We start from the raw sequence: 68,166 nt of genomic DNA on the forward strand, positions 1-68,166 counted from the left end.
CATGAAAATCACAGAGAGATCCGTAAAGTAGAGGAAAGGAACCGGGGAGGGAGAAGGGAATAGAAAGGGGAGTTCTGGGGAGTGATATTGGCCAAATTATATCATTATATTGTGTGCATGTAAGAATATGTAACAACAGCTGGTAGTGGTGGCACATGCCTGTCATCCCAGCCACTCCGGAGGCTGAGGCAGGAGGACTGAAAGTTCGAAGCTAGCCTCTGCAACTTAGTGAGGCCCTAAGCAACTTAGCAAAACCCTGTCTCCAGATAAAAAATAGAAAGGGCTGGGATGTGGCTCCCAGGTTAAGCACCCCTGGGTTCAGTCTTCAGTACCAAAAAAAAAAAGCGGGGGGGGGGGGGGAGAGGGACAACAACAGCAACAAAAATGGTCTGGCCAGGACTTGCTGCCCCTCCACAGGCTTAAAGCATCGGGTATTTGTTATGGGACAAGAAGTTGACCCACACCCTATCCAAACAGTAAACATGCAGGAAAAATGCCAAGGAGGAAATAAAACTGGGCCAGGTGAAGGAGAATGGAGGTGGATTTAGGTCGGGTGTGGTCAAGGCCTCCCGGGAAGACAACAGCTGTGCTGCTACCCAGGAAAGACCAGGAGCAGAGTATTCTAGACAGTTCCATAGGGCGGGAACAAAGCAGAGGCACTTCTCATGAGAGTGGGAGTTCTTCTTCTTTTTTTTTTTTATCACTTATTTAAATTTTAGGTTTTCATTCATTTCACAGAAGAAAAGAGGCGTAGTGGAAGAAGCAGAGGTTTGATCCAATGGGAAGACTCTGGCCTCACTCCTTCTATTCCACCTTTTCCTTGAAGACGGTTTAGAGCCCTCCACTGTGGTGACAGGCCGGTTTGCCAGTTGTAAAGTTCGCAGTGCTCCATCCCCACTGCATATCAGGTCGTGGTGTCAGCGCTGTTTGGATAAGGAAGGACAGCCCAGTGTCCTTTCATTCCAGAAACTCTGGAGGCTGGGCAGGAGGATCGCAAGCTCAAGGCCAGCCTCAGCAACTTAGCAGTTTAGCAAGACCCTAAGAGCACACACCCGTTTTGAGGTTCCCTCCTAGCTACTAAGAACCAGAAAAAGAAAAGCCCAGTCACAGGAAAGTAATGATGTAATTATTCTTTTTAAAAATAAATATGAGATAAATAAAAATATATGCCTAAGCATAAAAATAAATAATCAAATAAATAAAAGAGAGAGGAGAATGAGTGTGAGTTCTTGAAAGATCAAAATGAACAAGAAATATAATACAGACACCCCCGACCTAGGACGGTGATACCGCTGTTTAATGGTGACAGTTCTGCTCCTTCTAATGTTGAAGTTTGAACCCTAGAGAAGCAGCCAAGGCAAGCAGATTAAGCAGGTTTTATTTAAAGGTAATAATACAGACTTCTCCCGGCAGGGAGAAGGGGGCCATGGCTGATGTTCTAAAAGTCCCAAAAGTGAGCGCACCCTACATCTTTTATAGGCTAAGGTCTCTTTTGTTCTCCAGTTCTCTCCCCACTTATCTCTCCTTCCTGCCTACGTGACTAGGCCTGGTTTTGCAGGGGGAGGGCCAGGGTGATTCAGGCAGGCAAGGGCCCAGGGGGCATTAATTAGCAGCTCCTTGCTTGCAGTCCTTGATAAAGGCAGGTAAATTTGGTAATCTATGGGCTCTGGAGCTCCTTGACATTCCGTTCTCCCAGGGGCAGTCTCCAACTCCCAGAGGCAGGTGGCTTCATGGCTTCATTTCCTCGATTTGACCCGAACCCCTATTTCTACACTAACTGCCTGTCCCCAATTCTGGCTTCAATGGTTCAAAGTAACCATCTTCCCACTTTGCCCTGAAGTAAAGTGATAAGAATTCAGTAGAAACTACTGATTTTCAGCTAGTGACAGCAGCAGATCCTCCGTGCTGGACGCTGTACGGGGACCTCGGTGCCAGCTGTGTGTGCTGCAGGTTAGGTGTGCAGAACATCCTCAACCCACAACCTGCCCACTCTGGGTTCACAGGGGCATGGCCCCGCTGTTTACCATGGCTCTGTGTCCTGGTGAGGACCAGGAAAAGACAAGAGCACGCAGCTGAGGTCACCGTGGAAAGCCCCATGTTTGTGGCTCCTTTTGTTTTTTTGTTAAAATATCTTGAATTTTGGCAGATGCTGTGTCCCTGGGCGGAGATAATCCTACGGGCTTCTCTCTCCTTTGGTCTACTGAAGGGGGGCTTTTCTTTAACCAGCTTTCTGATGTTGAACTATTACCAAAGTCTCAGTCTTTGTCCCTGATGCCAATCCAATAATGAGGGGGGAAAAAAAGAAGTTTTGAGAAAAAGGAAAGTTTTATTGCTTTGCTAGCAAAGGAGAAACACAGGGGACTCCTGACCCCCAGGTTGTGATTCTGCCCATCAGAGGAACAGGGGGCTTAGGGGCTCTCTGTTGGAGGTGTAATGCTCTTGTTACTTGGGGAGCCCCTTCTGGTGCCATCACAAGTCAGCCTAAACTATTCTGTTCCTGTGGTGGGTGTGTGCTTAGGATGGGGAAGAAATGTAATCCTGTTTTTGAGATTAGGGAGGGGGAGACTAAGGAGTGGGAGGGAGAGGAAGAGAAAGAAACACGTCCCATCTAAAAATAAGTCACAGTGGAGTGGCAGAGCAGCAGGGGCCATTTTCAAAGCATAAAGTGGACCCTTTCACAGAACCACCCTTATGTTTGTGGGATAAAACTTTCTTGATCATGATATAATTTTAAACATAGTTCTGGATTTAATCTGTTGATATTTTACTTTGATTTTTTACATTTACAGTTCTAAATGAGATTGGCCTAAAATTTTTCTTCTTTGGTTTAGCTTTCAAGGTCATAATAGCTTCACTAAATGAGTTTAGGCGTGCTCTCCCGCCCCCAGAACTATTAGTATGTGAAGGTTCCTTTATTCAATAAGACTGACACCCCCAGTGAAAGGACCTGGGCCTCCTATCTTGATGAACTGTGGGAATGAAGGTTGTAGTTCTTACCACTGACAAGTCTCTACATGCCTTTAGGTATAGTCAGATTGGTTTTGGTTTTGCTTTTTGATTGGGGATTGAACCCAGGGTCACTGTACCGCTGAGCTACATCCCCAGCCCATTTTATTTTTTCTTTTGAGATAGAGTCTCTCTAATTTCCTGACCTAGAACTTGCAATCCTCCCAAGTCTCTGGGATAACAGGCATGGGCCGCCACACCCAGCTCTTCTACTTTTGAAAAATATACAGTTCACCCACGCATGGTACTGCACGCTTGTAATCCCAGCGGTCTCGGAGGCTGAGGCAGGGGGATCACAAATTGCCTCAGCAACTCAGTGAGACCCTGTCTCAAAAAATTTTTTTAAAAATTTAAAACATTAACAGGATTGGAGATGCAGCTCAGTGGTAGAATGTCCTTGTTTTCAATTCCTGCTACCAAAAAGAAAAATAAAAAAGAAAGACACAGTTACATACTTGTCAACTGCAGTACAAAAGATAGCAAATGAAAGCTTCAGTGCATTCAGGGATTTAAAAACTGAATAATTCAAGTAAAAAAAGAGACTGTAACGGGAATTGTAAAATATTTATGAATGGTTGTCTATGAAAACACTACATTTCAAAGCCTGTACAATGCAACTAAGAGCAATTAGAGGAAAACTTTTGCTGTAAATGTATTCATTAAAAAAAAAAAATTTTTTTCCAGGTACTCGGGCACTCCACCACTAAGTCACAGTTCCAAACCTTTTTTTTTTTTTTTTTTTGCGATGCTGGGGATTGAACCCAGAGCCTTGTGCTTGTGAGGCAAGCAACTGAGCTATCTCCCCAGCCCACCCTCCTGTTTTTTTATATTCAAGACAGGATCTTAGCTAAGTGGCCCAGGCTGGCCTCAAATTTGTGATCCTCCTGTCTTAGCCTCTTGAGTAGCTGAGATTACAGATGTGCCCAGCAACAGTCCCATTACCTAATACTGTCCAAGCATTAGGGAGCAGTGACTATAGATACATGCCAACCAGGAGGAGCCAATAAAAACTGAAGGAAGGAAGCTCCAAAGGTGAAGTTTTGTTATCTAAAGTCCATCACTATGCTTGGGCCATGAATCCAGCCGAATCCAGCCAAAACCAGACCCAGGCTGTGGTTTGGGAGCTTCCACTGCAGACGCTGCAGGCCCAGGCCTGCGAGATCTCAGCCACACCCTCCGGGAGCTTGCACCCTCAAAAAGTGAACCAGAAAATGATGCACAAGGACAATTTGTCATTGATAGGAGTTGGAGTCAAAAACAAGAGAAATGGCATCGTGAGAAAAGAGAAGTGAAAAAGGAGGGGCGTGGCCTGGGGCGGGCTGGGGAGGGCGGGGGCCGGCTCAGTGGAAGAGCACTTGCAAATAGGCGTGAGCCCTGGGTTCCATTCCTGGACCTGCAAAACAAAACAAAACAAGAGTAGAAAAGAGTGAAATTTTGTGGGGTGATTACGAAAGGAGAGACTTGCCAGTGAATTTGAGGCTCTGAGGACGCAGGGAACAGGGTGGTGCTGGACAAAGGAGGAAGAACTGCCTATCAGAGGCGAGCTGAGGGGACCGCTCCTCCTTCCCTGCTGGACAAGGGCCCAGGTTTACGCTCTGGGCTTCTGTCACCCTGTCAGCAGGTGTGGGGCCAGGGCATGGGCCTGAGCCCCAGAAAGACACCGAGGGGTTCACGGCAACAGAGGAGGCTGGGAGAAAGGACACCACCCAAGAGACGCCCTCAACAGGACCAGGCACCTCAACCTGCCCCAGGTCCGCAAGCGGGACAGCGAGGGCGCCAAGGGAGCAGAGCCAGGCAGGTGGTGTCGGGGAGAAAAAGTGTCTTTTCCTCGCCCATCGTGGGCCCGAGGCTGGGGCCTGCCACAAAAGACAGCTCAACAAGAGAAAAGCGTGTGGATTTATTTCATCCGACTTTTATGTGACACAGGAGCCTGCAGAAATGCAGACAAAAACCCACGTGGCGGACAGTAGTGCGACCTACTCTCGAGGAAGGCCAGAGAAAACTCTTAGGGCCGCTTCAGGGGAGAAAGGCAGGGGAGCTAAGAGCAACCTTCCGGATTCTGCTTTTTTTCTCAAATGCCAAGGTGCCATGATCTGGAGTATCATCGTGTCCTGAACACCATCACAGCCAAGAGCTGAAGGATTGAGGAAAATAATATTCCTACAAGACAGTTCCCCAAGGAAAACAGAGGGACAGTGTGGATGTCAAGGAGGGAGGGATAATTAGGCAAACATTAAACCTCTCACAGTACATCCTTTCCCAGTAACAGTGGGCCCTGGGCTTTGACCTTCCCCCATCTGAAATCAGTCCTATGTGGAGGCACAGCAAATACTGAAACTCTGGGACACATTGGATCCCAGAGAAAGAAAAGCAATGGGCAAGATTTGAGTGCTCATCCCTTGGGATCTAGGTGCCTATCTCCCCAGGTAACAATGAGTTTCAACCTTTTTACAACTACCCTCTTAAGTTAAAGTTTTAACCTGCACAACTAGCCCCTGTTTGTCAAAACTACATATCCACAGTCTCCAATGAAACTCTAAAACCCAGACTCCTGTAACTGGGGGCCAGTTCCATACCCAGAAAATGGGCCCTCCCATGCCTGATCCATGAACTTCGCTGCAGAATAAAGGAAAGCTTGCTGATCCGAGGTTTTCTTCCAGTTTACTGACTCCGTCATTTGTGGGCCATAGCTTACAAGAGCAATGGCAGAAAAGAGAAGAACAGGCATGGGTGACAAGCAGCAGACACCGGGAGGAGCAGAAAGCCAGGGTCGCTGCATCCTGCCTTGCAGGCCTGAAATAAGTTTCTTTTTATGATCAAATGAAGACTGAGCCAGGCACAGTGGCACACATCTGGCATCCTAGTGGCTCCAGAGGCTGAGGCAGGAGAAACTCAAGTTCAAAGCCAGCCTCAGCAACTTAGTGAGGCCCTAAGCAACTTAGAGAGACCCTGTCTCCAAATAAAAAATAGAAAGGGCTGGGGACATGGCTCAGAGGTAAAGTGCCCTTAGGTTTAATCCCTGGTACCATAAATAAAAATAAAAGCTAATAAAGAAAGACTGAGACTCTCCCCAATCTCTGTTACATATTCTTCCTCCAGGAGCTCCGGACTCCCCTTGAAGTGATTTCTGAGCTTGCTGATACTCCATGGAAGCTATTGTCACCTCTGTCCATCAGCTGGTGCCTGTGGCACCACCATGTCACCCTCTCTTGTCCCATATGTGGACACAGTTCCCACTGATGCTGTAAACAAAGGTGCTCCACATTTTACACCCAATCTCAGGGGACCCTGTCTTTCCCCTAGCAAGTTTCCACGCTCCAGGGAAGGATTGGCTCAGCTCCTCACCAGGTTCTTCCCATGCCTAGCGGCCCCTGTTCCAAGTGCTGTGCCTGCAGCCACCTCTGCACCACTGGTTATCAGCTGCGGAACAGCCTTCGCATTGGTCTGAAGCAGTTGTGTGGAACACTCCCCGGCTGCAGGGCCCCTTCGAGAACAACGGTGGTATTCAGTGGGCACTGTTTCTGCACTGGTTTAACCGCCAGGGACTGATGACCTTCGAGAAACAAAAGAGGTCTGCTTCAAGGTGACTTTCTGTATCTTCTGCTAGAAACTGCTAGCAACTACAGATCTCCGGCTTAGAAAAAGAAAGAGAAAGGCTTGTTTCCTTTCACCAGGCATCTGCCACACGTGCAGCAGAGAGGGTGGTGAGGCCAGAGGAGGAGGAGCGCTGTCTGAGGCCTCTGCTGCCCCTCCAGGAGGCCTGGCTGTGCAGCCAGATGTGAGGGCTTCCCTACGTCCCTGGGGGCCTTGAACGGCCCATCCTTAGCCCAAGTGAGTCTCTGTTTCCCCCTCTCGAACATGCTTGGGTAAGCAGCCAGGGGGACCCAGGAGGCCCCTCAGCAGTGAGAGTGGCCCCTTAGGGTCAGGGATGGGAAACCAGAGCAAAGTGGCCAGGATCTCAGCCTTTGATCTGTGAACTACATCCTCCTCCCTTGTTTTCAGTTGAGGGGGTCCTCAGGGCAGCTGGTGAAGGGCTACCACGCCAGCATTTAGGTCCACTGACCTGGCTGGTCACAAAAGAAATGGTCACCAGCAATCCATGAACCCAATGGCAGATTTTCACTGAAGGCCCACAGGTGACCAGCATCACTCAGAGCCACCAAAGAGAGGCTGGTCACAACCTTCCATGGGCAGGGTGCTTGGGCTTGTACTCCCCAAACATGCTGCCTTAGGTAGGGGACCCCAGAAGCAGAGCCTGAGACCAGGACCCTCACTTGGGATAAGAATTGCTGGGGGAGGGCCTGGAGAAAAACTGGCAGCAGCAGCTCAGGGCAGAGTGAAGCCACAGTGTGTCCCAGCAGGACAGTGCGGTCTGATCCCCTGTGGCTCTGGGGGCTCTGGGCGTGGCCCTACATGCCACAGAGCTGGCCCCCACTGTGTCAGCAGCTTGCAGGGCGGAGCTGGGGAAGCAGCTGTGGGCAACACTCAGCAGCAGGAGAGGAATGGGGACCCAGCAGCAGCTATGGCAGCCCCCCTCACACGTAGGCGTTATTGGGGTGAGGGCAGCGAGGCTTGGGGCGGCCAGAAGAGGCCTCAGGAGGGTGGAGATAGGAAACGAGGGAGGTGCACAGGACAGGGTGGGGTCTCCCGGCCACCTGCTTTTTTGCCCAGGACCAGCCTTTTCCTTAGCCTCCCTCCTGTACTCCAGCAAATTCCCTGAAAGCCAGGCTAGGCGCCCAGTGAGGATAAACCCTGGTGTGTGATCTGCGCTCCAGTCCCCGGAACCAGGTGAGCAATGACCATGGCTGGTATCTGGACCCCCAAGAAGGCAGCGGCCTCTTGTCTCTATACCTCTTTTTTTTTTTTTTTTTTTTTTTTTGTGGTACTGGGGATCGAACTCAGGGCCTTGTGCTTGCAAGGCAAGCACTCTACCAACTGAGCTATATCCCCAGCCCTTGTCTCTATACCTCGAAAGCTTGCCCTAGAGAAAAACCCCATCTCCTTTCCTCCCTCCAGGCAGGAGGGCTAGTGCAACACCTGGACCAAAAGGCCCTCCTCAGAGAAGTGGGAAGGTGGGGTGCAGACCTGGGATCCTGTAAAATGCAGCTTCTGATTGGCTCTGGAGGGAACCAATGCCTGGCTCCCAGGTAACACCTAAGCTGCTGGCACAGGAGGCACACACCTGCCCCCTCCCCTCCAGGTTGTGAGGATGTTGGTCCTCCTGGCCATGCACCCCCACATTCTCAGCTCTGGTTTTCCTGCCTCACTTTCAGACTGTGGGCTCCAGGTGGAACTGAGTCCCTTGGTGGAGGACATGTGACCCAGCCATGCACTTCCTTGGCTACTGTGCTGGACAGGTAACAGGCTGAAGCCCAGTTCAGGCCCAGCATGAGACAGGCCTGTGACCTGCACGCTGAGGCAAACACGAGCACCACCCCCAGCAAAGCAGGGTTCAGAGCTGCTGTCCTTGAGTGACTTCCTGCTCACGCAGGGAACCTTAATCAAAGAGTCAATGGATGCAGCTGCAGATCCCAGAGAGCAAGGAACAGAATCCAAGTGCTGGAGTGAGCCAGCCTCCCTGTTAACAGGAGGGAATGAATGCACTTAGCCAAGCCCAGGGTCACCTGGTAGCAGGGGGGCTGGCATAAGGTCACCACCTAGCACTTTCCCCTAGATAAGGGGGACTGTGAAGTGGCATGGTCTGCTGCAGGTTCTTCCTTAGAAAGGAGGACATGATGACCTGCTGACACTAGCAGCATTTACATGCATACTTGTGAGCGGAGGGACAGTCAGGAGAGATGTAACTGGCCCAGGTCTCCCATTGGAGATGGGCCAGCCCAGGAGCCTGGTCTCCAGACCTGAGCACTCTTGGCGGCCCACCTCCTGGGGGCCAATGGGAATGGCCCCAAAGCGAGTCCAGCAAGCCATTGGTGTCAGAGAATTGCTAATACCTGTTACCCAAACCCAAACAGCAGTCTCTTTCCACATTGTACTAATTCATTGCTATGGTTTTTGTTTTCTTTTTTTCTTTTTTAATACCAGGGATTGAACCCAGGGCTGTTTTAGCTACTGAGACACCTCCCCAGTCCCTTTTTTAATTTTAAGACAGGGTCTCTCTAAGTTGCTTAGGGCCTCACTAAATAGCTGAGGCTGGCCTTGAACTTGCCATCCCTGCCTCAGCCTCTTGTACCAGGGGATTACAGGCGTGCGCCACCATGCCTGGCTATTTTTTATGTTTTCTCTAGTCTTTGAGCACCATAACACCTTGAACCTAGCTCCTCCAGAAATGATGGTGGCTAAGAGTGAGGCCTCCACCTGCTCCCAGCTAAGCCCCAAGGACTACTCCTCACACCAGCTGATGTCGTGAGAACATTTATTCCACTCGGTCAGCTCCAGTAGGTGTCAGTGACCCCCAAAAATAGCCAGCCTGGATGACCCTTTACTATACTCCTGTGTAGCCATGGGTGGTCAGCGGGTGGGGGATCCTCCGGCTTCCACTGCTTCCACGTAGTGAAGGACCTGAGGCCCCCCGTGTCCATTCTTGACCCAGGGAGCCGGCCCCAGCCCACTAGTTAACTGGCACGCCCTCTCCCCGCACTCCTCCAGCCCCACCCCCACTCCAGCACTTGCTTCATCAGCCAGTCGACAAGTGTTCCTGAGAGTTAGGAGTCCAGCCCAGTGCTGGACCCAGCCGGGGTCCGAGAGGAAATGGCACAGTCCCTTGCCCTCAGGGAGCTCACAGTCTAGTTGGAGACTCGAGACTCATGCACACCTGTGCACGCGCACACACACAGAGGAAACTACAGCACAAGACCAGACGGCACAGCGTACTCAGGGGTGACAGCGTGTTCACACAGGGCCTGTACAGAGAAGGAAGGCAAGGAGTCGACCCTGGTGGAGGAGGGCTCAGTGGGGAGGAGGAGGAAGGGGACATTTCCCAGCGATACTGAGGACGGCACAGCACAGGTACGGCAAGGAGACAAGCTGAACGGTGAGCAGAGCGAGGGCGTGCTGTTGTGGTTCTCCCTAGGTTGGGCCAAGGACCGGAGCCACATGGAAGCTTCCAGGGCAGGGAGTGCCTCCCCTTTCCTATTGCCCCAAGCATTCCGCAATCCTATATAGCAGGTGTCCAGGAAGAGTCTACGGGTCCAACTGCAGGGGAGACAGGAGCAGGAAGAACCCAGGGCAGGGATCCATCGGCCTCCATCGCAGCTCCAGTCGGTCCCACCTTTTCTGATGGGCAGTTCATTCTGGGGAGGCAGATGAGCCCTGTGGGCTCCAGGATGACCTGCTGAGGTGTGAAGACCAAGCACTGCAGCTGGCCTGGAGCCTGGCCCTGCCACTTGTACCCATCTGCTTGGGGATACCCAGCTTCTGCACCGCCTCTCCCACTGGCCTCAGGACCTGCAGCAGGGCTCTATCCTCTTCCTCCCCAGCTCTCCCACAAGACCTGCCTGGATCTGCACCTGGTTGGGCAGGAGGCACCTCGTCTGAGTGTGACTGCTGGAAGCAGGTTTCCTTTTCCCTGGGTAGACGTGGACCAGTTCCTCAGAGTCCAGCTCCCCAATACCTCACAGTGAAATCGGAGCCTAGGCTGAGCAGGGGCTCCATTTCACAAGCCAGCATCCTGCTGGCAAAACAAGAAACAAACGCAGAGGAGCAAACCAGTCCAGGGAACCTGGGTGACGTCAGAGGAAGGGAAACTAGATTCCAGAAACTGGTGCAATGTTATGTCTGAGAGAAGGGACTGACTATATGAATCTCCACCTTAGAATTCTTTATTCCCAAACAAGGGAACGAGGTCAGGGGGAGACTACTCGCATGGCAGCCTTAACTCGGGGCTCTCTGAGTGTCAGGTAAGGGAAGGGTGGCAGGGGAAGCCTCCAGGGCTGAGGTTCTTTGTCTGGAGTCCAGCTGCTTGGAATTTTTTAGTCTAAGTGAGTATGTATGCATGTTTTCCTGGGGAGAAGGTCCATAATTTTCACCAGTTTTTAAAGGGCCTGTGACCCCAAAGTGTTAACAACCTTTCTGGCTCAGAAAGGAAATGAAGTCTGCAGGAATTGTTCACACACAGGGCAAGGTTCTGCCTCAAGCCTGACCCACCGACCTGCTGTGTTGACTTAAACCAGCCACTTCCTGTCTCTGAACTTTAGCTGACTGGCGGACCAGGCAGGAGCAGAAAGGCCACAGATGCCATCCCTGCAGCCACATGAGAGCAGAGATCCATGGCCAGGAAGCCAGCAGGAGGCCTGCCCCTGCTGTGACTCCCATGAGGCCTGGGGAGTCTTCCCACCAGGGCTTGGAATTGGCCTCTAATTCCAGGCTCCATCAGGTCACCTCTATAGGTCACTGCAGGGCACCTCCCAAGGTAGATCTTCTTAGAGGACGTGTCTCATGCCAGGATGCAGTGCCATGCAGGTCCCCATGGGACTCCATTCCTAGTCTCTGTGCCCAGATGTGCCCGACACCTTCTGGGCTATAAGGTCCTGCCCATTTTGTATCTGTTCACAAAAAAAAAAAGAGATCAGGGTCAGGTCAGGTGCTACAATGTGGTCCTGCCCCACCACCCCTCTGAGGCTAGAAGGGACATCTCCCTGGCCCCCTGTATCTGTCTGGGGCTTTGAGTAAGTCTCCTCAACTCCTATAATGCAAGACCAGGATTATTAATCCCATTTACAGATGGGGACCCTGGGGTCAGGATATTTGGGTGGTTGGCTCTAGATGTCCCAGAACCCTGTAAATCTTATTCTTAATCTTATTCTCTGCCACCAAATACTAGTCCACATTGAAACAACTACCAAGAGTGACAGAGGGCAAATGATCCCTGAGGAGCCACACAGCACTGAGGAAGACCAGAGAGGGCAGAGGGAGGAAGCGACAGGTCTCCAGCACTGAGCACAGGCTTGAATAGGAAGCAAGGACTGGGAGCAGAAGTCCTCCAGAGTCCCAGCGTCCTTCTTCCGGGTGCCCTCATGCACCTGTGCCACCCAGAGATGCCCCTGCCTGGGCTCCTTTCATATGCTGGAATCCTCTCAGCTCCATTTTGTGTCTTACAGCAGTAGAGCTGAAGGGTTTTGGGATCCAGAATCCAAAAACACAGCCCTGACCTTACCCACTGTACTGAGCACTGGGCCTTGGGACAAGCTTGGATAAGGCCACTTCTACTGTGCCAAACAACTGAAGAGGCCTGTGCCTCAAGCAATAACTTGGAATCAGCGGTCCTGGAGGCAAGTCCCTGCTGTCCCCATTCTCACAGCAGGACCTCAGCCAAGCATCTGAGCTGGGACCTCATCTTCTGCCTGGGTGGCCCCAAGGCTCCTGGTCTTCCATCTGTCCTCACAGTGCCTTTAAAGCAGGTCTGAGCTCACTGGGTTCTCATTAAAAATCTCAGCCGTCCCTCCTCCCTCATCACAAAGTCCTTTGTAGGGCAAGCCAGACCCTCCACTGAGGACACCTCACCTCCAAAGTCCCTCCACACTACTTGCTCTCCCTGGAACAGTTCTACTTGGCTCCAGGGCTGGTTCAAAGCCATGGCATTTCCCCAAGTGTCCCTAGTCACCTCTGGTCCCACTACATAGGTTGTCCCCACTCTAGCCCACATCCCTCTGTGTATGTATCAGCCCCCCCCCCCCACCCCCCAGTGACTGGGCCTGGGGTCCTCACCTGTGCCTCCTCCTGAGAGGGAAGCACAGCATAGCACAGGGCACACAAGTGACGTCACCCTCTCCTAACCGCACATCCTCACAACACCCAGGGAGGAGTCTCCCATCTTTATCCTCAACTTACAGATTAACAAACTGGGACATGAAGGGTAAGGACTTCAGATAGGGGGTGCAGGAGGCCTTGGGGACTGAGGTTTGGCTTGGGGATTGTGGAAAGTGGCCCTCTCCAAGTGTCTTTCAACTCTGGCATTCGGGGAGTGAAGATCCAGTAAGCAGCTCATCATACAGAGACCTGCAAGCCCAGCCTACGTTCGGCGGACGCACGCGTGCATGCAGAATGGCCAGCACCTGCGCACCCGGACACCCCTGGGCCTCTGGGGCTTCAGCCAGCCCTGTGGGTCTCACCTGCTCTAGGCTGCAGGAGCCTGAGGAAGACCAACGCAGGAGCCCAAAGCAGCTGCAGAGGGTCCTGGGCCAGTCTTGCCCCTCTCCCGGGATCCTGTCCAGAGAGAGGGCCGCGGCCCAGAGCCATCTCCAGGGCCCCGGGACGCGGCTCTGGGCTTGGAGGCAGCCGAGGGTGGCAGGCCACGTGCGCGTCATAGCACGCGGCCTAGGTGGGCCGCCTGGCCCTCGGGCCCGTGGCCGTGGTTGCGCTGGTGGGTCTTGAGCGAGCCCTCGCGTGCGAAGCTCTTGCCGCAGCGCGGGCAGAAGTAGGGCCGCCGCTCCCCGAAGACGCCGGGCCGGCGCGGGTGCGGCGCGGGCATGCGCGCGTGGGTGCGCTGGTGGTTGAGCAGGAAGCGCGGCTCCCGGAAGCAACGGCCGCACTGCGCGCACTGGTGTGGCTTCTCGCCGCTGTGGATGCGCTGGTGCGTGAGCAGGTTCTGCTTGAGGCTGAAGCAGCGGCCGCACTCGGGGCAGGGGAAGGGCCGCTCCCCGGTGTGCGTGCGCTGGTGCACCTCGAGGTTGTGCTTCACGCTGAAAGCCTTGCCGCACTCGGGGCACACGAAGGAGGCCGCGCGGCCCGCCCCGGCGTGCGCCTTCTGGTGCCTCACCAGGCTGGGCTGCTGCGAGAAGGTCTGGCCGCACAGGGGGCAGCGGTGGGGCTGCTCTTCGGCAGGGTGGTGGATGACCAGGCCTCGCTCGTCCCCCAGACCCTCCTCCCCGTCCCCCACAGGGGACCCGCCCCCGGAGGACTCCAGCTCGGTCATGGGCACTTCCAGCTGCAGTCACCAGTCCCTGGGAAGGCAGAAGCAGAGAAAGGGGTCAGGGGGACCCGAGGGTCAGGCAACCCCAGCCCGAGGAGCCCCTCGCCTCCCCAGACCTCCAGCACTCGCCCTTCTACGTCTTAGTTCAGGCCAGAATAACCCCTTCTTTCTCCTCTACACCTTAATCCCAGCCTGCCCTCCTGGGCTCATCTCAAGTGCCACCTCCTCCCAGAAGCCTTCCTGACCCCTCCCTCCAGCCTCTCCTTGAGCCATGTTGCCCAACCCGGTGACGCTCATCTGACTGCACGACTACCTCTGCGCCCACCGCGGCACTTTACCAACAGAGCGGCCTTCTTTCATCCAAGCACCACGCCTGCCCTGAGAAAAGCGCGATAAATGCCTGTGGGAAACATCCATGGGCTCCTAATAGTTTGAGTCCACCTGGATACACCTTATCTCTCTATCAGATTCTCAAGGAGAGGGGGTGGGAGGTGCACCCCAAATTTGAAGGGTGGGATCACTCATGGTTTAAAGATATTTTTTGCAAAACTTAAAACAGGAAACAAGAATAAAACTGTAGACTTGAAGTGTCTTCACTGGGTTAAACATGAAAGGGAGAAGCTCTTTGTTTATCAAAATGAAGCATGTGTTTAAAAGGTGTGCAAGTCACTGAACCAGTGCGTTCCCAGAGGACCAGGTCTCAGCTTGATTCCTCTCGGTATCCCCACAGCTAAGCCTGGCCTAAGACTGAGCAACGCTCGAGCACCTGGTTCCCTCCACGCTGGTTCTCCTAAGGATCCTATTCCAGACCCCTGCCTTCCTCTTAAATCATTTCCCACTGTCCTCGTATTGCACTGAGAAAGGAGCAGAGCAGGGTCATCAAGCTCCATTTTGTAAAGGGAGCAACTGAGGCTCCTAAGGTCAACATACTTGCCCAAGGTCACACAGCAAGGTGAGCCAGGACTAGGCCCTAAGTCTCCTGATTCACTGTTGAAAGCCCTTTCAATGCACTAGCTCCTTGACAACTAAGCACCCCTCAACACACACACACAGGAGACCACCACCACCATCCCAACCACGGAAGAGCCAACCATTCCCAAAGGATCACTGTTCCTGTAGGGGCACCATCTACTGCCACCACTCCCATATATCCCAACAATCTCCTGTGGGGCACTGGGGCTGCTCCACACAACCCACAGCTCCACCCGCACCACCTCACTAGGGAAGCTTGCCGGCCGTTCCCCTGCACCGCCCTGCAGGCCCCTCCCTCTTTCAGCCTCAGTCAATCTGCCTGCAGAGTGGGGTCTCAGAGACAGCCTTCTGTCTTCCCTATCTTCGGGCCAGGGGAACAGGCACTCATTCACCCTGGAGGGTGGGGGACAAGTACCACTGGCGGTAGACCCCCAAGCCATCAAAGTCCCCTCGTCAATTCAACCTGCCCTGTCACTGGGTAGCCTCCCCACTCTTCCCAGCTCTAACCCCGCCCAGGGTCCTCCCGCCTCGAGGGTCCCAGGCCATGGCCCCTGACCCTCCCCCAAGTTCCTCCATCCCGCGCCACACTCACAGCCCAGGCTGCGCCCCCGCTCCTCCAGCCTCCAGCGACAGCTCTTTCCTCTAGAGTCTGCGCCGCCCAACGCAAATACGGTAACTCTCCCGCAGCGCCTCCGCGCCCCTCCTCCCCCGCCCCCAGAAATCGGCAAGCCCCCCTCCACGTCCTTCTTGCCGAAGAGTTGCATTAACTGAAAGAGCTCAACCCGCCTCACCCGACCCCCGCGCACAGCCTTGCCAACTCCGGGGCCCGAGAGACCCTGGAGAAATATGGTAACTGTGCGTCGCACCCCCACCCACGAATATACGTAGGCTGGCACCCAGCTGCCGCACCCCACCCAGGCCGCGGCAAGCCCCAGCTCCCTGGGGTGAACGCTGCCCACCCCCGCGCCCGCAGCGCCCCCCGCGGAACCATGCGACCCTGGATAAATACGTAATTAAGTCGCGGCACTGCCACTCCTGGAAAGGACTGTGCGGCTCCCGGCAAATACGGTAGCGCGCCCGCAGTGACCCGCCCCCAAGGGTCCAGCAATGGCCTCGATAAATACGGTAACCTCCCGCCGCGGCCAGGGCCCAGACCAGGGACTCACATGGCGCCGCCTCCCGAGCCCTTCGTCTCCGCCGCAGCGCCGCAGTCGCCAACGTCGCCGCAGCCGCACAGCAGCCCCGTGAGGCTGGGAGGTCTAACTCGCCAACACCCTGGCTGGTGGAAAAAGGAAGGCTGCAAGCGCCTCGCCTGCCTAGGCAGGAGAGGGCACCGGGCGCGGACCGGCACCAGGGCCAGAAAGCCCCGCGGGGCAGGTCGCCCCAAGCCTCCAGGGCCCCCGCCCCAGCCATTCCCCTTTCAGAATTCCCCAGGCCCAAATTCGGTCATTAGAGCGTCATCCTCAACCTCCCTTCTCCCGAGGCTGGAATAGCCTGGCCAGGTCCACAAGCTGCCTGCCCCCAGCGACTAGGAAACAGAGTGGGGGCGCTGGAGGCAGCACGCTGGCCCTGAGTTCCAGGACAGAGAAGGGGATCATCGCGGGAGCCCCGTAGCGCGTCTGTGGGCCGGAAACCGAGTGCAGAGCGAAACTCGAAACCACACACCTGGGTGGTACTGAGGTCAGATGGAAAAAAGGATAGGTAGAAAGGAAACTAGCAGCGAAGGGGGAAACTGTCTCTAAATCCAAGGCGGCCTATTAACACCCTCACCTTTACAAGCCTGTTTTCCTCCAGGACTGACTTCGTTAAAAGCCTTAAATCTTATTGCGAGTCCAGATGATTAACACCTACATACATTGCTAGTTCATACGACTATAACTATTATGAATAATAATGATGGAACCCAGTGCTGTTGTACCACTGAGCTACATCCCCAGTCATTATTTTAATTAATTAATTAATTTATTTATTTATTTATTTTAAGATAGGGTCTCGCCAAGTTGCTGAGGCTGGTCTACTCCTTGCAGTCCTCCTGCCTCAGCCTCCGGATTCGCTGGGATTATAGGCCTGGCTTACACAATGTATTTTCTTTAGGCTAAATAAGACCAAGGGGGAAATATTGCTAAAAATTTATGATATACAACTATAATACACAAAAAATAATTTTTAAGTGAGGGGAAGAAAGATTGAAAATAAAAATTTAAAAATAAAATTTACAGTATGAGTATTTTCCAAAAGTTATCTGTTCACTGGCTGACATAACCTAAAGATCGTGAAAGACTGGGACCACAGGGAATTGCCCTGTGCCCCACGATTTTAATAAATTGAGCTCATCATGCTGACAACACCCCCCCCCTCCACACACACACACACATACTTCCCTTGTACACCGTTTACACAGTTTCCTTTAAAAAGGGCACAAGCAGGACAGTGGCACATGCCTGTAAGTCCCAGCTACTTGGGAGGATGAAGCAGGGGGATGGAAGAGTTGGAGGCTAACCTGGGCAACCTAGTGAGACCCTATCTTAAAAGAAAAAATAAAAAGCACTGGGGATATGACTCAGTGATAAAGTCTCCCTGGGTCCAATGCCTAGTATTACAAAAAAAAAAAAAAAAAAAAAATTAGAAAAAAATAAATGAATAAATAAAAAGAAGAGCCCAAGGCCAAAGTGTCTCACTATCCAGCATCTGCACTCCTGCTCTGTATATTCGGCTCTATTGCTTGCTTTCCTAAATAAATGTCTTTGCTTTCTTCAATAAGCCCCAGTGCCTCCTCTGACATGTCCTAAAATTCCTTTCTGTGTCCTTAATCAAGAACCTGCCAGAGCTGGGCATGGTGGCACATGCCTATAATCCCACAACTCCGGAAGTTGAGGCCGGAGGATCACAGTTCCAGGCCAGCTTCAGCAGCTTATCCAGGCCCTAGGCAACTTAGCCAAACCCTGTCTCCAAATAAAAAACAAAAGAGGCCGGGAATGTAGCTCAATGGTAAAGAGCCACCAGGGTTCAGTCTCCAGTACCAAAAACTGGGGTACTCCCTGGCAGATTCTTCTCCTTCTCCCCTTCTGGGAGACCTCCTTGGACTCCTTCCAGTGACACTAGGATGACCAGGGGCAGTAGGGGAAGGGATGAAAACCTGGAGCCCCTCCTCCACAGAACTGGTCCACTGTGGTCAAGCCACAGGTAGCCCATGAAAGAGCTGCCTGCCACACCAGAGCAGCGCGGGCGTCTTGCTAATAATATCCTTGCTAGTAGGAGCCTGTGCTTTTACACAGTCCCTGGCCGTGCATTATCTCGTGGGAACTTCCAATAACCACGAGCAGTCTGAGCACACAGACATCATTTTCCCATTTTATAGGTGGGCACACAAATGAAACTCAAATCAGAGTGGCGAGCCCAGAGGGAGTGGCCTTGTGACTGTGCCCTGGGCACCACCTGGGCCAGAGCTCCAGATAGACACAAAGGCTGTGGTGGCAGTGAGTGGGCCTGGGAGGGGAAGTGATGTTAAGTAGGCTTCAGCTCTGGGCCTCTTGGGAGCTATCTGGAGAAGGGGCTAGTTGGGATTCCCCAAGACTCAGGCGGGCCCCTTCCAGCAGATGGTGGGTGTGACTCTTAGTGTGGGGCTGTCCCTGGTGAGAGCTTCGGGACACCGAGGCTCCACAGGTGCCCATGTGCTTTCCAGAGCCTGAGAACTGAAGAATTCCGGAGGGGAGGGACATTTAGTCAGTAAAATCAGTGCCTCGCTCTGGCCACCAGACCTGCAGGCCAGCACTCCTGCTTTCATGGCTCGCACTGAGGGACCAGACCATCCAAACAGGTCAAGCCTGGCCTACAACAGGCTTCTAGAGCACCGCACTGAAGTCGATGGGCACATGAGTTTCGCCTCCACGGAGGCTGGTATAGAGGCAATGGGGAGGGGGACACTGGGAAGCCAAAGAATTGTGTCCACTAGGGCCACACTGAGGGTCGCCATGGAACTCCTGACCTCGGAGAACAGCCCCACCCACCTCTGCTCACAGGACAGCACCACCTCCCAGCGCTCCAGCTCCTGTTGCAGAAGTTGTCACCTGCCAGGGCCAATGGGTTTTCATCTCCTCTGCAGGCCATGAGAGAAATGGGGACACTTAGTGAAGACCAAAGTTTTCAAAGGCAGAATCAATAATGTAACTGAGGATGGCACCCATATATTTAGCAGCATTTTTCTAGGTAAGCTGTACCGAAATAGAAACCAAAAGAACACAGCCAGGGGCTGGGAGGCGGAGGCAGACCATGCCATCCCAAACCCTGAGTCTCTCTCAGGGTGGCGGCAGGTGGTGACCAGGGCCAAAGGCCTCCATTCTCTGCTCTGCCACCCTGTGATTTGCACCTCCCCTCAGCCCCTGCCTCCCATCCTGCCTTCACATGCTGTGGTGAATGTGGAAACACTTCGCAAACGCAGTGGCTGCATGTGTTCACCCCAGCCTGCAAGGCCCTTGTGGCAGTTGGACTCTGGACCCTAACAAATGTCTGGGCTGCTCCACTGCTCTGGAGAGTAGCTGGCTCATGACCCCCAAATGGGCAGAGGAGAGATCAGCTCAGCAAGCCCTGCCCAGCACCCTGCACTATCCACCTTGGGGCTCAGCAGATGAACAAGTGACACTGGGGCCTCCCCCAGGCAGCTCCAGACCATTGCTCTGGCCAACCTCCAGCTCTGCTTGCATGGGACCAAGTCCCCAGGGCTTCCACTATATCTCTACCATGAGCTCTTCCATCCCCAGGAATTGGACAAGCATCCCTAAAACCTCACCCCAAAGCACTTGGAAATGATCTCAAATTTGGAATTTAGTATACTGTTATTGTCCTCATTAGGTTGTGAACCTCAAAGGACAAGGACTGTATTTAGCATCCCTGCATCCCAAGTGTCCAGAATATAATGGGTCCTCAATCAGTGTCTGCTGAATGAATGCATGCATATGAGCAAGCTACATTTAATAGTGCAGGTTCATCCAGGGCCCTAGCCCCAGTCACAGCCTTGAGGGCTGGGACAGGCTGTGGAGACCTGGGTGTGAGGCTTCATCTGCTCCAAAGTTCTCCTTAAAATTAAAAAAAAAAAAAAAAAGCCAAGACATAACCTATGACACCAATTCAGCCAATCCCTTAAGTCTGTGGTAGACCTACCTACTTGACATGGGGGATAACTCATTCTTTATGGAAACTGAGCTAAACTGGGAGTAAACCTTTTCATCTCTGTCTATAAACCCACAAGCTCTGCAAGTAGGCACACATGGGTCAATGTTATTATTTTAAAAAATAAAATAGCTACCACTTACTGAGTGTTTGCTGTGTGCCCAGAACTATATTATTTGCTTAACATAGGTCACCTGCCAGTCTCATAGCCTAAATGGCAAAGATAGCATTTTACCCCAGAACTGACTCTATCCACTATTCCCAAAAACAAAACCAAAAATGGCAAGTCTTCCAGTTTTCATCGTTGTTTGTTTGTTTGTGTGTTTTTGCTTGCTTGCTGTGCTGGGGACAGAACCCAGAGCGTCGCATATGCTAGGTGAGGCCACTGAGCCACCCCACCCAGCCGGCCTTCTAGCTTTTTGCCAATAGGAACATCAGTCCTAGGGCTGTACCATCCAGTAGCCATGTGTAGCTAGTTAAATTAATTTAAATGAAGTTAAAGTTAAAATTCAGTTTCTCAGTCACACCAGTCATTTTAAATGTTAAGAGCCACATGGTGCTGGGCACAGTGGCACATGCCTATAATCCCAGCGGCTCAGGAGGCTGAGGCAGGAAGATGGTGAGTTCAAAGCCAGCCTTAGCAACTCAGTGAAACCCTGCTCTCTAAATAAAATACAAAAAAGGCTGAGGATGTGGTTCAGTGGTTAAGTGACCCTGAATTCAATCCCCAGTACCAAAAACAGAAAAAAAAAAAAAACCACATGGCTCATGGCTACCATATCGGACATCCCAGATAAAGAACATTCCATCATCATAAAATATGCCGTTGAGCAGTGCTGGCCTAGAACACTGTCCCCTCCAAAGCTGAGTAACCTAGGAGATTCCAACCCCTCCTAAGCTTAAGGGACAATCAAGGGTACCATTTGTTTCCCCTCTTCACTGCCATAGACTGTGTCCAGGAAGACAAGTGACACTTGAGAACATACTATTTTTGGCCCCAATGTTGTTCCTCCTGCCAAAAGGGCAAAGATATTTCTTTACCAAACTCAAACCATGTTAAAAATAATAAAGGGTTCCAGAAGCACCCCTTGCTCTGCCAGTTTCTCTGCCAAGTCCCTACTGGGCACAGGGCTGTTCTCTCCCTTGGTCAGTGCCCCTGCACCTGCTGAGTAGCCACTCCCATGACCGCTGCGCCACCTTGCCCCTGGGCAGATCCCATAGCAGCTGGGTCCAGTAGCCCTAAAGTCAAGCAGTGCCCGCTGAACCCTCCCAAGGAGTCTGACTTGACACTCACATTGCATGTCAAAGGACAACCATTGTCCTAGGTCAATTTTCTTAGTTCCCAGCTGGATAACAAAATAACAAGGATATTTCCAGGAACCTCAGTCCACCCAGCTCGTGTGGCCTTTTTTTTTTTTTTTTTTTTTTCGGTGCTGGGGATTGAACCCAGGGCCTTGTGCTTGCAAGGCAAGCACTCTTCCAACTGAGCTATCTCCCCAGCCCCTCATGTGGCCTGTTGAAAGCTTGGCCACAGGTGGCCACTGCAGATCTGCACTTACTTTCCTGGAGGTAGAAATCTTTCAAGATTTTCAGTTAATTACCTGTGGCTGTTATTGCTTCAGTAAGCAACTCCTCACTCTCTGCAATGCTCCACGGTATCTTGGGTCATAAAGCACTAGGATAACAAGTCTGACCTTATTTACCTGGTACTGGGGATTGAACCCAGGGTGCTTTGCCACTGAGCTCCATCCCCAGTCCTTTTCTTTTTTTCTTTTTGCGGTGCTGGGGATTGAACCCAGGGCCTTGTGTATGTAAGGCGAACACTCTACCACCTAAACTATATCCCCAACCCCCTTTTTCCTTTTTTGAGTCAGGGTCTCGCCAACCTGCTGAAGCGAGACTAGTTGCTGAGACTGGCTTCGAACTTGAGATCCTCCTGCAAGCATGCAAGTCTGAGCTTCTTATCTTTTAATATATGATACGTCTCTTCCTAAACAGTCTCTGATTCAAATTTGTCACTTTAAAATGAAAGGGAATGAAAATTGAATTAGACAATGCCCTGCCATCCTTGGAAAACCCATGATCCTGGGAGGTGGGGAGAGCTTAGGCTTAACAGGAGGCCTGAGCCCTGCTGTCAATCTGCAGCATGACCTGGTGAACATGCCATGTGTCAAATGGCAGTATCCCTACACTGACCACATCACTGACCATGTGAGATTAAGTGAAATAATCAGTAAGAAAGCCTTACCTTTAGGTTTGGGGCTAGTAACAATTTGTTCAAGAGTCTACCACATAGATTATTCTAAGCTAGGTATATATCGAAATGATTTTTCCAGCTGGGCACGGTGGCACACACCTGTAATTCCAGCAGCCTGAGAAGGGTGAGGTAGGACAATTGCAAGTTCAAGGCCAGCCACAGCAACCTACTAAAGCCCAAGCAAATTAGTGAGACCCTATCTCAAAATAAAAAATAAAAAGGGGGCTGGGGATATAGCTCATTTGGTAGAGTGCTTGCCTCACAAGCACAAGGCCCTGGGTTCAATCCCCAGCACTGCAAAATAAATTAATAAAAATAAAATAAAAAGGGTATGGATGTGGCTCAGTGGTTAAGAGCCCCTGGGTTCAATCCCTGGTACCAAAAAAAAAAAAAAAAAAAAAAAAAAAAAAAAAAAAAAATCTGTGAAGTTCTGTAAGTTCCAGGGAGGGACATCTTATTCATCACAGTATTCTAAAAAGTCCTGCATAATACATAGTAGCCTTGTTAGTGAACCAGTGCTGTGCAGTCTGACCCAGTCAACTGGCATATATGGCAATAAGTCACCCTCTGGGAGATTTGGCCCTATTCCTTTTGTGACCCAAGCACTAGTTTGTGAGGGTCAGTCACCCAGGGAAAGTGAACAGGCATCCTCATAAATTTTCAAGAGGGGAGACATGTAATTATTATTATTATTATTATTATTTTGCAATGCTGGGGATCGAACCCAGGGCCCTGTGCTTGTAAGGCGAGCACTTTACCAACTGAGCTATCTCCCCAGCCAACATGCAATTATTTAACCCCAATTCCTGCCAACACTGCACTTTAAACACAGGGCATTTGTGGAAGAGAACACCTTCTCTTTGTAAGATACACCTGCTATTTTGATCTCTTCAGTATCTGTCTACACCAACCCTTAGGCACCTGGTTCTACAGGGATCCAGTTTTTCTACAGGTCTAACTATAGAGAGTAGCTCTCCAACCCAGGAATGAATGACGGGTACCTGAGGATACCTTCCTGGAGTAGGTGAGTTCAGACTGATTTTGGGATTTGATAAGTGGTAAAGAAGAAGCCTCCATGGTCACAGTAGGCTTTGATGCAATGCAGAAACCAGGCTGGGCTGGGCAGGGCAGCCCGAAAAGAGCTGCAGAAGAGAGGCAGGGCATTACAGGGAGGCAGGGGAGCATCTGAGGCAGGTGAGGGTCACAGAGGTGCCTGGGCAAACCCTTCTGGTTTGGCTTCCTGTTGGTCCTGAGAGCTGAGCATTCAACTGGAAACCCTGAAGCACCTCACTCACTGTGGAATCTCATACGTGGTTTGTGATCAAAGAACCAGACCAGGAATGAGCAGCCTTGGCTGAGCATATGCCTCACTGGCACTGTGTTACCCAGGAGCTGCCCCGCTTGTCCTCCCTATCTGTCCCCTCCCTGTCTTGGGGCTTTTCCCACATAAAAAGACCTAAACTAGATTTGAAGAGAGTGGTGCCCAAAAGCCTCTTGCCAGCTCCCGGAGAAGGTAGCATTGCCTGGCATTCAGAGGAGGATCCAGGCCTCCTGAAGGTAAACAGATGCAGTTCTTTCTTCTAGAGAGCCATGCTGGGGTCCCTCCATCTTCCTCCCCACTCACAGCCACCCAGCCCTGGAACCCCAGCACCTCACCCTCTGCAATTCCCTCTCCTCTGAGGAGGAGGTCTGGAGCCCTGGCTTCTATCAGCACCAGGATCTCAGTCAACCCTGCTTTAATGTGACTTCCAGGGGGCAAGAGGTGAGGCAAGGCAAGGTGGGTGGGGTGAATGTGAGAAGACTAAGCAGACTTGAAGGAGAAGGGACGGGAGAAAACTCCCCTCCTGCCCCAGCAAGAATGGCAGTGGGGAGTTGCTGTGTATGTGGCAAGAGCTCCCTGCCCTGGTCCTGGGTAGACAGATCCCTGGGAGCACACACAGACACCAGCTTCAACAAGGGAGTCTCAGAAAGGACAATGACACCACGTGGAATAGTCAGTCCTTCATTTTTCTCTTCTGCAACTCCAGGATGAATAAAGATCCAAGTTAGTCACAGCCACCCACCCACTTGGGCTCCCACCAGCACACCTCCCCAAGTGGCCAAACCTCAGCCGAGATCACCCACCTGTACCCCAGTCCCTGACCATCACACACATGCCAGTTCAAGGGCCAGTCAGTCATATCCAGCATTCCACTCAGGGCTGGAGAAGGACCAAGCCCTTCAGCCCCTCCAGAAATATTTATTGGATGCCATTAAAAGTGGCACTCGCCTTGGTGCTGGGGCTATGCTTGCCCCTCCCTACCCACTGCCTCTTCTCCTTTCCTGGAATTCTGGAGTCTGTCTCTACTTTGCCATGCGGACAGTCCCCTGGCCATTGTGCAGCCAGGGTGTGACAGGCCAGTGCTTCAGCTGACCAGTCCTGGGACATTTCTCACCAGGCACCTCTGGAGGGTGCCAAACCGCCCCTTCGCTCGGTTCCTGAGGCTGGGGTACACACTGGTGTGCAGATGAGCGCAGCCCACCACAGACTCATCCAGGCTCCTGCGTGAGGAGTGCTGATCTTTTAACTCCTCCCTCCACACACCCTGGGCACGTTTTCGATCCCCTTTGAATTGAAATACTTCTGGAATGCTGTTCTCTGGGCCTCAGAGGCTTGAGGTACTGCTTTTTGATGGGTCTCATGCAGGAGGTGCTAAGAGCCAGCTTTCCGGCCGTCCCTGTCCCCACTCGCCACACACAATCCGCTCTGCCAGGCGCACAGCGCCGCGTGCACTACAGCGCCTCCTCCTGGGAGCCCGCATGAGGCAACAAAGCTCCGCGGTGGACGCGCTGGTGCTTGAGCAAGTGCTGCTTCTGGCGGAAGCCGCGGCCGCAGGCGGAGCACTGATAGGGCCGCTCGCCGGTGTGGTTGCGCCGGTGCCGTGTCAGGTTGGGCTTCTGGCTGAAGCGGCGGCCGCACTCGGGACACGCGTAAGGCCGCTCGCCCGTGTGGATGCGCTGGTGGATGGTGAGCGCCGACCACCACGAGAAGCTCTTGCCGCACTCGTTGCAGATGAACTGGCGCTGCTCCCCGGGCCCCGCCAGGCCCCCGCGTCCCCGGCCCCACAGCGCAGACCCACCCCCCTGTGGCCTCTGGGGACTGCGGGGCTGCGCAGCCAAGTCCTGGGGGGCCTCGGCTTGTGGCTCGGAGCCCGGCTCCCCGTCCGGGAGGCCAGGCCCAGGGCTCAGGCGCTCGGCAGCAGCGTGCACGCGCTGGTGGGCCCGCAGCGCGGCTCGGCTCGAGCAGCTCTGCCCGCAGCTGGGGCACAACGCAGCCTGTGCGCCCGGCAGGTGCGTGCGCAGGTGCTTGAGCAGGTGCTGCTTCTGGCGGAAGCTGCGGCCGCAGTGCGGGCACGGGTGCGGCCGCTCGCCCGTGTGGTTGCGCAAGTGCCGCGTCAGGTTGGGCTTCTGGCTGAAGCGGCGGCCGCACTCGGGGCACGCGTAGGGCCGCTCGCCCGTGTGGATGCGCTGGTGGATGTTCAGCGATGACCACCAGGTGAAGCTCTTGCCGCACTCATTGCAGATGAACTGGCGCTGTTCGCCGGGCCCCGAGGGGCCAGGGACTGAGGTCCGGGCCCCAGACTGGCCCCACCATCCCTGGCAGAGCCCCAGCCAGGCCCACTCTGGGCGGCCCCGTGGTGTCCCAGGCCGCAGGCGACAGGCCCGGCGCACCGCAGCCTCCCGGAGCATTTCATGCAGGCCAGCGCGGGAGCCCTGGCGGTCCCTGGCGTGTGCGCGTTGGTGGATACGGAGGCCCACCTGGTGGCGGAAGCAACGTTCACACTCGGGACATGCATGGGTGGCAGGCCGAGAGTGGGTCTTCTGGTGCTTGAGAAGGTGCTGCTTCTGGCTAAAGCGCCTTGCACACTCCGGGCAGCAGAAAGGCCGCTCGCCCGTGTGGTGCCGCTGGTGGCGGGCCAGGTTGGGTTTCTGGCTGAAGCTCTTGCCACATTTGCCACAGAGATACGGCTTCTCTCCAGTGTGGGTGCGCTGGTGGATCTTCAGGGATGACCACCAGCTGAACCTCTTCCCGCAGTCCACGCACACAAAGTGACCCTCTCCAGCAGAAAGTGTGGAGTTCAGAGGGCCTGGGGCGGCCCCGGGGGCGTGGCCTGCCAGCAGCCCATCCTGCTCAGTGGGAGGAGCCCACCTTGGACCCCCAGTCTCTTCCTGTGTTCCCAGACCCCGAGGTCGCCTCATGGTCTGGCATGGCAGGAGGCCCCGATGCTGCTGGAAAATGTTTTCCTTGTCCTTCTCTGGAAGCACAGCCTGTGTCTGCAGCAGCCACTCTGACTTCTCCTGCTTGACCTTCATCACCAACTCATCTCCTGGCAGAGGCAAAGGGAGAGGATGGGAGAGGTCACTAGCTGCTCCCTAGAGTGCAGGGAAGGAGCAAGAGAGAGGAAGGGGTGCGGGAGGGCAGAGAAAGCGGAGACGAATGAAAGCAAAGATTTTTAAATGGAGGGGGAAATGAAAGGGGGTAGGGGAGAGCAGAAAGGACATGCTAAGGACAGGCTGGGGTGTGGCCTTCTCTACCCCAAGGCCCAGGAGTTACAGAGAAGGTTAAAAACACCATTCCAGGCTGGGGTGTGGCTCAGTGGTGGAGCACTTGCCCAGCACGTGTGAGGCACCCGATTTGATCCTCAGAACCACATAAAATATAAACAAAAAAAAAAGGTATTGTGTTCATTTATAATTAAAACAACAACAAAAAAAATCCAGTGAAATCTTCTGACCCAATGAATAAGGAGAAAATGGTCAAATTTGAAAACAAAGTATTCTTTTTCTAAGAACATCAATGTGCTGGGAGCATGTTAAACAAGGGTATGCCCAGTCTTGCAGGGTGACCAATCTCAGGTCACTGTCCCATCCATTCATCCATTGTTTGGGCTCCGGATCCAGGGCAGTAGCCATGGAGCATAAACACCTCACCTGCTGGGACCTTCACCATTGGGCAACCTCACTGTCTTAACCAACAATGTAGGCCAAAAAGGCCTCAACACTGGAAATGTGTGGCCGGAAACAGGGGTTGCCTTGCCTTTGTGTTAAACCCAGGCCACTTCACTCACTAGAGTCCCACAGCTGCTCCCAGCCCACATCTCACACCTGTGCATGAGTCCTCATGAAACGTCTGCTTTAGACACTGGGGAATACATACTCTAGGATCCCATTTACAAGGTGATCAAAAGCTGGCGACACTAATCCATGAGTGAGGAGCCAGGAGGATGGCCAGGATAAGGAGGTATGGGTTTCGAGGTTCCTGCATGTTCTCCCTATGTGGGTGTTGGTTACAGGAGTGTATTCCCTATGTGTGAATTTGCAGAGCTTGTACGGATGTTACACTTCATGAAAGCTCACATTCAATAAAAAGGTTGTGGAATCAAAGAGTTGTAAACACAGAAGAAAATCTAAAAATAAGAGGTTTCAGCATTCTAGAGATGACAAAATAAACCCAAAGAAGTAGAAGATTTTGATAAAGGTGAAAACAGAGATTACAGGTAAAGAGAATGTAAATGTACCAAAAGGATTCTGAAAATCTGAAAATACTATTTACCAACTTTATATTAAAAGATTTGAAAATCTATGTAAAGAGATGGTTTTGCAAGAAAATATCAATTAAAACTAACACAAAAATAGGTACACAACCTGTTATATAAATAATTAGAAGAGACTGAAGAGAAAGCCAAAGTTATACCCCACGACAGGGAACAAGTCATGTGACTGTATAAACAGGCTCTACTAAAACTTCAAGGGAAGGATTATTCCCTGCTCTTTAAACTATTAGAGGGAACAGCAGGGAGGCAAAAGTCTATTAAGTCCAGCATCACTCTTGCATCAAAACGAGACAAAAGTGGGGGTAGGCAGGAAATCACAGGTTTACTGTTCTTTGGACAGATGCAAACATTAGCAAAGCAAGTTCAGCGGTTTTAAAAATAATGACATATTATGACTCTGCTGGGATATGCCCCAGGAAAGCAAAGATGGCTCGACAGAATTCATGACATTACCTTATTAAAAGTGAAAAACCTCATACCAACAGATGTGAAAAAGTCATCTGCTAAAATTCAGCATCACTTCTGAAGGAAGAGAGGGAGGGAAATAGTAAAGAAGAGCAGAAAGAAGAAAGGAGGTGGGAATGAATGAATGAGCAAACTAGGAACACTAGAAAATGTCTTAACAAAAGATGTATACTAGAAATTACAGCAAACACTTCAACCAAAGACAAGATCAGAAGCAATAAATGAGGGCGCTCATATCACTGACACTACTGAACTTCACACTTGAGAAACCAGCAAAGCCAAGGAGGAAAAAAGAAAGAAATGGATAAACATGGGAAAAGAGGAGACAACTGAGCTTTGCTTATGATTAGTAACTTAGAATGTGCAATAGACTCCACTGAAAAATGGAAATACAGCAAGATTGCCAAGTACAAAAATTTATCACTGTTCTAAAAATGGCAATAAGAGAGCTGGGTGTGGTGGTACATGCCTGTAGTCCCAACAACTCAGGAGGCTGAGGCAGAAGGATTGCAAGTTCAAAGCCAACCTCAGCAACTTAGCAAGACCCTAAGCAATTTAGCAAGACCCTGTCTCAAAATTAAAAATAAAAATGGCTCAGATGTGACTGACGTGACTGATGTGAAAGATGTGACTGAATGGTAAAGCCCCTCTGGGTTCAATCCCTCATTCAAAAAAAAAAAAAAAAAAAGTAAAATGGAGAGATAGATAATATTCCTACTTCACAATATACATGGAAACATGGGAAAGCAAGTAGGCACAATGGCATCCCAAGGACATAATCTGGGAGCATATCCTGGGGTTCAGACTTTGGGAGGACTTGTTAAAATTATAAATATACAGAATCTTCTGTATCTTCCATCAGGCAATTGCACTCTAGGTATTTATCCTAAGAAATATATGCAAATGGACCAGGTATGTTGCTAGTAGAAGAGTGCATGCCTAGCATGCATGAGGCCCTGGCTTCCATCCCTAGTAGTGCACGTGCACACATGCATGGAATATGTGCAAGTGCAGAGGAATAACAAGAATACTCAAATGCTATTGGTAATTAGCAAACGATGGATAACCACCGAATTACTCATAAAGAATAGTTTAAAATAATTATTCTGTTCATGATATGGAATGCAACTAATAACTGAAAAAATTGGAAAATAACTATCTATGCCAATGTGAAAGATTTCCAAAACATTCAGGAGAGAGCAAAAAGAAAAAGTTGAGAAAAATTATATGAATTATTTGACCCAATTTATGGAAGATAAAACTATATGTCCCTATGTACATATGTACTTGCATGACCCAGTATGCTGCACACAACCTGAAGATGGTAGTTGCCCCTGAAATGAGAGGACTGGATGGAGAAGTCAGAAGGGCTCTTCACCTTATCTGTCACTTAAATTTTTTTGTATGTGTGTGTACTGGAGATTTAATCAGGGGTGGTCTACTACCGAGCTTCACCCCTAGGCCTTTTTCAACTTTCATTTTTTGAGACAGGATCTTGCTAAGTTGCCAAGGCTGGCCTCAACCAAGCCACCTGCTTCAGCCTCCCAACTCCCTGGGATTACAGGCATATGCCACCACACTGGCTTGTGTCATTTACATTTATATGAGACCATTTAAATGATATAATTTTTTAAAAACGGAAAGAGCTGGGGATGTTGCTCAATATTTAAGCACTCCTGGGTTCAATCCCCAGTAACAAAAATGTGAATATGTGTGTGTGTAATTTTTAAATTTTTAAACATTTTAAAGAAATAAAGAAAAAACCCTCACTAATAATCTGGTAGCCTTTAGTTCTAGGACCAAAAGTTCCCCTCCACAGCCTCAGGGGTCATGGTGGGAGAGGATATCATGAAAGGTACCTTAAAGGGGCCACTTTCCCTCCTGGCAAAATAACTTCATAATGCCTCCCCTGGTGCTTGGTCATGAAAAGTCATTCTGGTGAGAGTCATAATTTGAAAATGAAAATGGTGATTGAAATTTATTATTGGCAGGCACTGAACACCCAAGTGTAATGAGTTTAATTGATTATAGCAGTGTTTCTTTAGCTGCAATGAAATGTGGGCCAGCAGAGGGATTTAAGGCACTAAGCATCCAAATTGGCAGCCTGGTAGTGAATCCCAGATATATTCAAACAAGAAGGGACCACTGTCCCTGAGTGACACTGAATCCATTAATGCCCCAGAGCCCCCCTAGTTACTGCCTTGCCTGGTAAAACTTGGTCTTAATATCCAATAAGTGACTTTCCCCTCCCTACCACCAGCCAAAAAGATGTCCCTGTGCCTGAGAGCCTCAAAACTCCAGGACAGAGTTCTCATGCTTGCGGATGGGCACAAGAATATAAATCAGCACAGTCCCTGCAGAGCTTGGGACTGAGGAATAGGGTGTGCTTGACCTTCAGCCTGTCCCAGGGACATATCCCTTCAGGCATCAGATATTGATACAAAGCCTCTGGCTTGTTCCTCTGTCACCATAAAAAAATGTTATGTTTTAATTTTAAATGGTTCAGATAAAATAAGAAGGTGTTAAATGTTGATTACCATTTAATGGGTACAGAGTTCCTGGATGATAAAAAAGATCTAGAAATAGATGGTGGTGATGGTTACACGCCATTGTAAATGTGCTTAATGATACCAATGTGTACATTTCATAATGGTTAACTTGATAAATTTTACATTATATATATGTAGCTGCAACAACAAAAAATAGATATATAACACATAAAAATTAAGAGGGGCTGGGGATGTAGCTCAGTGCTACAGCGCTTGCCTAGCTTTCACATGGGCCCTGGGTTAGATTCCTAGCACTGGGGGGGCGGGGGAAGGGGGCGGAATTAAAAGAGGTAAGTTCTCAATTATCTGAAAAATGTGACATCCACATTGAGCCATTCCCTAAGTCCGACCAGGCAAGAACTGGCTGCAGCCCAGGGCAGGCCTCAAGCTCCCCACAGGTCTCCTGAGTCTAGGCCAGCATTTTCCCTCTTCCGTACAACCACAGGGGTGCCTCAGAAGTGCCCTGGAGAGGAGAGGGGGCCCTGGTAGTCCCCGAGGCTCCTCTGGCCAGAGCTGCCCCACGGCTGATGAGTTTACACAGGGAAATTGTCCCTACTGCTTGGCACGCATGCTCTAGGCTTCGCGGTAATTGCATAATTACCACGTCTGCATCATACAGAAGCTCTCAGATGCCAAAGTGAGACCTGAGCAGGGCCAGACTGCCCATCAAAGGGTCCTTATCAGGACCCAGTCCAGGATGAGTGGCCTTCACATCACTCTGCCCCTCCCAGAGCTTGCTGCTAATGCTTATCTTTTATCAGCCACCACCTAATTTTTGTCTCAGTCTTAAGTCCACTGAAATGATTTTCCTCTGTGGTTCTTCCCACAGAGGCCACAGGGCAGGGGCTCTGGTGTCTGTGGAACAACTGCCCTGGGAGGGGACAGGGAGATAAGGAGACCAGTCATACTCTGCAGAGGGTCAGGACTGCTGAGGTCGGCTAGGCCTGCCTTGGGACCCCGTCACTGGAGGGGGAAAGGGACACAGCCACTCTGCAGCCCCCATCACATCAGAACAGGGCTGGTAAAAGAGCAGGAGCACTGTGGCAGGAGGATTACAAGTTCAAGGCTAGCCTGGGCAGTTTATTGAGACCATGCCTCAAAAGAAAACTTTAAAAAGAGATGGGAGGGCTGGGGGTGTAGCTCGGTGGTAGAGGGCTTGCCAAGCAAGAGCCAGGCCTCGGCTCCACCCGCGGCGCCGAAAAGGGTGGGGGGCGTGGCTGGGAGAGCTGCTGGGAGGCAGCACACCTACAACGCTTTACTCTGGAGGCTGAGGCAGGGGACTGCAAGGTCAAGGGCCACAAGATGAGACCCTTTATTTTAAGGTCTAGGGATGTAGCTCAGTAGTAGAGCACCCCTGGGTTTAATCCCCTGCACAGGGGGGGAAAAAAAAGAGCTGGGAGAACCCCTCCCAGGTGCCAGGGGTGCTGGAGCCCCAGCACAGGCTACACAGAAGGGCGCCTGCCAAGAGCACGTAATCAAATGGAGAATTTTTCCATTCCCAGCAACACTTGCCCAGAAGATATCAAAACTAAGGACTGTGTTTCATCATAGCCGACTCTGAGCCAAAGACCCTGAACTTTGAGTGATCCCAGAAAGCTTTCCTGGACCCAACTGAAGAAGCTCTGCTGATCAACAAACAACAGAGTCTGCTTCAACCAGCTGTCCTACCCTGAGTGCTAGTGCTTAAAACGCCCAACTTCTGCATGCCATGTGTGTGTCTCCCTTGGCCTGGCAAGTTCACGGACTGGGCTTTGCCTTTTTCTTTCCTCCCATAACCTCTTTGTTCTATTCTTTGGATGACCTTCAAGTCCTGGTCCCTACCCTGAAATTGGACATTCTAGATGCTCCTGCAGAAACATATGCTTGGCTCCAGGAAGGACAAGGACAGGCGGAAGGCCTGGGACAGGAGGAAGCCACTCTCTCTTACCTGTGCTGTCACCAGGAAGGCCACTCTCCATCCCTGAAGGCCTCTCACAGCATCAGTGCTGGCCAGATATCCGCCCTGCCATCTGAGGGTGAGATGGGAGCAAAGTGAAGAGAATCGGCCTGTGGGACAGGATGAAACCAGGTCTCCCTGACCCGCACCCATATCACAGACCACACGCTCTTTCTCAGCGCGCTTCTGTGACCTCAGCTGAAATGTGCAAGGGTTAATAGTGCATAACCTGTCAGGCAGGCAAAAATGGCATATTTCTATCTAACGAAGAGGAAACCATGCAGAGAGGGTCCCTGACATGTCCAGAGTCACAGAGGTGGTTGAATGGCAGAGCTGGACAAAAACCCAAGTCTCCTGACTCCCAGACCAGAGCCTCAAACCCTTGACATGGGAAAAGTGGTAAGTGAAGGCCACCCACATGAGAAACCAGGAACCTCAGCTAAGGTCAGAGATTGTGCAGGACAGATGGCCCCTTATACGTCTCCCTCAGTGGCCCATCTGTCAGAATCCCCACCCATGTTCTAGCTCAAACCCTTCCAGGGCATTCCACAGCCATCTTCGGACAGGAACACTAGTTCACCAGTCCCTGGCCCAGCCATCATTTTTCTTTATTTTAGGCCTCAGTCTTCTGAACACTTCCTGACTGGCTCTCTTCCTGCCTGGAACATGGCTGGGGGCAGATCGCACGGCTTCTTGGATGCCCCAAGCTGTTGCCTAGGAGTCCCCTCTGCAGCCCCCACAATCTGCCTGGCTTGCCCTGAACTTCTTCCTCCTTCTTCAATGTCACCTTCCCAGAGCAGCCTCCCTGGGCACCTCAGCATCCAGCGACAAGCCTAGTTACATCCCAAACTGCCCCCAACGGTTTTCCCCTGATGTGCTCATCACAGGGCTGTGTGCCCCACTGTCCCCAGGAGCCCAAAGCCCAGGGCCCAGGACAGAGTCCCCAGGAGAAGCATGTAACAAATGCCCTGGCAGAAATATGCTGCTGGCTGGGGACTGCGCTCCGACACCAGCTCGTTTTATCACCTTGCCAGTGCTCAGCATGACCTAGACTCCACTAGCTGCCCCACGAGACTTGCAGCCCATGCTGTGGCCACCTAGGAAGGGGCTCTTCCAGGCTTCAGTCAAAGCTCCCTTTCAGCCACCTCAGCTTGGTGACCCTCACCAGAAAGCCCACTCCAGCCAAGGAAAGCCTTCCAGAGACCCTCTTCCTCTGCAGGGTCCCCTTCCTAAGTCTATCTGGGCACATCTGCTGAGAGTAGAAATCTGGACCCTGACAAGGTAGAGGAGGGGTATGTGGGAAAATAGGAATCTAAAGAAAATTGCCTTTCCCCGGTGCAGAGTGAAAGACACCTTCTTCTTCTTCTTCTTTTTTTTAAAGAGTTTTTTGTCTGTTTGTTTTATGGTACTAGGGATTAAATCCAGGGATGCTTTACCACTGAGCTATATCCCCAGACTTTTATTTTGAGATAGGGTCACAGCTGCCCAGGCTGGCCTTGGACTTAAATCCTCCTGCCTCGGGCTCCCGAGTTGCTGGGGTTACAAAGGTGCAGATGGGCTGAGTATTTTCTTCAGAAACTTCTCATTGTTCAGTTCTGCCTCTGTCCTTTTTTAGACAAGCTTAAGTCTTTTTTGAGGCCAAACAAGGCTTTTGACAACTTTACAACCTAATGTCTTTCCTTGTTTTTGGTACCAGGGATTGAACTGTGCCTCACTGTGCCACCCCAGAGTGTGAGGAAGGGAGCCCTGGGTCTAGGTAGAATAGGAAGTGTTAACAGGAGGAACCCTCAAGGGCCCAAGGGGGTGAAGTGAGAAGTGAGGGGACACACAGGACAGGAGTGGGTAAGCCAAGCTTTGGGAGCCCACCTCATCTGTGTGCTCAAGTGGGAGATGTTTGGAGACCATGCCCTGGGAAAGCCAAGCCCAGGTGGTCCCTCCACACGGACACCCTTTCTAGGTCCTCCATGCCACCAGGAAACCCCAAGATTCTCTCTCTCCATCATATGAACTGGCATGTCCCTCCTCACCCCTGGCCCTGACATATCACTCAGCTTGCAGGAGACCCCAGGAAGCAGGTGGCAGGCTGCCCTGCAGGATGCAAGTCTCCGCAGCTTCGTCTTTCACACGTGGGCCCTGACCGGTGCTGGGCCACCTTTCCCCTCCATTGCCCACAAGTACAGGGGAACAGGTCACACACGGGGAATGAGGGGATCAGGTCACACATGGGGTAATGAGTCTGGTCACCTCCTACTTCCTACCACCTGCCCCTAACCCAGCCTCCCAACACTGGGTTGGGCTGCAGTTCTGATAAGAACCTCCTCAAAGGAAAGGCCCCAAAGGACAGCTGCAGACCACACAAAGAGCGGATTATGGCCTGCAGCAGGTGGTGAGGCCTGGGGCCAGGGGAGGTAACAAAGGGGCTTGATGTTAGCAGAGACTTGGGGACAGAGGGAGGGCAGCAGCTGGAGTGAGGAGCAAGGCCGCACCACCACCCCACCCCCACCTCCTCCCAAACCGCAGGCATCTGCAAGGGACTCAGGACCCCAGGTAGGGAATAAGAAGTGGGTGTGACTCACACATCCTTTGTCACCAGTGGGCAGGACCACAGCCCCTTCACCAGGAGCTGAGGCTTGGCAAGGGGCAGCTCTCATCCTTGAGGCCCCATCAGGTCCTCCCCCATCAACCTTCCACCTACACCAGTCACCCTCAGCTACCCCAGGAGACCCAGGCAGAAGGCACCTGCCCAGGCCCATCCATCAAGTGCACTGCTCTCTAGCCACGCCACCCTTCTAGCATAGCCCATTTACCTGCCTTGCCCTCTGAGAAGCCTGCCCTCCCCTCACAGGCACCACCTGGTGGTACTTCTACTTTCCCAGCATGCCCCCGTGCCCCTGCATGCAGGACGCCGTCTGTAAGGACACAGGCAGGTCTGCAGCCTGGTGCCGGGGGGACTCTTAGATCAGCAAGTGTGCACCTCCTTTTCCTTTGTTGGGGAGGTTTCCCTGAACACCTTGACACTGACCTGGCTATGAAAGGAGGATGGTCAATAGAGAGAGGGAGAGAGCCACCAGTGAGCACCGACTGTGTACCGAGTGCTCAGCAAGCATTGACAAGTCATCCTTCAGCCAGGGAAACCATGGCTGGCTCAAAGTCACAGAGCTAGCAAGTGCTGAAGCTGGGACCAAACAGGAGTGGGGACCGTCCCCGCCAGGGTGCTTTCCCTTCACCATGTGGTGTTCTAGGAGAAGGAGGGTAACAGAAAGCAGCTTGACCAAGACAGCCTTAAACTGCCTCCCTCACTTTAGGGGCTTGGCTTTATACCCACATATGGTAATTTAAATTCAAATAAATTCAATTTAAAATTTTGTTCTCACAATGGCCACATTTAAGTGCTCAACAGCCATGTTTGGCTTGTGCCATGTTTGGCTTCTACCCTAATAGATGGCCAAGGTTATTTTTGTCTTCCCAGAAGGGAATCTCTAAAAAGGCAGGGACATTGCCCCACTTGATCCCTGATATGCAGAAGGTGCTCAATACTGAGTCTATGAATTAATTAAACGAATGGAGGACTCCGAAGGGGTCACTTTTCTTGCCTCTGTCTTTTGTCACTAACAATAATGTTCTCTGCCAAAGACGTGGGTTTCGATTAATAGTGGTGATGTTTTCATTTAATATACATAATCAAAGGCATATGGGAAACTAATGTAAATACCACTTACAAACATGCCCAGGCTCAATCACATCTACAAATTCAACAAAAGTTCAAAGATGTGAAAATGTGGAGATAGTCATGCATGTGAGGCCACATGTCACATTGCACAGTGTGGCTTTCCACAGCTTCAGTTACCCACATACCGCCAACCAGAGCCAGGACAGCACAGGACGATATATTGAAAGAAACAACATTCACATAACACTTATCACAACAAACTGTTATAACTGTTCTTTGCTGCTAGTTATTGTTAACTCATACTGTTGCCTAAATTTTATCACAAGTATTTAACTTTAGGGAAAAAACAGTAAATATGGGATTCACAGTGTCAGGCATCCACTGAGGGTCTTGGAATAAATCCCCAAGGATTAATGAGAAACTACTGTATATGGAAATATAGAGAAGGGAAAATATTTTTTTAAACTCACAGACACACAAATGTGCCAGTCAAGAACCACAAATCACTATGCAGCACACTTGTGGAAACAGAAATGGATCCATTATGACACCTGTCCCTGAATATTCAGGGACATCCTTACAGGTCCAAGAAACAGAACTCAGGGAGGCAGGACTGGAAGTGCTAAGTCCACAGTGAGCTCTGAGTGGTGACATGCTGGGTGACCTGTGCTGGGTGAGGGGTGTGTAGGCCAGCAGGGGCTGCACTAGGCTCCAGAGAAGCTGGAATGGGACAGAAAGTCCTAGGAAAATAACTCGGCTGTGCCCTGTGCAGCCTGAGACCCTCCAGGGCCTGGCCCACAGGAAGCAGCAGGCCTTTTCCCCTTTGGCCAGCTCTGGATCATCAGCCTAAGACTCCCTCTTGAAGCCCGCTCCCCAATGGGGAAGATCTCCCCACAGCTGCACATCAGGACCACATCACACTCCAGAGTGGCAATCAGGAGGCCTGAATCTTGGCCCCCTGTTACTAATACACTGTCACTTCAGCTATCTGGGCCTCAGGTTTCTGAGTGCAGGTGACTGGGTTTGTTATGAGCATCAAATGAAGCAAATTCAAAAAGACTACATTGAACCCTATAAACTGGACAGCATCTTCTCTCTCCCATTATTAACCTTTAAGACCAACCCCCTCCCACACTTCCCAAGCCCTCGGCAAATGACCCCTGCGGCTCACTCTAAGCCAGCACTCCTGCTAACTGCTCTGGAATCTAGAAGCCCATACCACCCAACCCCGCATGGAGGAAGAGGGCTGGACATAGCTTTCACTGTGTCCCTGCCAGCCCTAACCATGTGGGCTTCCATCACCACATCCTCTCAGTGGCGCCCGTGCCTTCCTCAGGACTCACTCTGCCCCTCTTCAAGTCAAAACCTCTGCAAAGCACAAACAGGTCTCTGGGCCCTACCAGCACTATTTTAACGCCTCCAAGATCCACTGCCCTGCCTGAGCTCCAGTCTCACTACTTCTCACCTGGATGACTTCAATGCTTTATGGTTTATCTTGCTCCCTCCAATCTATCTGCCACCCAACCAATTTTTCTAAAGTTGGAATTTGAACATTATTTCCTTACTTAAGATCATTCAATGACTCCCTCATACTTTCAGATTTAGCTTAAAATTTCTTGGCAAGGCCAAAAGGCCAAAAGCCTGGTCTGCGGTCATCTCTCCCCCTACACCTGACATACTGCATCTCCCAATACCCAGTTCCTGAGCTTGAGCTTGGACTGTCACTTGCCTCCAAGCCTCAAGTCCTCACATACACACCTATGACCATTGTTGGAATGGACTTGCCTGACTTCTCTTCTCAGCCCAGATCAGGGATCACTCTGCTCAGGAAGCCTTTTTTGGTACACGAGGCTGGTAGGAACTCCTCTGTTTAACCTGTGCACCATTCAATCCAGTACCATCTCCACAGAATAACTGTTACCATCAATACTATCTCTGGATCTAGTAGTGGCACATGCCTATAATCCCAGCTGCTCAGGAGGATAGCAAGTTTGAGACCAGCCTCAGAAACTGAGACCTTATTCCAAAATAAAATATCAACAAGGAGTTCAGTGGTAGAGTATTTGCCTGCATATGCAAGGCCCTCAGTTCAATCCACCCTCCCCCACCAAAATCCTATCTCTGGCAGTGCAACAAGATTGCAGCATTTAACACAGGGTGCATCCATCTCCTGGCACCCACTACAGGCCTGCGCCTTGTAACCATTACTAAGCCTTGTTATAAGGGTACATTCAAACAGATTAGAAGTGCAGAATCCTGGAATCCTGGCGCTGAAAGCGAACAAATGCCATCTAAACTCTTCATTTTGGAGTGAACACGGGGATTCAAAAAGAACATTAAGGTGGAGCCTGGACTGTCGCTTGCCTCCAAGCCTCGGGCTCTGATCACACCCGACTCCAGCCGCACTCCATCCTGCCCTGAAGGGGGCAGCATCTTAACATCCCCCACCTTTACAGAGGAAAAAGCCCCCCCCCCCCCCCCATCCCAACCCCACCGAGATCCGACTGCCGTCCGTGCTCATTTTCCTGGCACGGAGGTTTCGGGAGGGCCATGCACACACCTAGTCCCACTGCTGCAACTTCTGTGGTGCTTTCCTCTCGCTGTTCCTTACCCCCAATTCCCCCCGCCCCACTCATTTAATCGCACATTTATTGAGCACCTGTGAGTCACTTTGCAAAGAGCACTGGCCCCCAGGAGCTGCTTTATCAGGGGGGTGGACACTGACGGAACTCAGAACAACGGGCCAGCACAGGAGGGGCGGTGCACAGACACCCTCCGCTCACCATTAGCTTCTCCCTCGCATGCTCACGGGCCTCCCTCCTGACCTCGCTCCCCTGGCCTGCGGCCCTCCCCACCCCGGCCCAGGTCCCTTCCCCCTCGACTGTGTGGGGATGGAGAAAGTTTGGGGCCCGGAGCACCGGGACGTGCGGGGCTCTGGGCACCCGAAGGCCCGCGCCCCCTCCCTCCGCGCCAGCCCGGGCCGGGTGGAGCGGCGCGGGAGGAGCGGGGCCGGGCGCCGGGCCATCCCTCGCACTGCCCCTCCCCGCCCTAAATGCAGAGGGACTCGGAGGGAGGGGGCCGGGGAAATAAATACCTTTGACTTTGTAGCTAAGGTTAACGGGAACTGCCACCCCGGGGGCGACTTGGGCACCGGGCTCCCAGCCCTGGCCAGTCCCGGGGCAGGCGGGGAGGGCACGCGCACCTGATTGGCTGGCGGTCCTGGCCGTCCCCCAGGCTGTCCAGCCACCCGATTGGCTGCGCGGCTCAGATGACACGCCCGGTCCTATCGGAGCAGCCCGCGGGGCGGCCCCTTTGTTCTCCAGAGCCAATAGCCGGGGGGGCTGACCTCGCCCCGGGGCGCGCGGTCCCGCGCCGCAAACCCCTTGGGGAGGAGGCCGGGCGCGGTCCGCAGCCGGTGGCCGCGCGGCGTCACGACGCCCTTGCCCGTCCTGCCCTTGAGACCAATCTCTGGGTCTTCTCTTCGCGCACCCGGCTTCCCGTACTTGAGCGTATTGATGTCTGAACTCAGGGCGCACGCACGGGTTCGGTAGTTAGCTCCGCAAATATTTTCGGAGCGCCCCCAGTGTGGCCAGCCACTGGTGCCTGTGCAGGGGAGCCCTCCCCAACCACAAAGAAACCCGGCTCTGAGACTTCCCCTCGAGCGCATGTCTACTCTGTCATCGTTTTTTTTTTTTTCCTCCCTGAGAAGCTGTGTTCCCTGGGTGGTACTGCACACATCTGTGTACACATGGCAGGGAGGTGCACGTGCCAGGTGCCTGCGTATGTAGAGAAAATCCCCGACATCGCGGCGGCCCCGCACTGCCTGGTGATGTTTAGAGCGCTCCACAAGAGACGTTGGAAACCGAAGCATTCAACCCCTTGATTTCTAGCTGGGAAAACAGGAGCTCAGCGGGTTAAGTTACCAGGTCTAGTCTCACCATGCTCACTAGGGCTCTGATAAATGGAATCATCTCCCAGCTGCTAACCTGGTCCAGATGGCCAACTGGGGTGTACACTTCCCAGAGATCTCCGGGAAAGCCTAACCCTGATTGGAAGGAAATCCCTCTCACTTCTTCCTCTAAGGGGACTCAACTGGGTCAACTCCCACTGGCAGGATTGTCTGCAGAGCCGCTGAGAAACTGCTTTCAGAGGCAGGATGCTGCAGGGCTGCTCTGACAGGTGAAGAAGGTGGACCTGATGTTACTTAAACCGTCAACCCCTAATGAAGCATTTGCCACAGGCTTAATTGCTGTTCAGCCTCAAAAGCACAACAGAAATTGGGGGCCAGAATTCTCTTCATGTTGCCACTTGCTGGGGTACAACTTTCACAAAAGCTATTTTTCTGTCTCTGGACTTTGATTTTACTCACCTGTTAAATGGTTAATAATTTTCTAGTTGCCCACATATCTCACCGGACCTTTACAACTATATTTTGGTTATAAGCAATAGAAGCACTTGTGCTTCATAAACTCCAGCACACCCTACAGAAGCCCCACATCACTTAGCAGTCAACCCTTCAGCGTCTCCCACACAGGGTTACTTTTTGGAGGAGGAGCCACAAAAGGCTTGCTTCAGAGACCAACATTCTAGTTCCAGGTCTTCCACCAGCTAGTGTGACTGATCCTGGGAGGTCACTTCCACTCTGAGCTTGTTTCCTCCTCTACAGAGTGAAAAACTTCTCCGAATTGACATTCCTTGGTCAAGGACATTTCAGGGATAGAAAGAATGAAGCACATCTGGGACTCTATTCCCATTAAGCTAAAAAAAAAATATAATGATTTTTTTTTTTTTTTAAAGGAGGGGACACTTTTTCCAGAGGGAAAACGTTGTAGAGGGGAAGAACCCCAAGCTCTTCCCACACTGTAGAGAAAGGACTTGGGGGGATAGAAAGTATACATTAAAAGTATAAACAAGTCTGCATTATTTAATGTTTAAAAAGATAATTCAACACTTATGTAGAAGGAAAAAGAAAGAAAGGAAGAAAAACTGCCTGCCAATCCTTCAGAAGAGAAGGGAAGCTCCTGAGACAGAGATTCAATCCCTCCTTCCTGGTCAGCCCTCCCCTGTGACTGCTGTCTGTATGAGCCAAGCTGACTTGGGAACCACTTGATAATCTGAAAAACTCAGGACAGAACCAGGGCAAATTCACTGTCTTTACTTTCCAGCTTTGTCAAGGCTACCTATGGGGCCTTCTCTGTCCTTCAGCCCCTCCTCACCAACTGTACCCAAAACAGCAGGCAGCCTAACAGGGCACCCAGTACCCATCTTCCCCACGGTCAGGCCAGGTTCCTTTAAGATGATGACTTTTCATAAGGCCAGACCCCTGGTCTGATTCCCTCTTCCCCTCATCCTAGTCCCTGCCCTCAATATTAACTAGATGCCAGAGAACCTGCTCCTCCTTCCTGCCCATCACCTCCAGAATCCGCACCTTTCCTGTCTCCCCTCCACTGGAAGCTGTGTGCTCCCTCAGAGGCGGATGCTCATGGGACTTTCTTGAGGCCATGCCCTCTGTCCCCAGGCTCTGACAGGTAACTTGCCTCCAACTACACAGTTTTTTGTTTGTTTGTTTGTTTTTTGAACCAGAAATTGAACCCAGAGGCACTTAACCACTTAGCCACACCCCCAGTCCTTTTAAAAAAATTTTGAGACAGGGTTTTGCTAAGGTGTTTAGGGACTCACTAAATTGCTGAGGCTGGCTTTGAACTTGCAGATCCTTCTGCCTCAGCCTCCTGAACTGCTGGGATTACAGGCATAAGCCACCATGCTCAGCAACTACACAGGTTTGTAAGTGCCCCAATAACTCCCAAAATCAATATGAAGCTTTGAAGGTGTTGGCTTCCATCCTACATATTAAGCCCTACTCATCCCTGTCCCTCTCTCCACTCTACCTATGTTCATCCTCTCCAGACCCAAGCTTCACAGGAGTCTGGAGACCTCACAGTAGTTCTGATCTTTGAAACCCATTTCCATCACATCAAGCACACAGTAGGCATTTAATACTTACCTTAACCAAAGGCAGCAGCAAACTCAATTTATCCAAAAAGCATTGTGATGGTGATGAAGAGGGATGGGTTCAGAGGCAGACAGACCTGAGCTTGAATGGTCTGTGGTGCCTGCCAGTTACATGACCATGAGCAAATGTTTTCATGTTGAAAAGGCAAACAAGAGCATCCACTGCACAAGGATCAGGTGAAGCAATGCAGGGGAACTTCCTGCCAGGTGCCACCCGCATAGGCAAATGGTGGTTATTCTTAAGCAGCACTCTGCACTTGGTGCTGGGGATAAACGCAGATTACTAACACAAGCAGACGTGAATAAGCCCGTTGGCAAAAACAGACACTCACACGTGTAGGAAAACCCCAGTGGGGGCAAGACAGTGAGGGATTTGCAGCAGGGGAGCCAGTGAGACCCTACAGGACACAATCAAACCTGCCCCTTTCTCTCCTGGTAACTGGCACCTGGTAACCCTGACCTGGCCTCAAAGGCTGAACACCCGGTCACATGGCTCTGCACCCAGCGTGTGTGGGATATGCAAGCTGGGAGCTGTCCTTGCTGCTTAGAATTGCCTGTCCTTCCAGAAATTCCTGTCATGTTGTCAACCCGTGAGCAGGGGCTGCAAGGCTAACCTGTCTGTAGGGCCCAGTACTGCCCCAAAGAACTTTCAATGCTAGTTAAAGGGACTGGAAAGCCAAGGTGATGAGAAAGACAATGGGGGTCCTGGTTGCACCACAGTGGGCCAGTGACCAGCAACCAGTATCACTGAGGAGGGTACTAGGATTGAACCCAGAGGCACTATGCCACTGAGCTGCATCCACAGCCCTTTTTTAGGTTTTAATTTGAGACAGGATATTGCTAAGTTGCCCAGGCTGGCATCCAACTCACAATTCTTCTGCCTCAGCCTCTCAAATCACTAGGATTACAGGTGTGCACCACAACCTATCAGGAACCAATTCTTGGTTCAGTTAACTGGAACCTTGGCCCACCACCCAGGGACTTAGTCCAACTTCCTAGTTGGCTGGCCACCTCCTCAGGGAAGGACTGCATGGAGGGTGTAGAAACCCTCAGCTGCTGACTGAGCCCCACATGGCCCTTCCTTCCTGGGAAGAGCCCTGTTCCTCCCTCCAACTCCACAGTCCCCAGGGAAAGGAACACTCCCCAGCCACCAGTTCTAAAACCAAATCTTTATTCTCTATTCTGAAAAGGAGGGTAAGTGGTTCTTCTGTGTAGATCCAGAGAACAGAACAAGGCCCAATAGGTAGAAATTATAGGAAAGCAGAATTCAATCATTATAAGGAAGAATTTCTAACAATTAGAATCATTCTACTATAGAACCAGGGCCTCAGGAGGTGGGCGCTCACATCACCAGGTGAGGCTGGTATCCACATGCTGGAAACCTTGTAAAGGAAACTCACCCAGGACCTTCCCTTCAGCTGACCCTCCAGCACTGGTGGGCCAGCCCTTCCCACAACACAAGCTCAGGAAGGAGTGGAAGAGGGTCGGCCCTGGGAGGGCCAATTGGATAAAGCCAGACAGACCCCTTCAAGGAGGAAATGCCCTGGGAGGCTGATCTTCCGGGAGACAGAGGATGGAATCACAGGCAGGAGATGGGCCTCTGCAAGCCTGGGATTTCAGCAGGGGCGTCGGGGAGGGGGCACAGGTGAAAGCAGCTTAGCTTCATCTCTTGGGCTGAAGAGGCCCTGTGCTGCCCTAACAAGGCCAGCAGGTTCTCCAAGGGTATCCAGCTGCTCCACTTTCCCTCCTGAGTTTTCCTTTACTAAGGACTGTACCACACCTATTTTCAAAAGTGACCTGAAGTAACTCATAATAAAGACTGGGACATTAAGGCGTTAACACCAGAGGATGGACTCTTCCTTCCCACCGGTGGCTCCTCTAGCCAAGGGCACTACAGGTAAATGGAGCTGCTATTGCTACTTTTCCAGGGCATAGGACAGTTAGGATCAACGTTGGAAACACCAGCTGGAAGCCAGGTCTCTGCGCTCTGAAGGGGCATCCCTGGCCATCGGGTTGACTCCCTCACTAACAGGGCCCAGTTCACTCCCGCTTCTTCTATCCCCCCGGAGTCTCCTCCACCAGCTCCAAAGCGAGCGCTACCCAGGCCCACTGCCACACTCCTGCTGCGAAGGAGCCCAGGGCCTGTCTCCGTCGCCCATAGCCCCTGCCCTTCTCAGATATCATGCTTCTTTTGGTGAGTCAGGAGCCTCTCCTCGTCGTCAAAGGTCTGGCCACAGATGGCACAGCAGAAGGCGCCATCCCGAATGTGGCTCTTGCGGTGGGTGATGAGGTTGGACTTCTGACTGAAGCTGCGGTCACAGTCGGGGCAGGCGTAGGGCCGCTCGCCTGTGTGAATGCGCCGGTGGGACACCAGGTTGGACTTCTGGCTGAAGGCCTTGCCGCAGTCGGGGCAGACGTAGGGCTTCTCGCCGGTGTGGATGCGCCGGTGGGCGGCCAGGTAGGGCTTGTGGCGGAAAGCCTTGCCGCAGTCGGCGCAGACGAAGGGCCGCTCGGGGGCGTGGTCGCGCCGGTGGGCGGCCAGGTGGCTGCCCTGGGAGAAGCGGCGCCCGCACTCCTCGCAGGCAAAGGGCCGCTCGCCAGAGTGCACGCGGGAGTGCGCCACCAGGTGGGTCTTCTTGCCGAAGTTCTTCCCGCACTCGGCGCAGGTGAAGGGCCGCTCCCCGGTGTGCTGCCGCTGGTGCGCCCGCAGGAAGCGCTCGAGCCGGAAGCTGCGCCCACAGTCGTCGCAGCTGTACAGGGGCGCGGTCGCCTCGGCCTGGTCCCGCGGGGGCTCCAGGGGGGCCTCGGGCGGAGGCTCCGCCACGGGCTCCGGAGCACTCTTCTCGGGGGTCGGCTCTGCCGAGGGATCCAGCACCACGGCTGACAGCTGGGGGCTCCCAGCACCAGGGGTGGCCTGTGTGGAGCCCTCGGACCGCTTGTGGATCTTGCTGTGCGACAGCAGGTTGGGTTTGTGCCGGAAACGGCGGCCGCACTCAGTGCAAGGGTAGGGCTTCTCGCCAGTGTGGATGCGGCGGTGCGAGGTCAGGTAGGGCTTGTTGGTGAAGCGTTTCCCGCATTCTGGGCACTGGTGGGGACGCTCGCCAGTGTGCACTCGTCGGTGGGCGATCAGGTTGGGCTTGTGGCGGAAGCGCTTGCCGCAGCAGGCGCACTGGAAGGGGCGGTCCACGGCGTCTCCGCCGGGCCGCGGGGCGGTCACAGCCGGGCGACCTCGGGGTCTTGGCCCCAGAGCCTTGGCTGCCGCCTCTTCCAGGGCCTCAGCCACGTGCACCCGCTTGTGAGCAACCAGCTGGTCCCACTGAGCAAAGCTCCGGCCACAGTTGCCGCATATGAAGGGCCGGGCCTCAGGAGCAGGTGGGTGGCACCGCCGCAGATGTGCTCGAAGCTGCTTGTGTCGCCAGAAGCGTCTCTCACATTCGGGACAAGCGATGGGCCGCTTTGCAGCCGAGTGGGCCCGCAGATGCAAAACCAGGGCCACCCAGCCTCGGAAGCTCTGCCCACAGAGGTGGCAGGTGAAGCCCAGGACTGGTGTGGCAGCAGCATGGACCTGACGATGCAGTGCTAAGAAGGGGGCGTGGCGGAAGCGCTTCCCACACTCAGGACAAGGCACGGGGAGCCGGGCCTGGCACCTTCGGGTGTGAAGCCACAGGGCCACCCAGCTCAAGAAGTGCCTTCGACAGTGGGCACAGCGATGGGCCCTGCCTAGGGCTTGATTGCCTGACTGGGCCAGTTTAGTGCCCTGGTGCCTCAGCCCGCTGGACTCCTTCTCCAAGGTCTGAGGTGACTCCTGGGAGGGCCCTGAAAGGAGTCTCGGCTGGGCGGGACCCATGGCCATGGGGCCCCTGCAGCGCTGTTCCAGCATTGGTTCTTCCTCTGCTGAGGGCGGAAAAGCATTGTCACTCCAGAGACCAAGACTTCCACCCCAGTTCCTTTCCTCCTGGGAGACCCCAGACCCTAAGAGCAGCTCGCCCTCTATGGACTCCGGGAGCCCTCGACACCAATCTAGACTCTTCTAATTCCTTGTAGGTTTTTATTTCAATCTTGGATTTCTAGGTGACATTTCAAGGATATTTATCTTGCATCTTTATTGCCCTGGAAGCTTTCAGAAGGGAGAGGTGCTGACACTTCTTGGAATCCCCTGTGACAGCTACCCCAGTGTCAGGAAGTGAGCAGACTTCCAGGGTCAGCTGCACAAACTCTCCAGCCACGGGACTCACCAAAAAGTACGGTCACATCTCCCTACAGTGCCCTATGCCTCCTGTGGCCTCTCCATGTGTCTGCCACTTCCTGTTGCCACGTCTGAGTTCACAGCGACTTGGTGAGGCTGACTGAGCAGACACTGAGTGCCCTGGTTGACAGATGATGCAAGTGTGAGGCAGCAAATGGGGATGGGACTTGTCTGAGGTGACACTGTAAACCGAGAGCACAACTAGGACTGAGGGACTTGCCTTCGAAACTTCCAGGGAGTGTTTCTCCTTTGGAAGAGTGAGTTTGCAAGGATGTTGCAAAAATAAATTGCTATGACCTTTCATTCCTGCAAGGCCACAGGGGAGACAGTTTAAGCCTCACCAACCTCAGCTTCTCAGGGCAGCAGCCTGGAGAGTGAGAACAGCCTTTCTTGGGGACAGAAGGGGAGCCTGGGGCACCACTCCCAGCACAGACTAATGCCAGGCCTCCGCCTGTCCAGACTGCCCACATTCTGCCTACCCTCCCTCCTCCACCCACACACACTATGAGTACACCGCGGGAAGCAAAGCTCCCCTGATCCGAAGAACACCCACAGATCACTGCCCTGGGGGGGGGGGGGGGGTCCCTGGCTCTGACTCCCTGGGGTGCTGGGGATTAATGTGGGGCAAGAGAGGGGAAGGAAAGAGATTGTAATCTCTGTTCTGCCTGGTCCTGCCCCAACCTGGTCAAGGGCTGCCCCACTTCAGTTCTTCCACAGCTCAGGGGAATCCAGATTCCTGCTGGAGAGCCGCCTACGCAGAATGATGGGTGGAATGGCAGTTGGCCTCCTAAGGGACCTCCTGTACCTGCTCCCAGGCTCCATCCAGACACAGCCCCTAAATCCCCTACAGTCTGCTCTCTGTGGGAATACAGACATGACTCATCCTCTGGGGACTAGATGAATACGGGGAAGATCCCCGGATATGAGAAGGGGTCCTTCCCCAACGGTCCTATTTCTTCTGCCAGGATGGGGAGGCCTGAGCACTGGGGCTGTATGGCGGTTTGGGAGCACGAGGGCCAGACTCTACCCTGAAGACCGCAGAGCTGGGGATGAGGCTTTTTCCAGCTCTTCCTGGGGATGTTCTTGGGGATACTTCTGCGGCTGCAGCGCCTGCTTCGGCCCACACTCCGATAGCCCCCGGATGTCAGAGAAAACTGCAGCAATAAAGACACCCCTACCCCCATGGCAGAGCTCAGACCTCTGACTGCAGAGAGGCCAGCCTTACCTGTGGGGAGGGGAGAGAAAACATGTGTGAGGCTCTGCGCGCCTGGGCAGTCATCTTTGTGTCCTCGCCAGTCCAACCCTCCCCCAACAAAGCCAGAGCTCCAGCCTTAAGCCCCACAGCCTGCGTGACAGTGACCTTAATGGATCCTGAATGCACAAATGAGTGTCGCCCTTCACTAAGGAAGCACAGTGCTGCTTTTGGGGGGTCACCTCCTCCCCTGGGAAGGTCACAGAACGAATTCTCCATTCTGCGGTGAGGGTCTTTTCCTGGTGGCCAAAGGCCGGCCTTGAGCAGTAACTCTGGAATCCCTGCTGCTCCCCTTCCCCCACTCTTCCAACAGGAATTCCAGGCCGGCTTCCCATGGGGCTGCGCTGGGCGCGCCAGAGTGACCAGCGCTCGGCCAGAATCCCCGTCGGCAACTTGCACGGCCAAGGGGGCAGAAGGCCCACACCCGCCTTTTGTACTGGTGCGTGCCCTCCGTCCGCGTCCGCGGCACGCGGGTCCCGCTCCTGCGGCTCAGCCATTTCGGGTCCCACGCACGGCGCAGCCCGCGGAGCCTGTGCGCAGGTGCGCTCGCCCCCGCCCTCAGGCCCCCCGCACACCCACAGTCGCGCACACTCACGGTCACGCGCCCCGCAGGTGGAGCCGCCCCCGCGGACCCCGCGCCGTACCTCTCCCGCGGGCTCTGCAGGGGCGCCGCGCCGGTCCATGGAGCCCCAGGCCGGCCTCCGCGGCCCGCTCCCGGCCCCGCCGCGGCGACAGCGGCAGGTTCGAGTTCACAACTGCCAGGCCCGTCCCCAACCTCCCCCCGCCGGGTTCCCAGCGCCACGTGACTACAGGAGCTGCCGAGGGTCAGTCGCCGGCTCGGCGGCCGCGGCCTGGGGGCGGGGCGGGCCCGGGTCACCCCCTGCTCCCCAGCCGCGGGGCCTGCCCGGGAGGGCCCCGCTCCCTTGCTGTGGCGACCACCCGCCAGGGATTTCGGCGACGAGCCGGGGCTCAAGTTTTCTGACCTTTTGTCCCCACAGGGGACCAGCGCCCCCGGGCCACCACGTGGCCGGCCCGGGGTCACTGGGTCTGGTTGGCCCGCACTCAATGATTAAGAGCTGGTGGCTCGTTGGCAGACTAGAGAGGGCGCCGGCTGCCCCCTGAGCGTCGAGCTGGGGCCTCTCCCTGCTTCCCGGCGGCCGCGCACCCCTGTCCCCTGTGTGCGCGGTGGCCCTCCGCGGACCGCGGACCGCAGCGCCGCACCTGCGGTCAGCGGCCTCGGGTCTGTTCCGAAGTGGAGAATGGGAAGGCCCGAGCTTGTGAACTTTGAAAGGCCCTCGATCTCCCAAACCAAGAAAAAGCAGTTGCCTGGCGACCTATGGCTGCGGGCCAGACGCAGGGCAACGATCAAGGGGGCCATTTGCGCACGTGGGTCATTTCGCTTGGAAATGCGCAGCAGCCAGTGTGGCGTCTTAGGAGGCAGGTGTGAACCTGTGCCAGTGACTCACCCACTAGCAGGTGTCCTTGGCTTTCCAAAGAAAACACTTCCTGGGGTTTCCAAGCTAATACAGTTTCCTCTCCTTTAATGCTTTCAACAAAGGCAAATTTTGAATTGTACAATTATTTTTAAAACACTTTTAAAATCTGTTGCATAATAGGAATAGGGGAACATCAAGATCTCTCATGCTTTCTACCTCCTCAAATCAATTACGTTTGATAGTTTGATATGCATCCTCCGGTGTGTTTTTCTATACATGTTCATTTCATGTTTGGCATAATTAGGGTGCTGCCTGGTATAAATAAATTCTGCCTTTTTCACTTAACCCAATAGTGTGAATTTTCTCCGCGTTTTTGAAAGACATTATTTTATACTAGGATTCTTAAAGGCAGCATGAATGTACAAATAAATTCCTTCAAATTTTCTCCTTTTTAATATCTTTTTTAGATTCATGTCTTATTTCAAAATTCTAGAAGTAGGGAAGTGATGGATCAAAAACAAGGTATATTTTTAAAATGTTTTCTAAATTATCTAACAGGAAAACTTACGAGTTTTCCCTGAGAAATGGCCATTGTTTTCTACAGTCCTGACAACACTGGAGATTTTTTTCAAATTTAATTGAAGATGATTATTTCTCATTGTTTTGATGTGTGTTTCTGAGATTCCCAACTAGCTGGATTGTTTGGGCTTTGTTTTGTTTTGAGGCTGGGCTTGGCTGTTGCCCGGTGATCTGGGAACTCCTGGGCAGACTCCATCTTTCACCTCAGCCTCCAAGTCCTGGAATTCCAGGCCCATGCTCCCACCCTGCCTTTGATTGTGTCTTCGTATGGTTATTTATTGCCAGTTTGTGTTGTATCCTTTGTGAATTTTTGTCCCTTTGCCCACTTTTTTCTGTTTGTACATTTTAAAATTTGGGCAGTTTGGGGCTGGGATGTAGCTCAGTGGAAGGCTACTTGCTTAGCGTGGGTGAGGCCCTGGATTTGAGCCTTAGAACTACAAAAAAGAGCTGGGAAGTGGATTTTGTTGTTTGGGGGTGTGCATAAGTTGCAGTGTTAACTACTGTGGCGTGTGCTGCAAAGCTGCAAATGTTTCCTCAGACTGCCTCCCCAGCCCCTGTGCTGGGGTCAAACCCAGGGCCTCCCTCCCTCATGCTAGGCAAGCATTCTACCAGTGAGCCATGTCCCCAACCTTGATTTTTTTTTTTTTTTTTTTTGGTACCAGGGATTGAACCCAGGGGCACTTAACCACTGAGCCATATCCCCAGCCCTATTTTGTATTTTAATTAGGGACAGGGTCTCACTGAGTTGCTTAGCCCCTTGCCATTGCTGAAGCTGGCTTTGAACTGGAGATCTTCCTGCCTCAGCCTGCCAAGCCCGGCGATTTTTCAAATTTTTGAAACAAAGTTTGTTTGTTTGTTTGTTTTTTGTTGTGCTGGGGATTGAACCCAGGTGTATCCCCAGCCCTGAAAGTTTATTTTTATGCGCTAAAACCTCTCTGTTATCTTTATGGTTTCTCCCTTTAGATTTATGTTGAGAAGCCACACCCATCGCAAATTACATTCTATCTGTAGTTTTTTCCACAGAAAATTGGTTTTGGTACTTAGTCCTTGAAGTCCTCTCTCCACATACAGATTCCGCCTCGGTTTGTTCTTCGTTTCTGCACTGGGAACTAAAGCCAGGGCACATACCTCTCTGCACTGCGTCCCCTACCCTTTTGAAAATGTTTGTCGTTGTTGTTTTGAGACAGGATCTTGCTGAGTTCCCCTGCTGTCCTCCTGCCTCAGTATCTGGGATCCAGCAGTTTTGTTTTGTTTTTCAAACACTCACTTTTTGTTCTTTTTTCCACACACTTTTTTTCCAAGTGAACTTTAGAGCTTCTTGTCAATATTTTAAAGACCCTGCTGGCATTTGGAGAGAATGAAGATTCATGTCTCTCTATGTGTTCAGGTCTGATCTTACCACTTATAGTCAATTGTTTATTTGTAGATAAAATGTATGCCTTTTATACTTCTCATAAAATAAAATTCACAAGTATGAAAAACTCTCTGCCAGATTATGTAGTTTGGGGGTTCAGAAAATACAGTCACAGGGGCTGGGGATATAGCTCAGTTTGTAGAGTGCTTGCCTGTCAAGCAGAAGGCCCCAGGGTTCAGTCCCCAGCACCACCAAAAAAAAAAAAAAAAAAATACGGTCACAGTACATTGTGGAACATACATCCAGTATAGTGGTTACAAAGGAATGGTTTTCCCTCCAGCAATGCAATAAGAAGATCTGCTGGTTTTTACCTAAATGCCGGTTTTTAATAATTAGGGAGTCTTTATTTTGTGTCAGGCATGGTGATAAACACTTCATATACCTATCTCATTTAATTCTCTCAATGACCCTTCAGAACATTATTCTGAATCTCATTCTACAAATGAAACAGCTGTGAGGCAAGGTGGCACATGTCTGTAATCCCAGCTCCAGAAGCTGAGACAGGAGGCTCTTGAGTTTAAAGCTGGCCTCAGCAATTTAGGGAGGCCCTAAGCAACTCAGCAACACCCTGTCTCCAAATAAAATATTAAAAAGGGCTGGGGATGTGGCTCAGTGGTTAAGTGCCCTGGGTTAGATCCCTGGTACCAAAAAAAGAAAAACAACTAAGACTCAGAGATGTTAAGGAACTTACCCAAGGTCACACAGCTGATAGTAGCTGATTGGAACCTGAAAAATGCCACTCACAGCCTCACTCTTAACCACCATAGTTGTATGTGTGGAAAAAGCACCAAGCGCTGGGCCAGCACCAAGTAAATTGAAATGCCTGTGGTTAATGGGAGAGTGTGCGCATTCAGTGCTACTTGATTCCTACATTCTTGCGAGAGTCCACAGGGAGAATTCCTTCATGAACCCCCAGGTGTCTTCACCTCATCCACAGAAAGGTTCCTAACTTAAACAGGCCTTGCCTTACTCCTTCCCAGTTTCCCGGGAGAGAAATGTCTTCTTGCCCAGTCAGGAGTTAGCACCTGCCACAGCTTTCTGCAGGGAGAAGAGGAACAGCAAGGGAGCTGCAGGGGATTCCTGAGCCGTTGTGCCCCCAGAACGTGAAGGTCTGGGCATTTGGGCTTTCGCCCTTCAAAATGTCTTCCACACCGCCCTAGGGAGGGATGGTCCAGCAACCTGCCAAAAGGCCAAGCCCGGAGGATTGTCTCAATTTTGACATGTCTGCTGGAGAAAGATAGGACTGGACTGAGGTGCAGAGACCTCTAGACAACAAAGAGTAATAAGGCCCAGGGGGGATCCGTCTTTCCAGGAGAGCCTGGTCTCTCCGTTGGGCTAAATAGGAGGGGCATGTGAGGGGATGCAGAAGATGTCTCCAAAAACAGCCTTTGAAGACACCTTGTGTTGTTCGGAAGCAGCCCTGTATCAGAAATGGGAAGGCAGCACCTCTGGCAGAGGAACAGCCCCAGACCTCCCCACGGGACTCACTTATGCATCCAGCAAATATTTAATCAGTGCCTGCCATCTGCCACTGAGCCAGGTGCCAAGCCCCGGAGTTGTGACCCAGATGGAAATGGTCCATGCTATTTTTCCACAATGAGAAAGGAGGTTGAGATGCTTATTTTTGACTGTGGGATGCTGGGGATTGAACCCAGGGGCACTCGACCAAGTCACATCCCCAGCCCTATTTTTTAGTATTTTTATTTAGAGACAGGGTCTCACTGAGTTGCTTAGTGCCTCACTTTTGCTGAGCCTGGCTTTGAACTTGTGATCCTCCTGCTTCAGCCTCCTGAGCTGCTGGGATTATAGGTATGCGCCCCTGTGCCCAGCAAGATGCTTTTAACTCGAGTTTAACATGGAAATAACCTCTTGAGTTAGTACTTAATACAAAATAAAACCAAATGCTTGTTGATGATTTGTGAATGGCTAACTGTTGCAAAGCTAGAGGAGACCAGGGATCAGGAGAGGAAACAGGGAATAGTCCTCTAACAGCTTACTGTAGCAATTCCTGTTACCCCTGCCTCTGACGGCGTCCCTAAGGCAGACAGCAAGACTCTCACATCACAGACAGTTCAAGGAGGAGGCAGAAAGCACATGTGACCCTGACCCTAACAGAGGATGAATCTGCTGGGCGTGCCCCACGTGGCAACGATCACATGCCATACTTACACAACCCTGCACCTTTTGCGTCCTCCCAGCTAAAGGGCACTAAGAAAAAGCAGTGGGGGAGACCAGACCATGTCACCCTGAAGTGAGAAGGATCCTTGAGCTGAAGACAATTAGAAGGAAATGCAAAGTAGGCATGGTGATACACACCTGTAATCCCAGTGGCTCCAGAGGCTGAGGCAGGAGGGTCACAAGATCAAAGCCAGCCTCAGCAACTTAGTGAGTCCCTAAGCAACTCAGGAAGACCCTGTCTCAAAATAAAAAAGGACTGGGGATGTGAGTCAGTGATTAAGCACCCCTGGGTTAAATCCCCAGTACTATATATACATATAAATATATAATTATATACATATATATATATATTTTTTTTTTCCTTTTTAAAGAAGTAGATGTAGAAGACTCTCTGCTCGTTTGTCTCAAAACAGGACAAACATTTACAAAGACAAAAGCTTGTCCCCTCCCCGACCAGGGAGAACAGATTAGCCACTAAAGACAGCTTTAGACTCTCCTGGCCTGGGGACAGTGCCAGAGGAACCTTTGCAAGGTCAACTGACTCACCTTTATCTGCCAGTTAACTTCCCTTTCCACCAATTACCATCCCTGAAGACTCAAGTCCTTTTCCTTTGTCTTGGAACTTCTCTAAAAAGTTAGTGTTCTTTGTTGAAGATGATGGATAAGCTGGAATTCAAAGCCAACTCTTTGAGAACAACTCATTCTTAGGTGTCTTCCATGTATATGTGAAATAAATACATTAGTAAACTTGAATCTTTCCAGGAACACACCTGTAATTCCAGCAACTTCAGAGACTGAATTACGAGGATGGCAAACTTGAAGCCAGTCTCAGCAACTTAGTGATACTTTCTCAAAATAAAAAATGAAAAGAACCAGAGATGTAACTCAGTGGTAAAACATCTCTGGATTCAATCCCCAGTACCAATAAACAAACAAACAAACTTACTTGAGTCCGTTTTTCTCTGGTTGATCTGTGTTTTGCAGAGGTCTGTTCTAACTAAGAAACTGTGAGGGTTAAGGAAAAGTTCCCACAGTCACCCTGGCATAACTGAAGTAGGCCCCTGCTATTATTGAATATGGTCTGTTTCCTCTGAAACTCAGGTTGAAATTTGCTTACTATGGTAGAGGTATAGGGAGCTGGGGCTTTTAAGAGATGTTTAGGGCTATAAGAGGAAATTGTGCAAAGCCTTCACCAGACGTGGTGCCAGATCTTGGATGCTCAGGCATACAGAAACTGAGTCAAAATCAACCTCTTATCTTTATCAATTTCCCAGTCCCAGGCATTTTGTTATACCAACAGAGAACAGACTAAGCTCCTACCTTTCCAAGGTTTAGCATATCGGGCAAAAGGAGGCTTGCTAGGTCGTGTGGACATTCCTCAGGAAAAGATCAAAGTGCTCCTAGTTTTGTAGTTCTCAAAATAGCTTTAAATGCACGAGAACATACATAATGCATGGCAAGGACAAATGCTGTAAGAGAAGCCCTGAGTTGAGATCAAATGTCAGTCCTCACCACTCTGCGGCACAAGACACCCTTCGATTGCATATCTAGATACCAGAGCCTATTTTGCTAAAAGAAAACACACACACACACACACACACACACACACACACACACACACACACACAGAGTTGATCAGAAAGGTACCAGGTAGACATCTGAGTTTTCCTGCAGAGGAAACTGGCATGTGGGGCACCTGCAGCTGGTAAGCACTCCTGTCAGTCAGTTGCTATCTGCAGTACCACCTGGCCAGCACCTGGCCTTCCAGAGCAGCTGCCACCGCCGACGCTGCCTCCACCCTGACCCAGGGAGGCCATCTTCACGCCATCAGTTTGATCCTTTAATTTAATCTATTTATTTATCAAGACTGAGGATTGAACCCTGAGGCACTTTACCACTGAGCTACTTCCCCAGCCCTTTTTCATTTTTTTTTTTTTTAATATTTTTTAGTTGTCCATGGATCTTTTATTTTTGTTTATTTATATGTGGTGCTGAGTATCAAACCCAGGGCCTCTACCACTGATCCACGACCCTAACCCCCATTTTTATGTTTTATTTTGAGACAGTCTTGTTAAATTCCTGAGGGTTTCGCTAAGCGGGTCTTGAATCCTCCTGCCTCAGCTGCCGGGGTTGCTGGGATGACAGACATGTACCACCACACTCAGTCATTTTGATCCTTTTAAACATGAATTGGATCGAATGGCTCTTCGGTTTGGAGGATTTCAATGGCTTCCTTGACATTATCCAAATGGCTACCAGGGCTTATGAAATCCACCTGACTAGCTGGCCTCTCTAACCCTGTCCCAGTCATCCTTGATTCCTGCTGGACCTGGCCGCAACCACCTTGGGGTCTTTGGGAGGAAACACTGTCTGCGCAGATGACCTCCCTCCAGGTCTTCCTAGGCTTCAGCCTTGCCTGGATTCTGATTTGGGTTCAAGTCTCCTCAAAGTGTCTTCCACCTTCTCCTGGAGCTGCTGTAATAACTCACCACCGACCTGGAGGCTGAACATTTATTCTTATAGATCTGGAGCCCAGAAGTCCAAAACCAATTTCACTGGATGGAAATAAAGGATTCTGCTGGACCTCCCTCCCTCCAGAGGCTTTGGGGACAGGCCTCTCCCTTGCCTTCTTGCTCCTATAACCACATCCTCATGCTCCATGGCCCCACCTTGGTGCCCCAGGGCCAGGACCTCATGCTTCAATAGCTGCAAACTCCTGTTGCTGTGGCTGCAACCCCGTGCTACCCCTACCCCTGTAGCCACATCCTGGGTCCTAGTGCTCCTTGGCTCCATGTCCTTCCTCCATTTGCAAAGCCAGCACTGTAGCGTCCTCCAGTTGTCACTATCTCTGCTATCCTCAAATCTCCTTCTGTCTGCTCTTACAGATACACATGATCACATTCAGGGACCACCCAGATAATTCAGAATACTTGTAAGGGCAAATACAAGCTAAAAATAAGAAATGTAAGTTTTGATTTTTCCTTGGTGAAAAAAAGAACTCTCCTAGCTCCACCCCCTTTGTCTAGAGCATTCACTTTAGAAAACTTAAAATCCACAAAATTTTGAAATCTTCTCTGTCCATTTGAATCATATATAAGAAAAAAAGTTAAGCTAAATAAGCCTTTTGCCACATTTACAACCAAGGATGTTTGACTCAAGGACTAGGAGCCATCTCTTTGAGATGGAATCAGTAAGGAAGGTAGAACTGAAATGAACCTCCTGTGTTGCAGGAAAGGGGGCTTTGGACTTTAGCAGGTGCAGGCCTCCATTGCATTGTCATAAAGGTACAAGCAGGCTGGGCAGAGACGCATGCCTATAATCCTAGCAACTCCTGGGGCTGGGGCAGGAGGATCGCAAGTTCCAGGCCAGTCTGGGCAACTAAGCGAGACCCTGACTCAAAATAAAAAATATAAAGGGATGAGGGTTGGGCTGGGGACATAGCTCAGTTGGTAGAGTGCTTGCCTCGCATGCACAAGGCCCTGGGCTCAATACCCAGCATCACAAAAAAAATAAAATGAAATAAAATAAATAAAGGTGGGTGTGTAGCTCAGTGGTAGACCACCTCTGGATTCAATTGCCTTACCCCACCACACACACACACACACACACACACACACACACACACACACACACAAAACTATGACTACCGCACTGTCCTCTCTTGGAGGTATTCCATGCAGCTCCTATGCTGTCAGTCAGAAGTCAGAAGCTAGCCGGGGACAGTGGCACATGTCAGTAATCCCAGTAGTTTGGGAGCTGAGGCAGGAGAATCTCAAGCTCAAAGCCAACCTCAGCAACTTATTAAGGCACTAGGTAACTTAGTGAGACCCTGTCTCAAAATAAAAAATAAAAAGGGCTAGGGGGCTGGGGAGATAGCTCAGTTGGTAGAGTGCTTGCCTTATAAGCACAAGGCCCTGGGTTCAATCCCCAGCACTGCAAAAAAAAAGGGGGGGGGAGGGTGGCTAGGGATGTGGCCCAGTGGTTAACACCCCCCCCCCCCCCCCCCCCCCCCCCGCCCAGTTCAATCCCCAGTACGCCCCACCCCCTGGATTGGGCAGGACTCTGGAAACCTCCCTGGAGCTCCCAATATAACTGAAGAGCAGGAGGGGCGCACCCTTCTCCTGAGAGGACCCACCCTCCCTTGAGGTGTTCTCCCTTTCCTATCCCTTCTGATAAACTTATGCCTTTTACTCTGAGTGATATATCCAAAATCTTTCTGGAAGGCGGTGGAGGGTGGATCTCCACATTGCCCCAATTTTACAGCAGGCTTCTGTCTTGTTTAAAAAAAAAAAAAAAAAAAAAAAATCCCATCTAGCATTACAATACCATGTCTCTTTCCACCAGGGTCTGGTTATAGCCTCCTCCATTTAATTCACAAAATGTATTTAGAAGCCAGTGTACACCCCTTCTTGGTTTAACATCACTGAAAGTCAAGCTTGTCTTGGAAATGCTAAATGGAATCTCTGCAAAGTCTTTGGTTATGGCAGAAGCAGGTGCGCTGTGTACTGTTTGTTTCCTGTGGGTGGCAGGTGCGTATGAACACCATCTGTACTCATTTACCAAACAACTAAAACCTCCAACTGTAGCTCATTCCTGCCCAGACTCCTCTCCTCCAGTAGAACCGCTTTGGTGACTTGAAAGAATTGTTGTCAACCTGGATTCACTCTGTGCCCTCTGAGTTTGCTTCCAAGACTAAATCTGGGTCATAGTCAAACTTGGCGCCTTCCAAGTTGGCCAGGAAATCTATATTGTCCTCATAAACAGTTGTCCTAACTTTTTTTTTTTTTTTTTTTTCCAAATACTGGAGATGGAACCTGGGTGCACTCTGCCACTCAGCCACATTCCCCAACCCCCTCATTATTATTTTATTTTGAAACAGATTGTCACTATGTTGCACACACTGACCTTGAACTTGGAATTCTCCTGTACCAGCTTTCTGAGTTACTGGGATTACAGACACAGGCCACGGGGCTTGGCTTTGTATTTACTTTCTTAAGAAAGAAGGGAATGTCTTCTCAGTAGGATTTAAGAAGGTATTATTAACAACTGCAACAATGTGACCCATTTAACAACTACGCAGTAACATTCTATCAAATTACTACATTTAGGAGGCTGGGGGTGTAGTTCAGTGCTTAAGTGGTTGTCTGACGAGTATAAAGCTCTGGGTTGGATTCCCAGCATTATAATAAATAAATAGCTATATTCAATAAATAATATACTAAGGTTAATTTTAAATTAGCATGCCAAATTTATGCATTTTATTTATTTCAGTATAAAATTTAGTAGGATAATAAAAATTAATTCAAAAAGTTTTCACTTGAAAAGCACTTAATTTCCCAGCATCTAGACTGCTCTCAGCGACTCCCACTAGCCAAAGCAGCTCTAATGCCTGCTTTCCTCACTGGGTGACAGTTCTAACGAATGTATATGGTATGTGAAAGATTTGTGATCAGAATGCAGTAAGAGGGAAGTTCTTAGGGTTAAATCACAAATCAATAAGTGATGATAAAAAATAAAAATAAAAATAAGGCTGCTGCAAGTGTGTAAGAAAATAATCACAACCCCTGTTATTTGGAAAACCACAGAACTCCCTGGAGTGATGGACTTGATTTGTGCTCAGCATCGCCATCTGGTGGTAGGTCCTTGACAAGGTTGCATGGGCTCAGGCCGGAATCTGCAACACTCAGCTAGGTAATTGCATGCAGACCACTTTGACCTAGAGAAGTATTTTCTGCTCATAACACTGACTTTTATATGTTTTAATGGTGCAAATTCATTTTATTAGTTTGTTGAATTTTCTTGAAAGTGTAGTTGCATGTTTTAAAATGTTAATGCGAGTGTCGGTGTTGTTATGTTCATGTTAAGATGCATCCATTTGGTCAGATCTGAATTTCATTTCTTGTCACATTTAAATGTTAAACATTGCTCTGGCTGTAGCTCAATGGGAGAATCATTGCCAGCATGCCGTAGGCCCTGGGTTCAATTCGCAGCACTGCAAAAATAGAAAAAAAATTTTTGTCTGAATTTCTTGTCTGTGTGTGTGTTTGTATGTGTGTGTGTGTGTGTGTGTGTGTGTGTGCGAGTGAGAAGATTCAGATGATTGATTTCTTAAAAAATGCTTTGTAGTTGTAGATAAACAGCATGCTTTTACTTTTATATGGTGCTGAGGATGGAGCCCAGTTCTTCACACATGCTAGGCAAGTTCTCTGTCACTGAGCCCCAGACCAGCACGGGGATTAATTTCAATGAAGTAATTTCTAACTTTTTTCAGTGTGGTGTCATTGTTCTCTTGGTTACAAAGCATCTCTGATTATCATGGCACAAAAAACAACTTTTCAGATGAGGCTGAGTGCATGGCACCGAGTTTTAGGGAAGGATCTCTTTTGTGTGGGGGGCACCCAGGAGGGAATAGGGATTTGTCCATTTAAGTAATTCATGAGCTGGTTACGCATGGTAGATTACACATGTGTTCATCCATACTCCCTCCTGAAACCCCTTTAAAATGACCATAAAAGGGAGAAAATGATATAAATCCATAAAGAAGTTGGTGAGCAAGGGACAGGGGTGGGGTGACTAAGCAGAGGCAGAGTTCCTGCAGTGGGAGGAGGGGCCCGGCAGGGAACTGGAGGATTCTGTCCACTGAACTCTGGCCACGGGTTGGGAGGCATAGGGCCCAGGGACTGGGGTGAAGCTGGGAACCCCCACGGAAGGAACCCCCACCACCCTGCAGGAGACCGGGACTTTCCTCTGCAAAAATAGAATCAGGCACAGGCACGACAAAAGGCCCAAAGGAACCCAGGGGTGAAGCCAAAGTCCCCATGCTAATGACAGCTCAGCCTCCTGAGCTACCTGGCACCTGGAACACAAACAACCCAGCTGTGGCAAAAGCTCAGAGGATTCTCTTTGGATAACAAGCATTGGTCCAAAGAAAAGACAAACAAATCATGCCGCTATTTGGAACATTCAAACAAACAGAACCAAAACATGGCCTTATTACTTATCACCCTGTAACAGGTCCACCAGTCGGCAAGACCCCACTTCCCAGGAAGATTTCTATCAGGCATTTGAGGAGTGTGTTGTTCGATGTGAAAAACCAAAACTACATGCAAAATAAGGAGCATAATGGAGCTTTTATTCATTAAAACAAAATGTTTTCAGCACTGAGGACTGAACCCAGGGGTGCTTGACCACTGAGCTGCATCCCAGCCCTTTACGTATTTGTGCTCATTCATTCATTTTGTTTTATTTTGGAACAGATTCTAAGTTGCCAAGGATGTCCTCAAACTTGCAATTCTCCTGCCTTAGTCTCCACAGTATATAATAGAGCCTTTAAAAGAGAAATTCTATATTTACTGGATAATTTTTTTTTTTAAAAAATAGGAATGAGCTCTTAGATAGGAAAGGAGGTGCTCACCTGTAATCCCAGAGACTCAGGAGGCGAAAGCAGGAAGGTCACAAGTTTGAGGCCAGCCTCAATAACTTAGAGAGGTCCCAAGCCACTTAATGACATCCTGTCACAAAATAAAAAAGGCTTGGGATGTGGCTCAGAGGGATTAAGCATCCCTGGGTTCAATTCAAGTTACCAAAAAACAAAACAAAGAATATTTTTCACAGAGTTAGAAATGAATCTCTCAGTGGTAAAGTGCTTTCCCAGCTTGCCAAAGGCCCTAGGTTCTTTTCCCAGCACGGCAAGAAATAGAAAACAAAACAAGATCTCACAATAAGAAAGAGAAAGAATAGGAGAGTCAAGAAAAGAAACCTAAGAAATCAATCCTTTTGGGGGGAGGGGTACCCAGGATTGAACCCAGGGGCCCTAAACCACTGAGCCACATTCCCAGCCCCTTTTAATATTTTTTTTTAAAGACAGGGTCTCACTGAGTTGCTTAGGGCAACTGTTGCTGAGGCCAGCTTTGAACGCCTGCCTCAGCCTCTCAAGCTGCTGGGATTTCAGGCATGAACCACCAAGCCCGGCAAGAAATCAGTCTTGAAGTCCAACTCCAATTCATAAGAATTGTAGAGAAAGAAAATGGAGGACATGGAGCTGGCAAAACCCTAGGAAAGACAATCGTTCCATCTAGAATCCTTTGCCCTTGGAGGTATTCTGCGTTTTTAATTGCTAAGTGGGAAGAATTTTTGTAATCTCTACTTTTACTGTCTTTTTAAATAGTCGAATTAATGAGATCACACCTTGTGATTAAAAGTGGAATCTCAGAATTCAGTCCCAGAAATCATCACTGCTCAACCTTTGCAGGACAGCTTGGTCTGGTCAGCTCAGCTGTGGCCTCACCTACAAGCCATGGCTGAGCTCTTGGTCACCAAGGACTGGAGCCTCATCACGCACACATTGAGACCTAACCAAGGATCATCATTTCTAGGGCAATCCATGATACAAAATGTGTTGTGCCTACTGTATCTTTATGTTCTGAAATTAATCATCAGTACATGGACAAAGGGAAAAGCCCTTCCTTGCCAAATCCCAAAGAGAAGGAAAGCAGATTAAGAGAAACCAGCCCCTGGGGAACTGGAGAGTCCCTGCCTCCTCCGCAAATCTTCCAGCTTGACCTCCTCCTGCCCTTCCCCCTCCCATCTGCATTCCTCTCTTTACTCTTCTGAGCAAAGACAAAACTCAATGCTGCCCCTTCCTCTGCTCACACTCACCAACTTTACCGCTTCCTCTGTCTTTCTAAGGCCTCCCCTGGTCTCCTGAGGCCAGGAGTTTCCTTCATCAGTTTACTGGATCTCTAAGCACACACCATCCACCCTCCCTCCTCAAAGCTTCCCCTGGCCCCTTGTGTGACTGTTAAAGGGCCTGACATTCCGTAAATTGAGGAAGCAGGAAAGCCCCCTTCGAATCGCAAGTCTTACAGTAGAGTCAGAAAGATTTCAGACATGTCACTCAGAGTTGCAGGCATGAGTTTAGAAGGGATGGAAATGGGAAAAGAGGGGAGGGGACACTCTCAAGGGAGAGAGTGGGTCCTCTCAGAAAGGAGAGGGACAGCATGCCCCTCTTGCCCTCCTGCTTTATTGGGGGGTCTCAGGGACGTTTCCAGAGAGCCCACCCAGGTCCACCTTTTGACTTTTGGCTGAAGAGCAGGATAACATCAGACTTTCAAGTCTCAACTGTCATGACAATTCTAAGTCACTTTGACCCATGCTGACTGGTTATAATTGGAACCTGTTTTTTACAGATTATGTGGTTAGGGGGTTTCATCTTCATTTCCCTGAGTTCTGGGATCTGGTTTGTCACAAAAATCAGGGTAACTTGTATTCCTCTTATCAGCATTTCCCCTGCAGAAGCAGGTGGTTTGTGAGGACTGTAACCATCCTGTGGACTTGAGCCAGCAGGGCTGCAGGTAAAGGGCTTCCACAAAAGTGACAGCGTGTGGGGTCAGCGCAGTGGGCCCAGTTCCCAGAATGACTCCCTCCACCTGGTGTTCCCACCACTCACTCGTGTCTGTCTGCCACCCTTCAGCATCCAGCTGTTCCTGACCTGCCATGGAGCTACCTCTAGCTCTTCTCTGCCAGGTGTTACTCAGACATGTCATTCAGAGTTGCAGGCATGAGTTTATTAGAAGCGGGTGTGTTTAGTGTTGGGACACCTCCCAGGGCAGCTCTAACTCCTCTTGCCTCACTGTCCTGCGTCCTGGGCCATCTAGCCCCTGCTCCAATCCCTAACCTCCCTCCCTCATCTGTTCTCTACCTGTCTGTCAATGACATGACTTCCCATCTGCAGCCAGGGCTCCCCGAGTCCCATATACTCAGTGTCCCTTGCATGCCCCATAAGCACCTCCAGACTCTCTCCCATGTCCTCATCTTCCCAGGAACCTCCATCTCTAAGTTGCTCAAGGCAGAAACCTGGCATTGGCTCCTGTACCCCTCTCCACTTCCCCCACATCCAGTCTGCCACCAACTCCGATGCTTTTAATCCCGAAGGGTTTTCCGTTCTACTTTTCTCATTATCAAGGCCCCCTGTTTTGTCCCTGTCACTTTCGTCTCTCACCTAGACAATCTCATTGTCTCTTGTGGACTCTTCCCTCCAGTCTAGTCTCCATGCAACCACTGGTAAGAACCTTTAGAAAGGCTATTTGGTGTGTGTGTGTGTGTGTGTGATTTTGAAGGCTTTTTAAAAATCATTTTCACATTTTATTAGACGTACATAGCATGCACAAGGCCCTGGATTCAATCCCCAATACTGGGTGTAACATTTTAATAGAGGAATTGTCCACAATTAATGAGATTTTAAAAGTATAAAAGTATACAGTTCTCCTTCTTCCCTTTTCCCTCAGCTAGACGGTTCTTCTCCTCATAGACAACCATTAGAAATTCCTTATCTGGCCGGACACAATGGTACACACCTATAATCCCAGTGGCTTGGGAGGAGGATCACAAGTTCAAGGCCAGCCTTAGTAATTTAGCAAGGCCCTAAGCAACTTAGCAAGACCCTGTCTCAAAAAAATAAAAAAGGTTGGGGATGTGGCTCAGTGGCACAGCATGCCCTGGGTTCAATCTCCAGTGCTGCAAAAAAATTAAGTTGATAAAATAAAGCCAGCCTCAGCAAAAGTGAGGCACTAAGCCACTCAGTGAGACCCTGTCTCAAATTAAATACAAATTAGGACTGGGGATGTTGCTCAGTGATTGAGTGCCCCCAAGTTCAACCCCCATATGCAACAAAAACAACAAAAAAGTAGTCTGTTATCTGTAAGAATTTAAGAATCCAATTAGACCCAGTCAGCATGAGCCAACGTGACTCAGAGTGGTCACGGCTGTGGGACTTGAGAGTCTGATGTCATCCTGCTGTTAGTCAAAGTCAAGAGTAGAACTGGGTGGGACTCTCTGGAAACTTCTCTGGGATTCCTAATATAACTGGAGTGCCCAGGAGGCACACAGTCCCTCTTCTCTCTCTTGAGAGTGAACCTTTCCCTTTTCCTACTCCTTCAGAAAACTCATGCCTGTTACGCTAAAAAAAAAAATTCCTTGCTTTTCCTTCTAGAAATATTCCAAGTGAGCTGGGAGTGGTGGTGCCTGTAATCCCAGCTACTTGGGAGGCTGTAGCAGGAGAATCACAAGTTCAAGTCCAGCCTGGACATTTAGCAAGACAGTGGCTCAAAAGAAAAAATAAAAGGACTAGGGATGTGGCTCAGTGGTGGAGTACCCCTGGGTTCAATTTCCAGTAACATCATTTTCACTTTAGTTTTTATCCCATAATTAGAAACATGCTCCACTATCCAGTATGACAGCCACTAGCCACACGTGGCTTAGGAACCCTCGATATGTGGCGAGTGTGAGTGAGGTATTCGAATTTTAAAATAAGAGACTGATGTTTCCTATGTTGCTTTATTCCACTGCGTGATACTTATTGCAGATATTTGTGCTTAGTTATCTGAAATGAACTGTGTACCTGTCATGAATATGGGTGCTAAAATTATTCATTTGTGTATAAATGCCACGAGTCACTGATAGTTCATATAACTTTTGAAACAGAAGACGAAAAATTTTAAGATTTTTTTTCTTTGCCAAAGTTCCTTGCTTGGGTTAGGGAAGAGTGTTTTCTAAGACTTACTAAACTCTAAACTACAAATTTCTCTTGAAATAAAATTAGTGCTTACTAAATAAGCAATAATCAAAAATTTAAAGAATCATGGTAAGTTTTCTTAGCAATATCATACAACATATTGAAGATTGAGAAAAGGAAGTTCATGTGACCTAGACTCAAAATATAATAAATTCAAATTAAATCTTTTCATACTAGTGACCAATAATTGTGATTTTACACACTTTTGTCACATTAATTAATATACAGACTTTGTTGGATTCTGAGGATTAACCGCAGTGCTTTGATACTGAGCTCTGTCCCCAGTCCCCTTCTCTTCACTAAGTTGCCCAGTTTGGCCTCAAACTAGCATTCTTTTTGCTTCCGCCTCCAGTGTGGCTGGGATTATAGATGTGTGCCCTTGTACCTGGCTATACAAATTTGTTTTGTTTTGTTTTTTTGGTACCAGGGATTGAACCCAGGGGTGCTTAGCCACTGAGCTGCATCCCCAGCCCTTTTTATATTTTGAGACAAGGCCTTGCTAAGTTTCTGAGGCTGGCTTTGAATTGGTGATCCTACTGCCTCAGCCTCCTGAGCTGCTGGGATTACAGGCGTGCACCACCAGGCCCAGATAGATATGTTAATCACAGTAGTTAGCACAATGTTGATTGGCTGTAAAATTAAAAGTGAAATATGAAGAATACTTTTTGGTATTGCTAAATTGAAAGTTACATTTGAGTTTATGTGATACTGTTTTTCATTTTCGTTAATTATATTGAGTTGACAGGTATAGTTTTAAAAACTGTTAGATGTACTTTTACTTCAAAGTCAAATCAGTTCTTCTTTACAAAAGATAAACTAGTCTGTTAGAGTAGTTGCAATTTTTATTTTTTATTTATTTTTTGTACTGCAGAATGAACTGGGGTCTCTTTACACTAAGCTACATCTCAGTCCTTTTACTTTTGAGACAGGGTCTCACTAAATTGCTGAGGCTGGCTTCCAGCTTTCACTTCTGCTCAGCCTCCCGAGTTGCTGGGATTGCAGGCACATGCCACCATACCCAGCCTGTAGTTACAAATATTAAAGGAAAATGTCCAGTTATTGGAAAACTAAATTCAGAATAACTTGAATATGTAAATCTTTACCGATATTTTTCATTTATTTAATTTTGGCAGCGTTGTGGGTTGAATGAACCCAGGGTGTTCCGCATGCTCTTTACTATTGAGTTATGTCCCCAGGCCCTGGTGTGAGAATCTGCAGTACTTTTTTCACATGAAGCCCAGGAAAATCATTAACCGTCATTACACAGGTAAGTCCTGGTGCTGCTCCTAGATGGGACATACCACCTGGAGCCGCGTCCCTGAATGTGCCCTGGTAGTTCTAGTCTGTACCTGTGACCCATTTTTAGGACTGCTCTCTCTTTGAGGTGCCTCACACTCCTTGTGCCTCAAATGATTTTATTTCTCTCAGATTTTTGCTCTTTCAAAGAACAAAGTTGCCATCTCTTATTTCTGCTTCATAATAGTTGAGGAATGAAATGCCAGTGGTGGGTTTTGAGGCACCAGTAACTGGTTCTTTGGCGCCCAGGGACTATCTGGTGCCCTCAGGGCCCATGGAAGCCCATGGAAGCCCTCTAGTCTATGTGAAGAACAGCAGGTGTACAGGGAGGGAAAGAAAACCTTGTGCCCTTTCCATGGGTCTTCCATTTAATCCCCCCAAACAGTGGCTTAGGATAGGATTTATGACCCCAGCTTTCAGATGCTTTTGGATGCTGCGAGGTCCTCTGTGGTGACTGGCTTAGGACTTGGGTTAGATCAAAGCAGGTGGTTGCTACTGGTATGAAGCCTCACAACTTGTCCCCTTCGCCTGAGGTACCCAGGAATTAAGTGGTTTGGACACTGAGCTCCCAGACTCTTCACTGCCTTATGAATTCCATCCTGCACACCTGAAGTCCCCCAGAACCCTAGAGACTGAGTCTCCACCCACAAGGATGGGACATAAGGCCAGGAAAGACAGCACTCAGCGTGCGGACAGGAGACTGGACGCCACGGTCAGCCCTATGGGAGAAACCTTCCTTCTCAGAGGAGCTGTAGCAGGGGGACTCCTCATGCTTTCGTGTGCTTTGAGGGTGTCTGTATTTCTGGGAATATTTCCTCCTTCCGGAAAGGACAGCCCTACCTGGGCAGGTGAGTGGGCACAGGAAGCCCTGGGGGAGCAGGGCAGTCCTCGGCCAGCGGGGAAGAGACCTGGAAAGCTCGGACTCCTCAGCCAGGGAGAGGTGGGACTGGGGACTGCTTGGCCCCAAGCGCTCAACCGCCCAGCTGGCAGCCAGCGCGGCTAGGGTCAGGGTCAGGGTCAGGGGGCTGGCCGAGGGGGAGGGCGCTCTGGGGAGGAGCGGGGCCTGGAGGTGGGGCTGCGGGAGGCGGCGGCGAGGAGGAGCTGGGGGCAGAAGCCGGGAAGAGGCTGACGGTGCGCCAGGTCTGCACCGCGGAAGGTTGGCAGAGACCCGAGGGCGTCGAGGAGGTGAGGAGGGGCGAGCCGCCGCGGGAGGCAGCTGGACGAGCGGAGAGTGGGCGCAGGGTTAAGCGACAGGCCTCAGTCCTCAGTTTTCCGCATCTGTGGCTTTCTGGCCGCAGACCGCCTGTCCAGGCAGGGTTCCCCCGAGGGTCGCCCCTCTGGCGGCCCCAGGCAGGGGTTGAGGGCGGGATCAGAAGGGCTGGGAGGGAGGGCTTACAGAAGACCCCAGGAAAGGGGCAAAGCGTGCAGAGTCCGCCAGCAGCAGGAAAGCCCAGGGCAGGCAGAGGTGGGGACCCCGTTTCCGGGGACAGGAGTGGGGCCGTGGGCAGCGCCAGCCCCAGTGCCGGGAGGGTTAAGCATCCCGGGTTGCCGCCCGCCCTGGACCCTCCCACGTGTTTACGTTCTCCCAAAAGTATTCAGCCTCTGGCCGGGCTGGGTTTGGTGCCCCAGCCCCTGCCCCTCCCCCGCTGCTGGCCTGGGCCTGGGATGCGGGGCGGGGACCTTTGGGAGCCGGGGGATT

The 68,166-nt window shown here is 50.9% G+C and overlaps 4 protein-coding genes across 19 annotated transcripts in view; 1 reads left to right on the forward strand and 3 right to left on the reverse strand.

Moving 5' to 3' along the window:
* Positions 1-9,365: 9,365 nt before the first annotated feature.
* On the reverse strand, positions 9,366-16,633 carry LOC306668045 (uncharacterized protein). Of its 3 annotated transcripts, none has more exons than XM_079151072.1 (3): positions 16,012-16,633; positions 13,074-13,904; positions 9,366-11,507 (listed from the first exon to the last, which is right to left on the reverse strand). In XM_079151072.1, the coding sequence occupies exon 2, from the start codon at positions 13,874-13,876 to the stop codon at positions 13,265-13,267; it is 612 nt and encodes a 203-aa protein (XP_079007198.1). In that variant the 5' UTR covers positions 13,877-13,904; positions 16,012-16,633; the 3' UTR covers positions 9,366-11,507; positions 13,074-13,264. The 3 variants fall into 3 exon arrangements, with proteins under 3 accessions (XP_079007198.1, XP_079007199.1, XP_079007200.1); XM_079151073.1 differs by lacking the exon at positions 16,012-16,633 and adding an exon at positions 15,855-16,003; XM_079151074.1 differs by lacking the exon at positions 16,012-16,633 and adding an exon at positions 14,212-15,420.
* A 7,621-nt stretch (positions 16,634-24,254) lies between these two features.
* On the reverse strand, positions 24,255-44,538 carry ZNF775 (zinc finger protein 775). Of its 3 annotated transcripts, none has more exons than XM_079152521.1 (3): positions 42,487-44,538; positions 32,804-32,885; positions 24,255-26,635 (listed from the first exon to the last, which is right to left on the reverse strand). In XM_079152521.1, the coding sequence occupies exons 2-3, from the start codon at positions 32,832-32,834 to the stop codon at positions 25,041-25,043; spliced, it is 1,626 nt and encodes a 541-aa protein (XP_079008647.1). In that variant the 5' UTR covers positions 32,835-32,885; positions 42,487-44,538; the 3' UTR covers positions 24,255-25,040. The 3 variants fall into 3 exon arrangements, with proteins under 3 accessions (XP_079008647.1, XP_079008646.1, XP_079008648.1); XM_079152520.1 differs by lacking the exon at positions 42,487-44,538 and adding an exon at positions 39,577-39,693; XM_079152522.1 differs by lacking the exons at positions 32,804-32,885; positions 42,487-44,538 and adding an exon at positions 39,577-39,673.
* Positions 44,539-44,568: 30 nt separating this feature from the next.
* REPIN1 (replication initiator 1) lies at positions 44,569-49,121 on the reverse strand. 10 transcript variants are annotated; one of them, XM_079152528.1, is made up of 3 exons: positions 48,976-49,121; positions 47,768-47,965; positions 44,569-46,388 (listed from the first exon to the last, which is right to left on the reverse strand). In XM_079152528.1, the coding sequence occupies exons 2-3, from the start codon at positions 47,922-47,924 to the stop codon at positions 44,668-44,670; spliced, it is 1,878 nt and encodes a 625-aa protein (XP_079008654.1). In that variant the 5' UTR covers positions 47,925-47,965; positions 48,976-49,121; the 3' UTR covers positions 44,569-44,667. The 10 variants fall into 10 exon arrangements, with proteins under 10 accessions (XP_079008654.1, XP_079008652.1, XP_079008651.1 ...); XM_079152526.1 differs by lacking the exon at positions 48,976-49,121 and adding an exon at positions 48,637-48,809 and having other exon boundaries at positions 47,768-47,894; XM_079152525.1 differs by lacking the exon at positions 48,976-49,121 and adding an exon at positions 48,588-48,809 and having other exon boundaries at positions 44,569-46,385.
* An 18,376-nt stretch (positions 49,122-67,497) lies between these two features.
* The window catches only part of RARRES2 (retinoic acid receptor responder 2), a 3,184-nt gene continuing 2,515 nt past the window's right edge, over positions 67,498-68,166 (forward strand). For 2 of the 3 annotated variants that reach the window (XM_079149332.1, XM_079149334.1), the window contains exon 1: positions 67,498-67,652. The gene's annotated coding sequence lies outside the window, so the exon portion shown is untranslated. Of the gene's footprint in view, positions 67,712-68,166 lie in introns of all 3 variants that reach the window. The other variant, XM_079149333.1, reaches the window with a different exon arrangement.

The sequence above is a fragment of the Sciurus vulgaris genome (genome assembly GCF_902686455.1).
Source record: "Sciurus vulgaris genome assembly, chromosome: 8".
Taxonomy (NCBI): Eukaryota; Metazoa; Chordata; class Mammalia; order Rodentia; family Sciuridae; genus Sciurus; species Sciurus vulgaris.

What these genes read in the sequence shown, in the direction of transcription:
- ZNF775 (XM_079152521.1), bottom strand. Translation starts at nt 32,834, where the DNA reads ATGGAGAGTGGCCTTCCTGGTGACAGCACAG. An exon ending in CCTTCCTGGTGACAGCACAG is followed by an intron (nt 26,636 to 32,803) that starts GTAAGAGAGAGT and finishes TGCCTCTGCCAG; the next exon opens with GAGATGAGTTGGTGATGAAG.
- REPIN1 (XM_079152523.1), bottom strand. Translation starts at nt 48,675, where the DNA reads ATGGACCGGCGCGGCGCCCCTGCAGAGCCCGCGGGAGAGGTACGGCGC. An exon ending in CACCTGCGGGGCGCGTGACC is followed by an intron (nt 47,966 to 48,587) that starts GTGAGTGTGCGC and finishes CCCTCCCCACAG; the next exon opens with GTAAGGCTGGCCTCTCTGCA. An exon ending in CCAGCTCTGCGGTCTTCAGG is followed by an intron (nt 46,389 to 47,767) that starts GTAGAGTCTGGC and finishes TTCCGCCCTCAG; the next exon opens with CAGAGGAAGAACCAATGCTG.
- LOC306668045 (XM_079151072.1), bottom strand. Translation starts at nt 13,876, where the DNA reads ATGACCGAGCTGGAGTCCTCCGGGGGCGGGTCCCCTGTGGGGGACGGG.